Here is a 72,089-nt window from a genome sequence, read left to right as displayed (position 1 = left end):
TAATAATGGTTCAGCAATGATCTATTTGTCGACTGTAATGTTTACACACAGTGATAAAATTCCTCTCGTGTGCGATTACCAACCCTAACTTTGAGCGCAATGTGAAATTTCCACAAAATAGAATGATTAGAGCCGTAGGATTCAGAAAATGTCATCAACTCCTTATTACAGTGTCCTCCAGCGTCTTCAGCTTGTCCAGAACTCTGCAACATCGTTTTTTAGACAAACCAAAGAAGAAGTTGCTGTGTCCTTGCTTAGTGTGGGATCCACTTACTGTTACAAGTCCACATCTATGTCAGCGAAATATTCAAATCACACAGCCCTGCTTGCTGATGGGCTCCTTCAATCAAGGACAAGAGCTAAGCTTCAATAAGCAGAGGAAAAACATGCTGAAATTCTAATGATAATGATTTCTACTTCCATTTAAAGCAAATAACTAATATTTTATTCTGAAGGTCTGTGACCATTTTATGACAACTTTAACGACTTTTCCCCAGATTAACTGGAGGCATCCCGAATCTGCAGGTATTCAACAGATTTACTCAGTACCGGCGAGTGTTTGTCCTTTGACCTGAAGGAGTGTGACACGGCACCCTCGGGGATTACACACAAGTCCCATTATTGACTCTCTGCAGCTGCTTGTGTACACAGCAATCACACAAAACATTCATTGGTTTGACTCATGCCACACTGCGTGCCGCTTATCTTCCTCAATTCTCTCATTTGTGCATTTGCTCTCGTTGTTTCTTACTGTGTTCTTGCTCAGTGGGAGATGATTTTTTTGTTTGTCTATTCTATAAAATGCTCTGTAAACACAACCCCAAGCCATGCAATTCATCACACCCAGTCGCGGTCTCATTAGTGCCATATGAATGTGAGCTAGACTGCCATAGTGAAGGTCAACCAGGCATTTAATATCCAAGGGTTAGACAAGACTTGGCATGAACGGGCCTCTGTTATTGATTGATGGGCCATTGCTTCATCGGGCTTCTTCCATCTGTTTCACCATCTACCCATCCGTTGCATTGTTCCCATCTCTCCACAGTTAGTATGCCTGTTGTTGCTCAGAATTACTGCACTTGATTGTGATTTATTTCATGCTCATACTGCTTTCATGTCTGTCTGTTCATTTCTATGAATTTTCCTCTCTCTTTCTGCAGCTTTAACTTCACACACAAAAAGAAAACAGTGTGAAAACTCATCCACCTTGGGTCAATATAGCATTGACACAATACTGTGTTAACTTTACACACAACCCACAGGTAGAAAACCATTGGGTCACTAATAAAACCCATGACAATAGCCCAGTATTATTGTTTTTGTCTTAGTTTTGGGTTGTTTATACAGACTAAAATACAAAAAAGGGCACAACAGGTTAAATGCATTACAACACAAAATGTATTTACAAAAGAAAAAATAGGATGAAATAAAGAAACACAAAATGTGTGTCTTGTGTCAGGGAGTTTAGGGAGATGGTGAGTAGATTAACGAGCCACCCAAACCCAGCCCACAGCTCCACACAGGTGCCCTTAATCAGTATTTAGCTGCAACCCCGGGAATGTGAAAGGGACTTGAGATCAAATAAAAACAGTTTTCAAAGTGGTAAGTGGGCTTACTCATGTAGCGCTGTACCAAATAGTTCAAAGCGTCATTCAAAAAGTTGACATCCAAATTTGATAAAGATAAGGCTACACTAATATTAGTATTATAGTAGACTTAGATTAGTGTTGGCTGCAGATAGGATTGTTACTGACTAGTGTGAGCATTGCAAAGTCCAAAAGTCAACATTTATAATCATTTCCAAAATTCACAACATGTTTTTAACTAACGAATTATTCTGCCATATTGATGTTAAGCTTTGAAAAAAGATATATATTTTTTGACGCACCTATATAAACTGGGTGGTGTTAGAGCAATTTAGCAGCACCATCAATTACATATATATACAGCCACAACAACACAAAATCAGTATGTATTGTCTTATAATTATACATTTATCTAAATCAGCTACGTTAATCGTTCATTGCCGTGCAACATTTCAGCACTTACAGTCCCGCAGACAGTCAGTTCTTTTATTTATGCTGTGGGTGATTACAAGGCATGAAAGTAAGCCTGCTTACCACTTTTGAATTATGTTCTTTTTTTTTTCAAGTCTAATTCACATTAGAAGGCTGAGCCATCAGTGAGCGTGTCAGGATATGTGTGTGTGTGTGTGAATTTGGACATGTAGAATAAAACCCTTTGAGTAGTAGGAAGACCAGAAAGGCAATATATATATAAATGCAGTCCGTTTATATGCACATAGTTTTACACGACAATACATATGTGACAGTTTAAAGGTAAAACTTGAGGTTGTTGTATCTAACATTGGGTCTAAGTAACCATGTTTAAGTACCAAAACGGTAATATGAAGACAAACAACAACCCATTTGCTTGACTTTGATTGGTGACTTTTCTATTCATGCAGGTGTTCTTTCTCAGTCTGACAAACAGCGAATGTTAACTAGAAAATGCATTTCCTGCTGAAAATGCGTTGGAATGCTGAAAGCTGAAATGAATTGCAAAAACATTGCTGAAAATAGATATCCAATTCAAACAAAAAATTGCAAAGAGCTTAATAATTCAAAAGGTTTAAAGATTAGAAATATGAAGAGACATAGCACACGTGTCCTTAACGAGCTGAACATTTTGATATTTGAACGGTTTCTGTAGCTTAAAATATGAAGGAGCAGAAGCCTTTGAAAAAACGTACGGAAGAAATATAATATAAGGAAGAATAAAGAAACAGGATAACAATAATAAAATACTGTCATAAAAACGAATATAGTATTTAAATATGCATACATAATATGTAAATATTAAACAATTAATTATATATAGACGTGACTGTGAAAACAAAATGGACGTGAAAGATTCCATCGTTGCTAGGTTACATCTCAGTGCATCATTCATATACGATGATCATTTAAACATAAACAACGCCTCAGATGGTCAAGAAACGTGTTTTCTCAACTTTCTCGACGATTTGTTGCAAAGTTTCACTTCTACAGACGATTTGGTACATCCCGAGAACAACTCCAGACTCTAGGAAGACTGAAGGAAGAAACACAACTGACTTCCACTATGGAAAACGTGAGATTTAAGCACTTTGAGTGGATTTTATGTGTTTTAGTGTCGAGACGTTTAAAACATTAGCTAAGATAACGTTTAGCTAGCTTAAAAGATACGTTTTAAGCTAGCTAAACTTCGATCGGCTCTGCCATGAACACTCCCTCACTGAAACAAAAAACGAATAAAATTAATTCATATTATCATAAATATGATTCATATCATCATTATAAACATTGTAGAAGATGCTGTTTTTTACTGTAACGATACACACTGGCTAATGGATCAGGTAGACTACAGTACTGTACCGGCTCAGTTCATCTAGTCATTATAAATACATTCAAATCACTGCCTGACTTACTATAATGTTTTATCATATTATTATGTCTTTTATCAAATAATTCTTATCACAAATACATATCAACCAGCTCCAAGCGAACACATTTATATTGGATGTTTAAATATAGCCTATTAAAAGTAGGCTCTCAACTATAAAGTACTTGAACTTTTATATTTTTAATATATTATAATCATATTTTCCTACAGTATGGAAATACTAGATATATATAAGGAGGGTCCTGCTTTGTTATCAGACCTCGAGGTTCTGTCTTGAGGAGGTTTTAACTCCTTCACTCTTTCAGTTTTATGAGAACATGCTAAATATTTCTGTAATCATGTTGTTAATCAGGCTACTAGCAAATCTGAAACCAGCTGAAATAAAGCACAGAAATCCACACTGTGTAAGAGTGTGAGGATCAGGGGTCAACAGGGGGAGTAGCTCATTGTAGCCCTGGGGCCTCCTGCTAACTTACTCTGGCCTCCATGAACTCTTTCAAGGGTTGAATGGACTGATAGACTCATTATGTTTGTGACAATAAATGTTATTATTCACTTTATCTATTGCCAGATGTTTGTTTGACTGTACTAGTGAAGCCTCATTATAACATGAGTGTGTGTCGTTGCAGTGTGATGTTCCCGTCCACCTCCAGGACAACCAGAGAGGAAGGAGAGTCTCCACTCGCAGACAGTGTCCATGCTGCAGGGATGACCAGGTAACACATTTAGATCCTCATATTCAATAATGTGTGACCAATATTATGTGTTTTAAAATGTTAGTGTATAGCTTTCTTTTTTATGATGATTTTAATGTAAAGTGTCTTTGACAATCATGAAAAGCGCTCAATAAATAAAATGTATTATTGTTATTATTATTAAATAAGTCACAATGTAAATACTCCAGAGAGTATTAGACAGGTTTTAGTTTGACATCCTCTAATGTGTTGCTCACCAGGTGCAGACTTTGACCCGCAAGCGCCGGCGCTCTGCTGCTACTGGAGACCCTCCCCAGAAGAGGAGAAGGAGCTCCGTGGCCCATCCTGCAGACTCTCCGGTCTCTTTGTGTTTTCTCCCAAAGCCTCGGGCCACCATCCTGCCTGCAGACCTGCCGGTTGCCTCCAGCGTGGCCCACGGTCTCCGGCCCTCCTCGACTCCACTGCACCACGAAGGCCCTCTGATCCACAACCACTCTGAGCAAGAGTACCAACAACTCTACCACCAAGTTGTGGACGATATGCTGAGGTGTGTTGTGTCAAAAATCTATCTGATGATTATCACATTTTCTAATCACTTTAGTTTTTCACTCAATTTATTCCATGTATCAACTTTTTAACCTCATTATGACTCTCCTCACAGGTTCAAGAACGGCCGTCTGAAAAAAAACAGCATAAAAATGGGACGTCATATCAAGCAGAAGCTCTGGGAGAGACTGGACCGTCCCACGTCAACAGAAACGGTAGACAAAGACGGACGGGTGCATGTGGACGTCTCATACGGGGTAGGTGTTCATGCTCCGCATTATTTTGTGGACACTTCGAAAGAACCAGAGTGCTAAAACAAAATAATGAGCCTCTGCCAGCGACCTGCATTTGCCGCCTCCACCTAAAGGTTGCTGGCAATCAACTGTATCCTAAATCTCTGCCTTCGGCCTCCACCTAAAGTTCATGTTGCAGCCTTCCGGAATCTGCAGCCTCCTCCAACTGCACATTCTGGCAGAGTTGTAACCTAGACCTCCACCTACAGCCTCTTTCAGCAACCTGCATGTGCTGCCTCCGCCTGCAGATTCCGACTGACAGCTTAGGTCAAACATCCACCTAAAGCCTCTGCCAGCAACCTACATTTGCCGCCTCCACCTGCAGGTTGCTGGCAGTCAACTGTATCCTAAATCTCTGCCTACCGCCTCCACCTAAAGTTCATGTTGCAGCCTTCCGGAATCTGCAGCCGCCTCCAACTGCACATTCTGGTAGAAAGCTGCAACTAGAACCTCCACCTAAAGCCTCTGCGAGCAACCTGCATTTGCCTTCTCCACCTGCAGATTCTGGCAGACAGTTGTAACCTTAACTTCCATCTCTAGCCTCCTCCAGCAACCAAAGCCTCCGCCTCCACCTAAGGATCAGGTTGCAGCTTTTTCTGCCAGAATCTACAGCCTCCTCCACCTGCACATTCTGGCAGACAGTTGTAACCTAAATCTCCATCTAAAGCCTCTGCCAGCAACCTACATTTGCCGCCTCCACCTGCAGGTTGCTGGCAGTCAACTGTATCCTAAATCTCTGCCTTCGGCCTCCACCTAAAGTTCATGTTGCAGCCTTCCGGAATCTGCAGCCGCCTCCAACTGCACATTCTGGCAGAGTTGTAACCTAGACCTCCACCTACAGCCTCTGCCAGCAACCTGAATGTGCTGCGTCCGCCTGCAGATTCCGAATGACAGCTTAGGTCAAACATCCACCTAAAGCCTCTGCCAGCAACCTACATTTGCTGCCTCCACCTGGAGGTTGCTGGCAGTCAATTGTAACCTAAACCTCCACCTCCAGCCTCTGCTAGCAACCTGCAGTTGCCCCCTCCACCTGCAGATTCTGGAAGACAGTTGTAACCTAAACCTCCACCTTCAGCCTCTTTCAGCAACCTGCACGTGCCGCCTCCGTCTGCAGATCCTGGTCAACAGCTGAAGTCAAACCTCCACCGACAGCCTCTCTCAGCAACCTGCACGTGCCGCCTCTGCCTGCAGATTCTGGTTGACAGCTGAGGTCAAACCTCCACCTACAGCCTCTGCCAGCAACCTGAAGGTGCAGCTTCTGCCTGCAGATTCTGGCCGCCAGCTGACGTCAAACCTCCACCTTCAGCCTCTGCCAGCAACCTACATTTGCTGCCTCCACCTGTAGGTTGCTGGCAGTCAACTGTATCCTAAATCTCTGCCTACCGCCTCCACCTAAAGTTCATGTTGCAGCCTTCCGAAATCTGCAGCCGCCTCTAACTGCACATTCTGGTAGAAAGCTGCAACTAGAACCTCCACCTAAAGCCTCTGCCAGCAACCTGCATTTGCCTTCTCCACCTGCAGATTCTGGCAGACAGTTGTAACCTTAAAATCCATTTCTAGCCTCCTCCAGCAACCAAAGCCTCCGCCTCCACCTAAGGATCAGGTTGCAGCTTTTTCTGCCAGAATCTACAGCCTCCTCCACCTGCACATTCTGGCAGACAGTTGTAACCTAAATCTCCATCTAAAGCCTCTGCCAGCAAACTACATTTGCCGCCTCCACCTGCAGGTTGCTGGCAGTCAACTGTATCCTAAATCTCTGCCTTCGGCCTCCACCTAAAGTTCATGTTGCAGCCTTCCGGAATCTGCAGCCGCCTCCAACTGCACATTCTGGCAGAGTTGTAACCTAGACCTCCACCTACAGCCTCTGCCAGCAACCTGAATGTGCTGCGTCCGCCTGCAGATTCCGAATGACAGCTTAGGTCAAACATCCACCTAAAGCCTCTGCCAGCAACCTACATTTGCTGCCTCCACCTGGAGGTTGCTGGCAGTCAATTGTAGCCTAAACCTCCACCTCCAGCCTCTGCTAGCAACCTGCAGTTGCCCCCTCCACCTGCAGATTCTGGCAGACAGTTGTAACCTAAACCTCCACCTTCAGCCTATTTCCGCAACCTGCACTTGCCGCCTCCGCCTGCAGATTCTGGTCGACAGCTGAAGTCAAACCTCCACCGACAGCCTCTTTCAGCAACCTGCACGTGCCGCCTCCGCCTGCAGATTCTGGTCGACAGTTGAAGTCAAACCTCCACCTTCAGCCTCTTTCAGCAACCTGCACGTGCCAGCCTCTGCCTGCAGATTCTGGTCGACAGCTGAGGTCAAACCTCCACCTACAGCCTCTGCCAGCAACCTGAAGGTGCAGCTTCTGCCTGCAGATTCTGGCCGCCAGCTGACGTCAAACCTCCACCTTCAGCCTCTGTCAGCAACCTACATTTGCTGCCTCCACCTGTAGGTTGCTGGCAGTCAACTGTATCCTAAATCTCTGCCTACCGCCTCCACCTAAGTTTCATGTTGCAGCCTTCCAGAATCTGCAGCCGCCTCCAACTGCACATTCTGGTAGAAAGCTGCGACTAGAACCTCCACCTAAAGCCTCTGCCAGCAACCTGCATTTGCCTTCTCTACCTGCACATTCTGGCAGACAGTTGTAACCTAAATCTCCATCTAAAGCCTCTGCCAGCAACCTACATTTGCCGCCTCCACCTGCAGGTTGCTGGCAGTCAACTGTATCCTAAATCTCTGCCTTCGGCCTCCACCTAAAGTTCATGTTGCAGCCTTCCGGAATCTGCAGCCTCCTCCAACTGCACATTCTGGCAGAGTTGTAACCTAGACCTCCACCTAAAGCCTCTGCCAGCAACCTACATTTGCCGCCTCCACCTGCAGCTTGCTGGCAGTCAACTGTATCCTAATTTCTGGCAGACAGCTGCAGCTAGAACCTCCACCTACAGCCTCCTCCAGCAGTCTACAGCCCTGGCCTCCACCTGTCGATTCTGGTAAACATCTCCAGACTCCTGCTCCACCTTCATCCTCTTCCAGTTCCATCCTGCAGCCTTCGCCAGCGACCAGCAGCTTCCATCTACACCTACGCCTCACCTCAAGACCCAACGGATGAATTCCTTCTGCAAGATCTGAGCATCAGAGATGCCTCTTCCTCCTCCTCATCCTCCACGTTCACCACCAACTTCTGCTCTTCTCAAAGTTAAATAAAGTCCATCAATCTCTGCCGTCATCAGATCAGATCATTTGAGTCCACAAAAATCAAACAGATTCCTTCATGTTTGAGATCTCAGTGGATTTGTGGGATTTTTAACACAATTTTCTCATCAGACACTTTTCTCATTTTTATTATTTGTTTTGCAGTTTGCCAGCAGCTTTCTGTTATTATTAGTTTAAATGAGGAATGCTAAAGGTTTAACATAAAGATCACAACTTCTTCAAACTTAGAAATATCAATTATCATCATTCAAAGTAAAACCTTCAGTTGTAGCAACAAACCAAGCCAGTCCTCATACTTCACCGACAGTGATCATTCATAATATAAAACGTTTGATTCAGTACAAAGTGAGAAATAATTATTGATACTAAAGCTGAACTAAACAGTTGTAGGTTTAACTTCATATCACACATTTTTCTACATTAATCTTCCAAGTCATGCACTGTTGATATATATCTACCAGAAATATATAATATATATACAAAATATAGAAAAGTTTTTATTCAGCACAAAGTGAGAACGTGTCAGAACAGATTGTAATTTCTACATTTCTGAAATGGAATAATGTGTTACAAACATCAATAACACGTTATAGCATAACTTTATGAGTTTTAAGTGAAGTGACAGCACTGTAAGTTATTAGCTATTGTATGAAAGCTACTATAACACACTAATAAGGACTTATGAACAGTGTTTGACAGCTGTGAGTGAAGTGTGAGACCAAATACAAATTCACAATGATGATCAGAGACATGTCAAGTCTTTATTTTCCAATAGTTGTAAATATGAATAAGCTGTGTATAAATTGATCCAACATTCATCTTTCTGGTGAGGTAAAGACACAGCTGATGGAATATTAATATTAATACTAGAAAATGCATTTCCTGCTGAAAATGCGTTGGAATGCTGAAAGCTGAAATTAATTGCGAAAACATTGCTGAAAATAGATATCCAATTAAAAAAAAAATAGCAAAAAGCTTAAATAATTCAAAAAGTTTAAAGTTGCTGAAAATACAGACATGGGAGACTACCTGTCTGAAAAATGTTGAAGTCCGAAATCATTTAAACTGCTGAAAACCCTTCTAGTTGAAATGTTGAACTATGGTGTCTGTAGCTGAAAGTATGAGGAAGAAGAAGGCTTTGAAAGTTGAAGAAGTTTAACAGGATTTGAAGACTTTCTCCATAGATATCCCATTCAAAAAAATTGCAAAAAGCTGAATAATTCAAAAGATTTAAAGATTACAAATGTGAAAAGTCCTATCACTCCTCTCCTGAAAGAGCTGAACATTTTAATATTTGAATGGTTTCTGTGGCTTAAAAAATGTCAGCAGTAGTGATATTTCTTGTAGTAGTAGTAGAAGTTGTAGTAGAAGTATTATAAGTAGTAGAAGTATTAGTAGCATTAGAATAAGTGTGTGTGTGTGTGTGTGTGTGTGTGTGTGTGTGTGTGTGTGGGGGGGGGGGGGGGGGGTCCTCTAAAAGTATCCAAGACCTGAATGACTGAATGAGAGACACAGAGAGACAGAGAGAGAGAAGTGTATTTGCACGCGTGTCTGTGAGTCTGTTTGTTTATCAACATGCAAAATGCAAAATGCTTAAAAGCATTCCAACAATAAAGAGAAACAGGATAACAATAGTTGGAATGCTTAACAGCATTCCAACAATTAGATCAGTTCTCCATCACAGCTCTGGGATCAGCGGGTCATGTTACTGTTATAATAGTTGTGGTTCAGGACCGACCGGGAAGCCACAGACAAATACATTGGTCACGACAGTCTTGTGTAACTCAGTATCCAACAGGATTGTCACATCCAACACATGCTCACTCCCAACTCATCCAACATGGACCCTTGGTCAGTGGCACTACGCTTCAAACTATAGTGTCAGTTTTGGACTTGTCAGGGACAGTATGTCAGTATTCACATGTTACATCTATAGTGTTTTTTCAAAATAAACGTTTGTGTTCAGGAAACATAGCCTACAGTCTCTTTTCAAAATAAAACTTCCAAACAAAAGTACTCGGTTGGGTTTAGGCAACATATTATTGGTTAGGATTGTGGTTTGGGTGAAAACAAGTAGGTTTGTTACAGGAAATAACTGTCTGTTACATAACTGCCATTAGTTAAGATGCAATTTAAGGATTAAGTTAAAAGTCAATGTTGACTTAATTTCACATTTAAGTCAACATTAAGTCAAGTAAGGACACAAACAGCGGCCTCCTGTGTGAAATTCCTGTGTTTCTTTGACCCATCCAATGTGGAAAGGGTGCTTCAATGTGTCTCTATAAGACTCCGAGGGCCACTGACATAGCATTAGTATTTGACGAGTTGTGAGTGAAGCCGTGTTTCCACATTCAAGATCAGCGTCACACATGGTACCTATTTGTTACAAGTGTATTAGTGATAAAACAATTTGGATAAAGCAGACAGTGGAATGTAATGCTGCAGTAAATGGGACTCTCAAGAATGCATCTTTTTACTCACTTCTTTCTGTATATTTTCCACATTGAATACAAGCTATTTTCTTCATTCTTTCAGTATTTTGTGTTTACCTTTCTCATCCGCAGTGAGAACACAAGCACCAAAAGTGTGTAAGGAATCGCAAACAAACACGGAAGGGAAGTTACTATCGGTGTCAGATTATATTCACCTGTCCTCATTCCACAAATGATGTCTATTGATGTCACGTCTGTCTACATTTAAAGAGATTGACTGATTAGTCATGTTGCAACAACAGCCCATAATTCTGCCTCACATATACCTGGCAGGGTAGATGTGATAACAAGCTTTATAACCACAAAGCTGGTCTCTTAATTTTTCCTGTTTTCCGTTTTTTCTTATTGAGAAAAATAAATATAGAGGAAAACACTTCAGATGGTGATGTTTCATAAATGTCACGTTAAACAACAAGCCTGCACTGCTCAGATGTCCTGTTGGATTTTGTTCCCTTGCCAACTGTGTAACTATACTTTGCAACCCACACACTGTCTCTCCTCTTGTCTTCATCGCTCTTTCTTTAGTGATTTTGTTATTTATTCTTCTTCTTTTGATATGGTAAAATCATGGCGCTGGATTAAATCAAAGAAAATGTTCGCGCATCAAGAGCGACGTTTTAATTGGTAGAATTATTGAACTAGATCATGAAACTGTGCATAACTTCAAAACAAAAAAAAGAACATTCATGATTAAAGGACTTACAGAAAATTTGCCTAAAGTAAAGTAAGGTTTTTCTTGTCTTAGAATTGGCCTTTGGGGGTGGGACTTCATACTAAGCATGATCCACATGTGTACAGTAAAGGCACATGTGTACCTTATTTGTCAGAGATCTATACATTTTCCTGTCATTTCTGACCATTTAATAAAATTGAAAAGAAGTGAGGAGGTAGGTTCCAAGGAGAGGGGTGTGGGGTTGAGAGAGGAGAGTCAATTGAAGAAGTCACATCCTGCTTCAGAGCATTTCATCCTCCTTTGCTGGCGGACTTAAAACCGACCATAAAAAGTGCATGACGCAACGTACAGTACTGTTTCCCGTGGAGTTGCCAGAGGAGGAGGCAACTAATGTGCCTAAACTGTCAGGATCCCTGTCTGACCCATTGTGTGTTTACCTCTGTTTCCCCCAATCTCCTCTCCTTGTGTGTTCTGTCATTTCCCTGTTTGTTATTGTGTGCCGTGTGTCTGTTTTCCTCTGTCTTCCTCCAGACACCTGCCATGGCCACACCCTTAATTGGGGCACAGCTGCAGACAATCCAGCTGATCACCTCCTGCAGCCTGACACACCAGACTCGGGTTCCACTAATCACATCTTGGCAGTATATCAACCCTGGTCCTGCAGACCTGGGTTGTCAGTCCGTACCGTCTTCTGCCTCAGTATTCCGTTACCGCCGTCTGTAAGGTTCCCTTTTGAAGATTCATCGCTGTCCTCTCTGCTACGGGTTATAGTGCCTGCTAGTGTGTCTGCCTTCCGGTGTCGATCTACGGGTAATCACACCGTCGATCCGGCCTGCCATCCTGTGTTGCACCACGAGTACCACACAGCTATTCCTATCATCTGTCTGATCAAAATAAAGTCTGTTTTGTGCTGGATTCTGTGTCCTGTGGTTGCTATTGGGTCTTGATCCTGAACTCACGTGACATAAATGGCCCAAAAAGCTGCCGGACTAAGATTGAATACTACTGTTAAAACCACTGGGAGATTCCAGTTGCATTGTATGTATGACAATCAAGATGTTTTACATATGGAATGTTATAATGCAGATGAAGCTTTTAAAATGTCTTTGCAGTCTGGCGGAAGAGAAGTATTCCTCTTCAGCCCTCAGGCTGCCTGACTGAGGGCTCTTGCTCCGCCCCTGTCAAGCCCCCAGGCCACTGGAGTGTTGTTCAATTGTTACCTACCTGGGCCCTATTCCTCGTACGTGGCTAACTGAGTTAGCTGGATAATTTTCAGGATGAGATTACATAAGTGAGGCTTTTCGGTTCCTCGAAGCAAGTTTGGAAAAATCACCATAGCAACACATCCATAAGCCTGAACCTGCTCCAGAGCAGGCTTGAGCTAGATCCGCTGGATAAACTGCCACTCCCCCGGAAACATGTGTCAGCTCCCTTCCTCAGAGATCCATCGATGAGGAAGCGATATTGGTCAGATTAGCGTTTTATAGGGAGAGAGTTCTTCGAGATCGCCAAGATCCGTTATCACATCATGATGACTTCCTGTACGAGCGCTATCGATTCTGCCGACAAGGAATCATTTATTTAAAGACCTTCTCGAGCCGTACATTGAACACCACACGCCATCTACTGTCTCACGGATTGTATCACAGCCTCGCGCTTTTTTGCGAGTGGTTCATGTTTGTACAGTGTCGGTGATGCGGAGAACATCGGGAAAGCCGCTGCATGCCGTGTTGTTCATGAAGTTTATTTGGCGATTAAGAAACTTATGGATGTGTTCATTACATTACGATGGCACATGTTGTATTGATCACCATTCTGAATAATGTGTGTGTGCTTAGTGTTTACTTGCTCCCGTGTCCTCTTGATGGCTGGTTGAACTACATGATGGTTGAAAGCACTCATAATGATATGACAGTATTATTAGTACACCATAGCATATCATTGTTGTAGAACATGATTAAGGTGGACTCATGATACGAATAGAGAGAATTACAATTTATTTTTACTGCTTATTATGAATAATACATACACACTGATCCGCCCATACACAGATTCACACACACATATTTAAACTCCTATTCTATATGGTAATCTACACATACATGTATATACACATATATATATATATATATATATATATATATATATATATATATATATATATATATATATATATATATATATATATATATATAGTACATGATACATACGCACATACATATATCCTCATCAGCATCTATTCATTCGTATCAATTAGATTCTCTTTGGGCTTGTTTTTATCTACTTATTCTGAAAGAGTTGAGATAATTATTTTCGCTATAGATCTCATTGGATGATGCATTCCATTAAGTCTACTGCCAGCAGCACATTTAAAGTAATATCATCTGATTGATTGAGGTGATGAGGCACTTAAAATTAACCTATACATTTTCCCAACACTTGCGCATTTAATGACGTCTGCGATATTTTGCCATACTTCTCGTCTAGCCCTCGCAGCGTTAGATTTCGCCATGATTATGGTCTTGAATTCCTCATATGTGTTCATGATCATCTCCTGCTCGTCAGCGGAGAAAAAAGAGGCTCTTTCTTTGAGTTGATTTGCCGTTGTACTGTTAGAAAATCATGGTTTCGGTGATCGACGCTTCCCCCTTTTGAAGTAGGACGGGCACGCGCAACGATCCTGATGACTGACATCTGGTTCGAATTAACGAGACTGTTTGAGCGCGGATCAGCCTTTGAGGAACCGAGATAGCCTGATGTCAATCATCGAGTTAATTTAAGCTGGATAATAGGACATTTGATCGACTTAGTTCAACCACGTACGAGGAATAGGGCCCAGGTGTTCCTGCCTGCTTTTTGGACTCCTGGCTTGTAATCTTCCTGCTTTATCAAAGTATTTTTTTTATATCTGCCCGACATCATTTTGTTGTTTTTTGAGGAGGGAAATTCATTCAAACTGATTTGACTACAAGGATGCAACAATGCATAAATGAGTCGGTGTGTTAAAAAAGGGTGTGTGTGTGTGTGTGTGTGTGTGTGTGTGTGTGTGTGTGTGTGTGTGTGTGTGTGTGTATGCCAGGTAATTTGGGTATAAGTGAATTTATTACATTGAAAACAGAAAAGTTATGCTTTTCCCCAGACAGGAATGTTGCCACTGAACCTCGATCAACTGAAAACAAAGACTTTTGTTTTGTTTACACGCCTGATAATTGTACTTCTAAATTTGCCATCTTTATTTTATTATAACATTGGACTTGATTGATTGTAATAACACATCATACTTTGATTAAGTATTGATTACTTTGTTGACAGCAACATCCCCTTTTGAAAATGATTTATTGTGTGCATCATTGCAGTGGAAAGAAATGTGTGTACTCGCCTTGTGCACATGAATGTGTGTATTGGCCTCTCTCTGCAAATTATGGTCACAACATCAATGCACTTAAGTTGTCCTTAAAGGTGCTGTATTTAACATTCTGAACATTATTATAGCAGAAAACAACTATATGCAATGTAAAGACATAGTGGATTTGTATACATATTTTAACCCAAGTGTATTTTGAAAAAGACTGTATGCATGTAACAAGCGGAAACTGACGTGTCCAAAACTAATGTAAAACTACAATTTTACATGAAACTTGACAGATGGAGGGTTGAGGTAAATCACAAGGTGCAGGTCGACCATGTGCTCTTCTACTGTATTCATAAGCAAATGACGTGACCATTTTGTACGACGCTTAACCATATTAACACAGATATGTGGTATATTCTTTTTTATTTGGTAAAATTCTTCTGTATATTTGGTAGCAAATGTAAATTACTTTCCAATGTTTAGTATAGTTTTTGTAGAAACCCTGCAGGCTAACAAAAAAAGAAAGTGAGTAAGTAAGGAATGTTGAATGGAGGTTTTTGTCCATGACCCGGGCCGTTCTATCTGACTGCTTTCCCTCCTCTGTTTGACTGCAGCTAATGAGAGCGACGGCTCCCTCATGACAACCTGTGGGAAAAACATCTCTAAGCTCCTGTGTTGGCTCTAAAAACTATTTGTTGTGCAAATTTCCAGAGGTTGGATTTGGATCCCTCCTGTGTTGGTTTACCTACTTCCAGTGACTGGGCAGTAACATGCTGTTCATACGCTCGACCGAATGTCTCTGTCTCTCTCTCTCTGTCTGTCTTTTCTTTCTCTCAGTTTCTTTCCCTTTTCCCAGACTTGACTGGTTTCTCTCTTTACACCCTACTTCATGCCTCCTTTTTATTTCCCTGATACCTTCTTCAAACACTTTTCTCAGTTTTCTGCATGAATTAATCTTTTTGTTTGAGTGTTTAGAGGCAGTTTTCTGATGGGCTGTGTCATTTCTTCACTGTGAAGAACTCTATTTAGGGAGATGAAGATAAGAAGGAGAAGAGTCTTGGCTTATTCACCCAGCTAGTCAAACGAAAAGGAAATTAAGAATTATGGCATGTCGCTGGCTCTCCTTATCCTAAATGCAATTAATGGCAAAATACTAAGCCTAGTTGAACTGGATCCATAATAATGATGTCATCAATTTACTCACCTCAACTGTCTAATTCAAACCACCAATCGTCCATCTGTTTTCGAAAACACTGAGTAATTACTTAAAACTGACAGTATATATTATTTGGGAATGTGATAAGCTATTGCATTGAAGAAAATATTGTGACCAGGAGTATCAAATCTGTGAAGGACACCCTTAGATAAAAATATCTCTTCTTATTTAGGATTCAGGACTTTCTTGAAGATAAGCTTTGGTATTTTTCAACCTGGACCCTATTTTCCGATGTTTTTTGTGGGGACAACCATTTTTGATATTGGTCCACTATAGAACGAGAGCTCCAAAGCTGGCAGTCGTGAAACTGGCTGCAATGTATTCCCTTGCGCAATTCTGCACTGTCAATGTGTTTCACTCAAGGTGAAGTCTCGTTCTAAAATCCCCCGAGAGGTGACTTGTTGCCGTAAGTTTTATAATTAGTTTTGGAAAAATCTCCATACCTCGAACACATCCCATTTCTGCACCTGATCAGTTCCCTTCTCCTTGACTCTCTTTTAACATGAACTGTGAAAGACGTGTTCAAAAATGAAATACGCTTCCCTTTAAAAGCCAACAAATCTTCACTCCCAACTCGTCAAATACCAACACTTGGTCAGTGGCCCTAAACTTCAAACAATGCCGCTCTTGGTACCCCCCATCGTCAGTTTGTCAGGGACTGCATGTCAGTTTCCACCCGTTACATGATGCATCTTGTCATCAAAAATAAACTCCCATCCTCCCAGGAAGTTAGGTTAAGGAAAAGAGCGTGGTTGACGTTAACTTGACTCACGTGACTTCTGAGTGACCTATGCCCCATGTGAAAAACGCCTCACATAAAATGTAAAGGTTTACTCTCAGTTTCGCACAGGACTTGAACAGTAGACTCCTGGCCAAAATACATGTTTGTTTGACAGTAATTCGTTTTAAGAACGCACATATCCAGCGAAACATCCCTTTCCATCACACAAGAGCAAAACTTTTCAAACTGGTCACAAAACACCACTCATCTGCATCTCTGTTCCAGTGATATCTCATTCTTCACTTATTTTCCCCAGGCTTCACTAACCCTCCATTCCAGCATTCTTTTCTCTTCTCTTATCCCAAACTGTGATAACAACCAGGGAACTTACTGGGGACACTAGATCCTGAGCTGTATTGCCACGTTTTTGCAGCTTGCCGTTCCCTGACTTGCAAGCTCACCATCCCACCCGGCCACAACATGCTGCTTTGCACCTCAGCTCCTAATAAACAAAGACCCCACATTTACTACAGCTTTCCCCCCCAATGGCATAGGAAGCAAAACTTCAAGTTGTCGATTCCTCCATACCTGCTCCCTCCGTGGCGGAGCCCATGCCAGACCAACGTGTCCTCATTATAGAACCAAGCACAGACTGTAATTATCTCAATACTCAAATTAACAGCCATGCTCTAGCTACTGCCTTTAAAAAAAGCATGCACAATGCAAGTTTTTTTAGCTTTCTAATACAAAGTTTGACTGACTTACTGTGTACTGGCATCTTTCCGGCAACCTTTGGAAGGGTGCATACTACTTTGCTGTGTGTGGCCTTTGGGTGCAAGAGCAGCCTGGAAATATTTGATTCTTTATCCAAAGCACTCAGCTGGATCTGCTGGAAAAACCATCACACCACCTTCTTCACCCCCAGCTCCATTACATTACATTACAGTCATTTAGCAGACGCTTTTATCCAAAGTGACTTTCAATAAGTGTATTCAACATAGGTATTCAAGAGAACTACTAGTCACCAGAAGTCATAAGTGCATCTCCTTTTTTAAACAAGCATCTAAGAGCATAAACCAGAGCCAAAGTACAGTGCAGAAACAAACTAATACGAATACAATAAGTGCTGAGTGGAAAGCTCAGGGTAGTACTTCTTTAAGAGGTGAGTTTTCAGCCTGATGAAAGATGGACAGCGACTCTACTGTCCTGACGTCAGTGGGGAGTTCATTCCACCACTGTGGGGCCAGAACAGAAAAAAGCCATGACCGGATCGATTGGCCGCAGATACCTCTGAGCGACGGGGCAACCAATCGCCCCGAGGCAGCAGAGCCAAGTGGTCGGGCGGGGGTGTAGGGCTTGACCATGGCCTGGAGATAGGAAGGAGCTGTTCCTTTCACTGCCCTGTAGGCTAGCACCAGAGTCTTAAACTGGATGCAAGCTCTTACAGGGAGCCAGTGTAGAGCACGGAGAAGGGAAGTTGTGTGGGAGAACTTGGGGCGATTGAACACCAGACGAGCTGCAGCTTTCTGGACGAGCTCCAGAGGTCTGATGGCCGACGCCGTGGCTCCGGCAAGTAGAGAGTTGCAGTAGTCCAGGCGGGAGATGACAAGAGCCTGGGTGAGCACCTGTGCCGTCTCGTCGGTGAGGAAGGGGCGAATCCTCCTGATGTTGTAGAGCAGGAATCTGCAGGAGCATGTAACCGATGCAAAGTCAATGCAGCTCCAAACTCTGACTTGCGTATTTCATGAACTTGGAGTTCCTCTCTCCTGAGAGAAAACAGAAGGTCCCAGCATCTCCCTTTTCAGACATTTCTTGACATCATCTTCTACTCCGTCTCACTCCAAGCATTAACAAAAAAATCCACTGGATTACTTTATTCATTTCAAATAATCTGTCTCTAATCATAAACAAAGTCGTGGAATTTATGTTCCTGCTGGCATTCTTCTGCTTTCTGTGCTGCTCAGAGTTCACCACTACTACCCAGAACTTCTATCCATTTTGACACCCAAGCATGTCTGACAGTTCCATTCATTCTTCTGACACTTTCATTTACCACCTCCAGTGCAGCAAGAGCAACCAGTCCGGTCAACCTCAACCCATCTACCTCTTTCGACTAAATTTGTACCTAAGTCCAAATGAACCCAACCTAAGTCAAGCTTTTGTTCAAGACCTTCTGTTCATCTCAGAGACAGGCAAAGTGGCCACAAGCTTCTGGTGTCGCAACTTCTGCCAAATCTTGTCCGGATCCTGGACCCTTAATCATTCATAATCATGGCTCCCCTCCATCTTCCATATATAATAAATTATTCTAAAAAACATATTTTCATTGGTGTGGTTTATTGTTAATGAAATCAAATGTTTTAATAGGTCCTGGGAAAAAAGACCATGCCTCAAACATATCCCATTTCTGCAGAAAAGTATTTAATAAGCACATCTGATTTGTTCACTTCACCTTTACTCAGTTTCCACATCCCTCCCCTTCTACAGGAACCACTGGATGCTCTGCAAAAATCAGAGCTCACGAAGAGATGGCTGACTTGCTTTGAGTTTCAACTCCGCCAGCTCCCTCTTGCCTCCAGCTGACACCCGTCCAACATCGTTATCCTCCATGACCCTGATTCCTCCCCTCATCCTTTTATCCCTCACCCCTCGTCCCCTTGTCCCTCCATCCCTCTGCACTAAACTCTTCATACCTCATGCTTCATCCCCTCATTCCTTTATCCCTCGACTCCCATCCCTACATCCCTCATCCTCCTTCCCTTAACTCATCTGACTGGAGAAAAACAATGCAGTGCAAAATTGTAAAAGACTGAGTTTGCTGCATTGACAGGTACTAATGGAGAGTTAACAATAAGCAAAACCAAGGAACAGTTTGGCTTAGATAATGAAATCAATGGTCACTCAGTTTGAATAGAGCTTTTGCAGAGCTGAAGCACTCAAGTTTGAGGAAGGTGTAGTTGGATGGGTTATGTGCAATGTGGAAAGAAAACAGAAATATACATGAGCAGAGCATTTACTGATCTACAGCTGGAGATTAATTAAATAATGGTAGAGAGGAAAATAAAAGCTTTTGCTACAGTTCTTTTCTAGTTAATGTGAATTCACTGTGGTACGTGGTGATTAGTATCTCTGCGTGACAACACTAGCAGGCTGCAATTCATCATCATGAGTGTCACGCCTCGGCCAGCTACAAACAGCGGTGTATCACTGCTCACCGGCTGCTTTATAAACTGGCATACCATTCATTGTGGCCAACACTCCTAACACTGGTGTCTACATCAATAGGTTGTGGGAATGGGTTAAGATGTTCCCCAGAGCTATATGTGAGTAGGACTAGCCATGCAAGTGAGAAAACTAAGAATGGAGGGATTTTGGTTCCTCCTATCTTAACATATAAGCAGGCTATTCCCAGCACCCCAAATCTGTGATCCATGTTTCCTTATTTGTGTAATCTTACCCCCAGTACTGATGAATTCCACAGAGCCAAGAGGAATTTATACTGAAGGTCAGATGTGAGAAAAGCTGGTTAATATGGGAAGCAGTGGACTCTCCTCGTCCTCTCTTCTGTTCTTCTAACCCTTTTCTCAGGCAACACATGTAAACAAAAGGTAAAGAAATTCAAGTCAGCCATTGATTTGAACCAAATTATAGATATGTTTTTTGCAGTAGCATATTCTTCTTATATCTTATAACAGCATGCCCTTAAGGATGCACACGTAAGCATGGGGACATGATACACTTTACTGTATACAGAACTGTGTGCAGATGCACGTTGAATGTAAACCACAACTTGTTTGTTTGCAATGAAAACTCCCCGCGGCACATTTAATGGTATAACATCTGAATCATGAAAAGCTGCTTTTCATTCGGACCAAATGAAGCTCTAGCGTAAGTTTAGTCAGGAAGACTATACTATGCTATATATGCTAATGTGCTAATAAGCCTAATATGTTTAGGCTTGTAGTTTATTTCTCATGCATCTGCCATCCACTACTCACGCATGTTCACTCATAATTTCCTTGCTGCAATTGTTCAGGGCTGTCAAACAAGATAACAACTGTTCTAATCAGCTAGTGTCCTCTATCCAATAGCACAGTGACACATTTACTTCGTTAGCCTGCAGTACCTTCATGCTGCAGTTACGCTTCCCTCCCCATCCCAGTTTCTCATATTATGCTGATTCATTTTATTTTGTTTATTTGTCTTTATTTTCCTTCTTCATTTTAAGGATTACCTATACACGTGTACATGTTCACATTCTCTTTTATCCAATCTTTTAAAGTTGTATTCCAATGCGTTGTCTATGTTTGTAAAGCATGTTGAATCTGCCTCTTGTATGAGTTGTCCCAAATAAATACAATTTCCATAGAGGTTGGTCTAATATCATATATGCAGAAAATAGCTAACAACACAGCGTGTAGCCTATGATTAGAGTCAGGTAGTGAAATGTAAAAAACTCCCCAAAAAAACAGAATATTATTTACTCCTGCAGATTTTAAAATACGTAGTCAGCCGTCAATCCATGTGGGACACAAATGACTACAGCAGCAGCAATGTTCAGGCAATAAACAACAGTAATATCATATAAAAACTTCAGTTGACTATGAGAACTAATGAGCAACAAGAACAACTAAACAACTAACAAAAAATGAAGTCAAGCCTACTTTTTTTTGTCTGTGGTTTTGTTGGCCAGGCCTGCTGTGTACAAAAAAACAGCCCCAGATATTGATAATAACTGCACACTCTTTTACGGGGTTTGATCACAGAGGAGAACTTGGTAATGTCCCATGTCGTTCCTCAATTAACATCTTTAGACTGATGACTTTATTTTGGTTTTTAATAGGGCGACAAAACAAGAAGATCAACCAATGATCCCAAAGCCGGCTGCGACCTCAACCCCGAGATCAATATTAGTTAACTTTCTACAGTTTAATGTTAAAAAAGTGCAGAAGATTGATGGCAAGCGACTGTTCTTTGACAACGACTATGCAGCTGACATAATGGGAAGACGCAAGGCATACGGGCCGATCAAAGCGGTACTTAAAGGGATCCGGTACCAGACGCCCTATAAGATACGAGTGTACAAGGACCACGGATCTACGAGAGCGCCGACGAAGGCTGCATGGGACCTGAATAAGCGTGGGATAAAGGTGTCGGTGATGGAGAGGGTGAACACCTTGGCTGCCATGGAGGAGAGGCTGAATGAAGTGTTGCCATGGAAACATAGCGTGCCAGAGAGAGGCTCACCGAGTTCAGACGGAGCCCACCGCCTTAAAACGAAGGGATTGAAATGAAGTAGACCAGAGAAGTAATACACATTACCCATTATAGATCTTGTAGGAGCCATTAGTTAGGTCTGTGTATTATATCATATATTGGGAGCTTACCTCAGGTTGACCAGGGGTGGCAGTGTGGATTAGTGTGGCAGGTAATTGGTATATGGGGCACAGGTGCAACAGACTGCTAATGATGCATGGGTGACTGGGAGATCACACGTTTTTTACCGCACACAAGACACACCAGAGAGAGACCAGGAAGATAAGTTATATCATATCATCATCTGTAAACTCTAATTAAACGGAAACCTCACCCAAAAGTGAAAGAGCCTGGAATCTCTTTGTTGAAGCGAGTAAAGAACGTGGTCTTCTCCCGCAACCAGCCGAGTGGCTAGTTGCTGGAATCAGTCACTATAGATCTGTTTCTTTCTTCTCTTTTTATACCACACAACTTGGATGCAGACTAGGTCACTGTGAAATAGGCAATGGGAGAGACAGAGCCATAGTTTTAGTTATTTATACTGCTATTTTCAAACCTGAGGTTCTGACTCTTATACAGGCTTATTTTTTATACACACTACTCAGCACCTAATAACAGTTGTTACCACCTGGCTCAAGGCTGGCAACAAAAAGGGAGGCCACACAGAGATTTTACCCAATTATGGTTTATTTTAGCTGGACAACTGCCATGTTCTGAACAAAGATGAGGGTGGTGCAGCAGGCCCTGCCCTGCGAGAGAGAGAGCCTCGCAGACGGGCTGTCTTTTAAGCCTTCCTGGAAGCTCCAATCAGCTTGGCTGGTTGGTGCAGGTGATTGTCCCAGCTCCTCCCACCAGGAAACCATCCGTGAGCCGGCCCACAGCCTGGCAAGTGGGAGGGTCGTCACACAGTTAAGCTAGAATTGACAATTTTTTTATGAATAAAAAGGACATATACAGAGTTATGGAGTGTGAAATTGGAGCAGCAGACGTGTCGGACCACAGTTTATCTTAATGTCAAGCTAAAACCACAGGAGAAAAAAACATTATGGAGGTTAAATGTTGCAATACAAAATTACAAGTCGGTTGTTGAGGAGATCAAAATAGAGATTAAAACATACCAAAAAGAAAATGACAATGGAGAAGTTAATCCTACCATCTTGTGGGATGCTCTTAAAGCAGTTATGAGAGGGAAACTTATTGCTAAGACAGCAGCTATCAAGAGAGCTAAAGAAGAAACATACAAGAAGGAAAAGGAAAAACTGCTTGAAATCGAACAACAGAACAAAAATACCCACGACTCAACATCCAAAAATTTAAGAAATAGGAGGCAACATAGATAAGCTATTAACCTACAGAGATAGAAAAGAAAACAAGATTCCTTAAACAATCTTACTATGAGGTGGGACCCAAAGGAAATAAACTACTGGCAAAAAGGCTGCAAAAACAACAGGCAGACAGGACAATCCATAAAATAAGAGATACGGTTACAAATCAAATCCCAAGGAGATTGAAACCATTTTAATTAAGGAACTATTATCAACATTTGTATAGCCAACCTTTATCTGCCGACAAGGACCAAATTAGAACTTTTCTAGAGACACTGGACCTACCATTAATTGAGAAAAACCAGAATGACTTTTTGACTTCACCTATTACAAAAATAGAAATAGAGAAAGCTATGGGTAAATACAACAAACTATAGTTTTTGTATATATAATATGACTATATATACAACTTTATAAACAAATAGCATCAAATAGCTTTTGCGGCTCCAGACACATTTTATTTGGTGGAAAATAGGGCAAAATGGCTCTTTGGCTAGTAAAGGTTGCCGACCCCTGCCTTAGGGCATATTTCCATGCAGCTCAAATTAGACCAGTAATTTATTGGTGTACCAATGACTATGAAGCAAAATGGAAAAACCTAGAACAATACGTAGAAGGAAGGGCAATTCAAAAGCCTTGTCGGAGACAGAAATATATAGCTAAAGATTTACTTGAACAGATGGATGGTGTCACCCGATTTACATTAGAGATGTGGTTTAAATTGGTACGAAAATTACTCAGAAGTACTAGAAGCTCAGGCTTCTACGATGGATAGCCTATGATAGACATTTTATCCCGGGTACTCTCGATCTGAGGTTCAAACAATGGATTTCATATGGAATAACAGCAATATGCACAGTTATTAAAGACGGGAGTGTTGCGAGTTTCCAGGAGCTGAAAGACAAATACTCACTAAATAACCAGGACCACTTCAGATATCTGCAAGTAAGGGACTTTTTCGACAGAGAAATAAAGGACAAAACTTTGATAAAAATGGATAATTAGAAATATAATAGGAGTTTACAACTCAAAGAAATACAGAATCATATCGACTATATATTAACATCTGATGGAAACATTTTATGTAAAACTGAAATGGGAACAAGAACTTGGTGTGAATATTACGGAGGATGAATGGTTGAATATTTGGAGGACACAACAGTCCTCAACATCCTCGCGTACTTGGAGAGAACATTGTTGTAAGAATGTAATCAGATTCTTTATTACTCCCCAAATTACAAACAAATGTCTGTCTATTGTTCAACCATGTTGGAGGAAATGTGAGGCAGTAAATGTAGTCCACTCCCATGTATTTTGGCTATGTCCGGAAATTGTACACTTTTGGGGAAATGTCCATACGGCTATTGTCAAAATTCTGGGCTATGATATACCTAAGTCATGAATGTTTCTCTACTTTGGTAATATGACAGCAGATACTGTGTTAAGCGAAGACGGGTATCTGCTGACAATTTTGCTAGCAGTTTGTAAGAAGGCTATTAGGAAGGGATGGCACAAGGTAGAACCACCATCACAAGATGGTTGGCTGAAAATTGTGAATGAAATGTATGACATGGAACTGTTAACTCACAGAATAAGAGCTCAAGAGGAGCGATGTCGTGAGAAGTGGGAGAAATGGACGATTTTTACATGTCAACGATAACACAAGATAAAATCACCAGAATATTTCTCAGGATTTATTATGCTTTTGAGGGACAGAGCAATCCAGATCCTTTTACATTTTTGCTTTGTTTCTTTGTTGTGTTTTTGTTTTGTTTTTCTTTATTTCTGTATGTGTTCTGTCTGTGGTGAAAAGGCAAAGAATAAAGTGTGAAAAAAAGATCAACCAATGCTTAATGGTGTGTGTGTGTGTGTGTGTGTGTGTGTGTGTGTGTGTGTGTGTGTGTGTGTGTGTGTGTGTGTGTGTGTGTGTGTGTGTGTGTGTGTGTGTGTGTGTGTGTGTGTGTGTGTGCGTGCACTTCTCATTGTTTGCATACCTGTGGGAGGAGCCTGTGTGGCAGGAAGAAGACAGAGGAGAGACATAACAGCAAAGTCAGTACATCAGCATAATATATATCTCCATTCCTTTATTATTTGTTTTTAATATGAAATGAAATAACATTCTGTCAGAGAAATGTGTCATATACAGTTAAACATGGATGATTGGAATCATCAGTTAAAATGAGCAAATTTAAATACAATGAACACTCGGCCGAAACACATTCAGCTTGTAATATCCACGTACAGGTCTGTGCAGAAGGCTACAGTGAACCGCTTTCTAACTGCATGTGTATGGTTTGCAAAAACTAAAGGGATATACAGCATCTTTTTCATATATTTCATTCAGTATGTCTGGTGGATCTTTGGGTCAGGGAATCTGATGTTTGGCTGAATTAAGTTTTGATGGAACGTATATAAGGTGGCTAAAGCCTCCATTGATTCAACAGGAACACAGATACCACACAGGAACACAGAGTCATATCAACCGATACAAAGCACAGCTAATACTGTAACTGTCACCTGAAATAAGAAAGTCAATTACATTTAAAACGACCAGCCATTGCGTAATACAAATAGTACACAGAGGTTGAGCTTTTTTTTTTGTCAATGTACTGCTGAGATATGCATTGAGTAAGTGGTAGCAGTGCCGGGTCACATTGTGGGTTTAGTGGGCAAAAGGAAGTGTAAGGGCCTGATCACAGCGGGTTTTTTTGCTGCTTCTATTTTTTACTTTTTGCTAGACAACCACAGAATGAGTGATAATGTCTGCTTTACATAAACCATGAAGTGTAGGCTAGCTAATAGTTGATAGTACAGTTTAAATGGCTGAAAACCACAAACCCCAAATCTCAAGTGAAGCACTAATGTTGTGTTTTCTGTTCGGATCATGGTAGTTACGGTTGGTGAAGTCACACAGCTCCGGTTATCCAGCAAAACTCACCACGATTTGAAAATAAACGTGGGGACTTTGGGCGCTTTTACGCTCCAAGTTGATTTTTTTTTTCCAACTTAAGGCTATCAGAGTGTTCATGCAAAGACACAAGGTGCACAGAGGGCAAAACGCTTCACTCTCATTGACAACAATTACAGAAAGCCACCCCAGGCTGCTAAAAGGCGCTTGATGTGATCAGGACCTAATACATTAGGTGGTAAATACTGAATACACAGAAGTGAAATTGCTGTAGAATATTTTGTAAATATTTCACACTAGCGACATGGTTCTATGGATGGCTGTTGGATGGATTGCCATGAACTTTTGGACAGATATTATTGGTTTCCAGACAATGTATCTTAATACATTTGGTGGTCCTTCACTTTTCCTCTAGCTCTAGAGTTTACATTTGTTTTTTTGTAGACATTTCTCAACAGGTATTGGATAGAGTTTTATACCCCTCAGGATGAATCCCAATCACTTTTTAGATTTTCTGAATTTTTGCAAATTGAACGCCTTTTTTCTTTATACTTTGTGTTTGATGCGAATTAGCAAATGCTTAGTGTTAGCATGCTAAGGTGGTGGCAATGTTACATTTTACCTGCTGTGCGTCAACATGTTAGTACAGTAACTATGCTGATGTTAGCATTCAGATCTCAAAGCACCTCTATGCCAGCTTTACAGCCTCACAGAGCCGCTAGTATGGCTGCAGACGGTTGTGATGACAAGACTTGAAACTTTTGTACATCACCTCAATTGGTTTTGAACCTGGCAAACATAAATGTGGGACTTCAATAACATAAGCAGTGCAAACTGCAAACATTGAAGGACGCAGCTGATGTGACTCTGATCATTACTACAGCCTCTTATAATGAAATCAATTTCTATCCATTTGTAGTAAACTGAAATCAATGTTTAGAGGCTTCTCTTAAGATGAAGTATCAGGCTGGGTTCTCTCAGAGACTGAAAATAACCTTGGGGATAAAAAGTTCTCTAGTGCTGCTGATTCAATGATGTTTTTAAAGCAAAAAAACAAACTGTAATTTGTTCAAAAACACAAACTAGTACAGTCCATTGTAAGTTACATGTACTCTTTGGGGAACATTCAAGTACACACATGGAGAAAGCATTACCATCACATACTGTACACACCTACGTATGTCGCATATTACTGACAACACAAGCGACAAGCCACCACCCCACCCCCGACACCTTTCTGTAACAGCAATTGGCCAAGCATGCAGAGGATAGCCCATAGTAGGGTTTTAACTTCTCTTACAAGCACTCTTTTCACTTCTTGCATTGGCACCGAAATGTGTAGCTGGACATAAATCATGAGGTGCGGAGTCGGCCACGATGGACGTAATTTCTAGGGGTACTGAGCTGGTGCACTGGGCGAATAATCCCCCTTCTGGTTAAACATGTATTCCAGAATTAGACTACAATAAAGACGCAATCAAGGCATTCTTCTGCTACCCAACATCATTCAGAAGAAGAGTGGCCCATTGCGCTAGCTCCATTCTCTTGGCCTTTCAGAATGCTGTTACTAAATCATGAATCATATTGTGTGCCTTAACTGAGTGAGAGTCCATATTGTTTCACATCTTGGCGTTGCTCCTGATGGAATAGTTGGAGTGCCCAGATCTCTTCCAGATTGCCTCCGATTGCTCCAGCAGCAGCTGGTGGGGAGGCAATCGAGTGGGTTCTCTGTATCTGTTGAAGTGCTCCTTGCTCCGTTCGACTTTACGTTTCAGGTAAGCATGCTTGTGCCTTTGCATCCTTACATTTTATTATTTGCTCCACACGGTAACTATGTACAAATACTTCAAATAATCAATCACAGCAACCTGTCGTTCAAGTCGATGCCAGACTTTTAAAAATGTGACGGCTGCACCGGGACAATGTGATTGGCTACATTGTGAACAACAAGAACATGTTGAAATCAGCAGAAGGAAAGCTAGTTGACGTTAGCTGTTAGCAGATGGCAGAACAGTCCTGCGGAGCTTGCAGCTAATGTTAACGGAGGTTGCATTGAGTTTCTTTATCATTCATTCAAGATCTATTCAGTTCAAATGGGTTTTAGGCAAAGGTCAATTATAAAGTTGTCATGACATGTTTTGCCAGAAACCTGAATAAATACAGTTGTCTGAATCTTTTCACAGCAATATAAAATAAGACTAGTTCAAAGTGTTTGTTGTGTTGTATTTTTTTTAACAATGGTAGCAAATTGGGTATTGAAAATGTTAGGATTTCACTGGTAATGGTATTGATTAGTACATTTCTGGTATCGCGACATCCCTACTCTTCTGTCTACACAATTAAACTAACAACAAATATTCATGTGGTTTGTACGCACTATTTACAAATTCCATGTACATTTATATTTCAGAGTCTAAGGACCAGCTATTTGAACTCACTTTCTGTTCGACTAAAGTTGTGCTTAAAAGCTGCTCGGGACAAAGCCAAGATAGACGTGAGGTAAGTGAGGTAAGTGGTAATGACGCAAGGGATTCTTACCACACAGCAGTCAATGCAACTTGGATTCAAGCTACTTTTTTTCCCCCAACATCAAAGCTGAGTTTATCCACGGATGCCCACCCAATGTAGCACAAAGGAGGGTTGCATTAGCACTTTAGTAGTGGTGAAAGTATTGCCAGAGGCCATAGTTATAGAGAAAGTACTTTCAGGAGGTTTTTAAGTTGATTCTTGAAAACAATGAGTCACGTGCAGCACCAAGCAAATGTGAATCATTGGTACAATACAAACATCTATACTATATATAACATTTACATATCAGTTTCCATTTAAAAGATGCTCTTTTCGCCCTTTTCATACTTCCATCGTCATATGTCGTTTTTTTCATTTCCCAAACTCATGTTGAATGATCAAAGACACAACACAGAATCACACATAATAAATGTGCATCTGAAATTAAATCTCATAGTGAGCACTTGGTGCCACATGTCAAATGATAGCGATCTCAGAACTGGATCAGCCTGTGCCAACAGTCACCAAACCAGTTCCAGAATGTCCTGGATGAAGTTGGACAAGTATTCACAATGTGGCACAGATGGGTTCATAGCATGAGGAAGTGTATGTCGTTGTAGCCTAATCAGTACGCAGTCTCTTTGATGATGTTGGTGGAGAGGGTGTGATTGCTGGAGATGCTGATGGAGTGGCGGGTAAAGGGGTGGGGGTGCCTCCTGGGTGTACGGCGGCAGGGCAAGCAGAAGTAGCGCAGGATTGAGAAGAATATCTGACGGTAGGTGGCCGACACCAGGTTGTAGAGGATTGGGTTGATGGCGGAGCTGACGTAAAACAGGACGTTGGTCAGCATGTAGAAATAGTGGTAGAAGTCGTATAAGTCACTGTGAGAAAACAGGAGACAGGGAGCCATTGTTACATGTGACATATTTATGTGTTTAAATAGATAGATTAAACATCATATAAGACATATCTTTCAGCTTCCTTCTAGCTGTATGCAGCTTTAATAATGGATATATTGGCTGTAATTCATCACTTGTACTGTGGATTCAGGGGCGGAGCGAGACACTGTAAACATTCAGGGCTCAGCTCCAAACCTAGGCGGCTCCGGGGGTAGCTATATGAACATTTTTCTTAAGCCATTTGAGATACGTAATAGAATGCCTTAAGATCTGTACATTAATTAGCAAAAACACGACAGTTGCCAGGGAGTACAAGTCCACCTCTAGAGCCAACATCCTATTGTTCTCCAACTGTCTTCATCATTCTAAACCATAATAGAACAAATGTTGACAATGACTAATTTTCACTCCTGCCACCTAAAAAGAGGCAAAAATAGTCTGATGTTACTATTTTTTAAATGACACACATAGCATAGGTAGGGGTAGGAATATGGCGTGAACACCATTACTAATATTGAAACCTATTTGGTAACACTTTATAATAACTACACTATTATATGTTTCTGATTGTGTTTTAATACTTTATAAATGATGGATTCCCCATTTGTACATTTGTTGATTGTAAAAATAAATGTTTATCCACACCATGCCTTCATGAGCTTGCCCATAGTAGCCTAGCCTATAGCCGCAGCATCTAGTGTTTGTTTATGAGGCAGTGCCAATTGTTATGTGCTGACATTGCATTGGATATATTGTTGAATCAATTTGAATTTTAGATGATTAATAAGATCATTTATAAAATAAATGATACCTGAATTAATCATGAATTGCAGTATTAATCGGGGTTTATAAAGCATATATTAACATTGTCCCTAACCATTAGTGCATATCTAAATCATATATATAAATGCATGAATAATGTACAGGACTGTCTCAGAAAATTAGAATATTGTGATAAAGTTCTTTATTTTGTGTAATGCAATTAAAAAAACAAAAATGTCATGCATTCTGGATTCATTACAAATCAACTGAAATATTGCAAGCCTTTTATTCTTTTAATATTGCTGATTATGGCTTACAGCTTAAGAAAACTCAAATATCCTATCTCTAAATATTAGAATATCATGAAAAAGTATACTAGTAGGGTATTCAACTAATCACTTGAATCGTCTAATTAACTCGAAACACCTGCAAGGGTTTCCTGAGCCTTGAAAAACACTCAGCTTGGTTCAGTAAACTAAATCACACGTATGGGGATTATCACAATATTCTAATTTTCTGAGACAGTCCTGTACATCTAAATAAGTTCTTAATCATTTTATAAATGATCTTATTAATCATCTAAAACTCCCGGTTTGTAATATATATAATACTTCATTTACAAAAGGGGAATCCATCATTTATAAAGTGTGAAAACACAATCCCGAAACACATAATAGACAAGCTTATTAATCAAGAATAAAACATTTATAACTGCTGTTATGAATTGTATACTAATGAGTGTTGGATGCTTTATAAATGATGATTCAAGTGTTTACTCATACTAATGCTTCATAGCGTATAGTTATTATAAACCAATTATACCACCAATTTCTGTAATACGAGGATCATTAATACATCCGTGGTTTTTAGCCCAATTTCAGTAATTCTGTTGAGTTGATTCAACAATATATCCAATGCAATGTCAGCACATAACAATTGGCACTGCCTCATAAACAAACACTAGATGCTGCGGCTATAGGCTAGGCTACTATGTGCAAGCTCATGAAGGCATGGTGTGGATAAACATTTATTTTTACAATCAACACTTGAAATGATCAAGGCACTTGCAAATGACAAGGTAGTACATTATGTAAACCATACTTTGGTTTTTCATTTTTACCTCTTTACTTAGGATGTCATTAAAGTTGTTTTTCTTTCTTTTTACAACTAAGAAGATCTTGGCTGAATAATAATGAGAATAAATATGAAACAAAATTTAAATCATACCCTCTAAACTATGCATGAGCGCATTAACTGTAAAGAATGTACCTGTACAGTGTGTTTATTGTTTGCTAATGTTTTTAACCAGTAAAAACTATTTTTTTTAAAAGGATGAGAAAGCATCAGGAAGTTGTATGTGTGGTCTTTCCACCAGCCTCTGGCTTTGTTCATTCTGTCAAAGCTTCAGTAAGATGAAAGGAAGAATAAACATTTTCTATGCCTCAATTAGATGAACATATACTGGAGAGGAAAAGGGAGCATATTGATTTCAATTTCAATCCATTAAGGAATTGGAATGCATTCCAGATTTGCGATCAGTGGCATCGTCCGCATCAGGCTTCCGGGGCTTTAGCCGGGAATGTTTTTTTGTCTAAAAAATACAATCATCATAAAATGTAAATAATTCAATTCTAGACCACTGACCCTTGCTGCTGCCTGTGTGGGTTGAAGTAGAACAGGGGTAGTCAATTCAAATTCAGAGGCGCTCCGTAAAAATGTAATAATTCTTAATTATCTATTGGTTATAGGTCCGGGTCCTAAGGCAACGGCGTCTGGGTCCAGACTTGGACCGCAGTCCGCCTAATAGTGACCCCTGATGTAGAAATTGGGGCTGGGTCATTTTTTCTTAGCCTTCACAAGCTCAGCAGTGTTTCTGCTCAGCTGTTTTAAAGTACTGCTTTTAGACCACACAGTGTCCATGAGGTTCTTCTCTTTTCTGGCAGACAGCGCTGACTATATGAAAAGTTCAGATATTTTCAACTAAAAGAACTCAGAGCGGCAGCACAAATAAGACGGCGGCTCTGAGTGCTCTGAAAAAGGATGCTGGAAAGGCAACGCACATCCGCTGTTTCAGAGAAAGCATGATTTTGTCTTGGAGGCATAGAAGACACGAGATAAGGATGACGTATACTTGTGGAGTTTTTGGTAACTGGAGAAAAGCAATATGGTCTAAACACCTGATAGTCACTAAATAGTTAACTATCTTCAGGGTGCTGGTTTATTTTATTTCTACAACACAAAGGGACAAATCTTACAGGAGTTAAATATAAATTAGTAAAGCAGCAAACACTGGTGCTATAGGTTTGCGAATTCTTAGCTGCCCTGCAGACGTCTGTGTCCGGAAAAAAGTGGGCGTTAGTGTTCAGGACAGCACAGCAGGGGCCACAGAAAAATAATTGGCTCCAGATTGGCTCAACTCCAAGAAAGGCCCCTGGATGAGAGTGATCTGACTCTGTCCCTCTGATTGCTGTTGGACGACCGGAAATTAGGAATATAAAGATTACATAAGATGTGACAGGAGGTGGGAGGGGTACAGAGATGGTAAGGAAGGAAACACACGGTGGAGAATTAAAGAGACTGCAACAAGTATAAATATATAATCAAGCAAGTCAGTGTGATAAAGATACTAACGTGGGAAAACACTTAAAGAATTGCAAAGTGCAGGCGTCTATCGTTCAAAAGAAACCGTTTTGGACCTCATACGTGTCCCTTCCCTTCCCAATATGTGAAGGCAACATTAATTCAGCCCCCCCCCCCCCCCCCCCCCCCCCGTCAATGGACAGCGACAAATAGTAAATAGAGTACTCTCCTAATAACAGAATATGAGACTCATCATATAAGACAAGGACTGTACCAAATAGTTTGAAGCTTTAAAACTTCATTCATAATACTGAGCAACTTTTTAAAAAAATGTGTTTTGCATGTCTCTTTATTCTGTATTAACACCGGAATTTCTACAGTTGCAGATAAAGATTAGGTTTCACTAATAATATTAGTATAATAAGATTTGTAGAATAAGATTTCAGCGGTGACTGTGTAGGACTGTTTCTGTCCAAACTGTTTTTATTGATGTGTACAGACAAAGTAAGGATGAATGGATACTAAATAGGAGGGTATGTAGCATAGAAACAAGCGGATAATATAAGACAACTTAAAACCCGGAAACAATGCACACTGAGGGGAAAATTAAAGGTTATAAGTTATAACTCAATGTCCTCACACATAGTGTAGATACTCCCAAGCAGCATCTCAGTTACTGGAATCTGGTGTATCGATCTGTTCTGCTGTTGCAGTGGACAAGGGTGACTGAAATGTGCGGAAAGTCAATGATGTGCGTGTCTGTCTGTATATAGAGACACCATCAAAGATGAATGAGGGGTAGGATTGAAAGGGCCAACAGAAATAGTTGACCTTTTCATTACATATACTAAGGTAATTCTGTAAGCTCTGCTTATGCTGGACGACAGATGATGACGAAGATCCTCGTCTTTGCTCTGGTACAATTTTTATTGTAATAGTAAAACCCCGCATTTTTCATTATAATGTCACGCAAAGTGCAGCATTTGTACATTCTGAGTTTGTGCTTCCTGCACATAAGTCAATTTCCTCTTGAGGCAGATCCAATAAGGACTGATTTTATTTAGAGAGAACTGCTCTTACCAGGAAAAAAAAACTGGTCAGGACTGCTTCCAGTGCCTTCCACACTAACTGATACCTCCTACTCCCAATCCACATTCATCTGCACCGGGTGCTTCTTGGCACAAAATCAGCTAAAGTCTGTCAACATGCCCTGAGCCCCCCCCCGCAAAATACTTATTTTTTCTCTGATATTTGCGCATTGCACCACTGATTTAGGAAAGGGGAGCCCTGTGTCTGTCACTGTCTCGTGGAAACAGGTGATTCTCAGCTCAATGACAACAAAAAAGGATTCAAATCAAACAGTGGACTCCTGCAATCAGTTTCTGCTATTTGTAGTTAGGGGCCAGTGGACAAACACACACACATTGCAGGACTTTTTAATTGTTAACACTACTCAATGAAGGGAATTTCTTGCACAGGAAACGTATCTCTGGTGTCCTGTCTCCTTGTTGGGGGAGGGAAAAAGGTACAGGTGCACAGGATGCTGCTTTAGTCACACACCACACCCACTCCTTCACTGTCTCTGCCTGTCTTAGGTCTAACTGTGTCTAACGTAGGTACACTGTGTTTTATTGGGTGTCTGAATAATAACAGTTCTTGCCTCTAAATCATGCCTCCACTTCAGCCATGATGCAGAAAACTCACACACAATTATTAGCATAATCTGCAAATATTGAAGACAAACGGCTGCTCGTGTTTGATATCAGTGGATGGCAACTAGTTGCTTAATGATGTGACAACAACAATCATACCAATTGATTATGAATAAGACACTAATTTGAGTCATATTAGTTTGGTTGCCTCAAGGTAAATGAGACTGAATGTTTTTATTATTAACATGCATATAATTATGCATGACACAACGCTTGTGAGGCTTTTGAGACAGAATTGGCAAACGTTCGTCGACAAACAAATTATTCACACATCTAAAGGTTTTTTGACATTGGGGGCATTTAAAAAATGTTTTCCCACATTTCATTTGCACGGCAATGCATTTCTTTTTAACTGTTATTGCTGTCATGAGGACGTGAATATTAATCAGCGATCAAGCAAAGAAAAATCCACACGTACAAAAGGCAAAACAAAAGAGGAAGAGGTTGACTAAATATGATTTAAAAAACGTACAATGTTTCTCATAAGCCACAATGACAGAGAGGAACTGTGCAAACCCTAAAAACTGTTTTGTTTGTTCATCCTTTTCGAGGAGAATACGAGGCTTTCCCAGCACTTTGCTGAAACGGTGTGTGTTTGATTTAATTAGGGACAACACTATGTAGTTTGGAAGGACTAATCGTTTTAGGAAAAAATAAAAGAAAGGGAGACAAGTGTGTGTGTGTGTGTGTGTGTGTGTGTGTGTGTGTGTGTGTGTGTGTGTGTGTGTGTGTGTGTGTGTGTGTGTGTGTGTGTGTGTGTGTGTGTGTGTGTGTGTGTGTGTCAGAGAGAGAGCGAAGATGAGAATGTTAATGAAGGCAATCTAATCAGGAAGATGCATCTGTCCTGCTCCTCTTTGTCAGACGCTCTTAACTAATGACCCTGTAAATGCAACTATAGCTAATATTAGCGTGTGTGCATGCTACGGTCTCTGCATATGTCAAAGTAGTGTGCATGCATGTGAAAGTCTGTGTTGGTGTACGTGCACTGTGTATGCAGCATTGGTGTGTTTCTGCACAGAGCAAAGAAAACTACTGGAGTTTCCCTCGCATGAGAGGTGGAGAAGGATCGTAACTCACTCGGACCAGTCGGAGACGTAGCAAAACATGAGGCGGCGAGCGTGATAGGGCAGCCAGCAGACCACAAAGGCTATAACCACCGCTCCTGAACACACAAGGGAGAGAGACAGCGTCAGAGGGCAGGAGGAAGGATATAGTGCTATAGATACAGAGAAATAAAACACACAAAAACATACAGAAAGGGAACATTTGCAAAATTATGATGTGCATATCTAAAAACCAGACTTGAACAAATAACAGACATGTAGATTTGTATTGAGGACACAAGGACATACACAATAATGACATCTTTAAGTGTTTGACGGGAAATACAATGTCTGCGCCGCCAAGCAATCATGCTCAACAACCCAGTGACAAGGTGGATAAATTGCCCCAGCAAATCACAGAGAAATCATTTTTAATTGTATTTCATTGCCTGAAAACACATGAAGAGGAGTGAAATCGTAGAGATCTTTGTGTCACAACAAAATGCATTAATACCAGAAGTAAGTTAGTCTAGATTCCTTCAATTTTGTAAAAGGTTTTTCCACAGCCATCTGCACTCATATGTACAGGTTCAACTGCCAACATACCATACTAAATAACATAATATCTTAACCATGTTACTAAATCAGACCAAACTGAGACCCCACCAGCAAATTGGCACAATTAAAAGTATGCAAAATTAGCAGTTCCTGTTAGCAAGGTACCCATGGATGTACAGACATCCAACTATAACCAGATTGCTTTGATGCAGAGGAAAACCTCACACTGAATCTAATAATATCTCTATCATGTCTGTGCACTCAGATTTGTCTGATTTATAACTCCAAGACGAAGGCGTGTGATGTTTTGACAAAATTTGCGGCAATTGGGTTGCTATGTGTTTTAAAGTACCTTGATATCTTCCATAATATGTGTGCCATTAGACCAATTTAACCCGAGTCAAAATAAAATCCGGGTAAATGGTAATGGTCGTCATCATCGATCTGCATCGTGGAAATCTTTCTGCTTGTGTTCCGTTTGACAACAATCACCCAAATGACTATATATCAGACAGAAATGTCAACTTGTTGCAGTGGACTCGAACTCAGCGCAGAGGTTGGATGTCCAGTTTCAAAAGGTTTATAAATAAGTCTTTTGAGTTGGCACAAATCAATAGTTTATTCAAACAGCACTGTTGGGTTTCTCTGTGGGTTCTCTGAGTTTTTCTTTTCTTTTCTTTCCTATACATCTATCATGCTCGTGTTATTGGATGACAAGGCGGTACACTGCATCGGAGGACGGGTTTTTACGCTCTCCGCTGAGAGACTTACTTAAGGGTGTTGCACAGACTCCCTTAGAAGGTTTCCTTAGTTCTAGAAAAATGCTGTAAAATTCTAGTTTCCATGGAGATTGCACTGTGGTAGCATTAATTGCCTCACAAAGTAAGTTATAAAAGAAAAGAAAAAAAATGTGAAGATTTCTTAAAGCACAATTTTTATTTTATTGTCATGATTGCAAACTAACTGGTTATTGATTGAATGTTTATTTATTTCTGATTCCAAATTGATCTTCATATTCACGGGAACTTCCCCACAGTATTCAGTGGAAACGTGGTAAATGACCCGGCACAACTTTGACCTGTGGACTTTGAATACCTTGCCTATAACTCACTGGAAAGATCCCGTAGCATAAAACCATCCATTGGGATCTCCCAGACGCCAAACACTCTGTTCGGCATGGTTAATTTTCTTCAATTATTGCCATAAACTTGGCCATGTTATGGTTAAGATGGAGTCAGAGGCACCCTAAGAGATCTTTTTCTCTTGGGTTGCTATGGTCTTTTGTACGGTTTAACTAACTTTAATGGATTCCTTAAATGTAAGACCAAAATAAAGAGAAAACCTTAAACACTTAAGTGAACATCTTAAGGAAACCTTAAGTGTGTTCTGTGCAGCTGATTGTATTTCAAGGAAACCTTAACTCAAACTTTAAGGTGGATTATAACTTAAGTTTTTTTAATGCAACCGGCCACTGAGACTTTGGAAAAACACTTTTTCAGGTTGCAGAGTAAGCGAACAACCCAACTTGGACAAGTCATCTCCACTGCCGTAGGCTTACATGTAATGAAGACAGAGGCTCTGAATAAATAAACTGCTTCCTGGCCACAGCCTTGAAAACACCTAGCCAGGAAATATACAAAGGCAATCTATAAAGTCATTGAAACCATGGGATATGTTTAGTCTAGTTTGAATGGAACCAGCCACAGAGGACAAAGATGGACAGAGAAGACAGAGAGAGCTTGAAAGATTCTCTCTTGGAGGATTTATAAACTTATATTGATTTCATCACATAAGTTTAGTTTATGATGATGCAATTATTTATCCTCAGTGTCCTCAGTTTATCCCACTTTGACCTACTGTAAAGTATTTGGCTTGATGAAACCCTAACCCTTTACTTGTACATTATAAATTAAGATGTATAATGTTAATATTAACATAATCATTTTGTGTTAGAATAATATATATTATATATTACTATATATAACTATATTAATCATGTAACATTAATATAGTCATACCATTTCATAAAACATATTTATATGCCACTAGTATAACAGAACTGACATTTAGAATTGTTGTAGGTGTTGCTCCCCCATTAATGCTCTACATCGGTGGTTAGTTTGCTAGTTTGCTGGACCACATCAACCTTTTTCCGGGCTGTAAGTTGATGATCGACTAGTAATGGCAACAAAAGAAACATTTTAAAACATCTTCTCTTTATTTTGTCCATCTTGCTCGACAACACGGCCCACTCGCCTGCGGCAGTCGATAGCACTTGGTTATTTACTTTTAAACTGGGGTGGGGCTTATTAAAAATATATGCATTATGTGTTGCATTGGTTCAATTTGTCAAGCTGCACATCCTTACATTACAGATGGCATTCATCAGATGACACTTTGGGTGCAGCAAGAACAACTCTCTTGCCCACAACATCGCCATCACTTCGCACTGATCATTTTTTCAATTCTGCGGTGGATGTAGGAAAAGGTTACCTTGAGCTATTAAAGAACATCAACGTACAGGTACAGTAAAGGAATGCTTAAATACCCAGACGCACTCGAGCTGTGAAATCAGTGGGAGAGGATGGAGCCAGCTCCGTTAATGCATGTGTCTTAGCGCTGCATGCATTCAGTCTATTAAAAAGTCAGCGGCAGCCAGACATCTCATTTGACCAGTCAATTCCAGCGTGGCAGCTCCGTCCTTAGCGCTCTGGCCACCGTGATTTGTCATTGTCATTACGCACGCACGCCCGCCCGTACACACACACAAACACACACACACACACACACACACACACACACACACACACACACACACACACACACACACACACACACACACACACACACACACACACACACACACACACACACACACACACACATACCTGGACTCACACTCCCTCAGCCATTTATCAGACAGTATTTCCGAAACCCTGGCAATCCACCCTTTTTTAATATTCTTACGTATGAATCATGGAACCATGGACCGCTATTGATGACTGAAACATGACACCCCCACAACTTCAACTCTAAAATGTTTTACCTTCGTTCCAAAACACAAATTAAGAAGTAAGTCCCGATGGAAAGTCAACACTGGGCTCGGTGACTGGACAGTGGCATTGTAGTAAACAATGCAGGATTCAAAAGATCAGTCTCTGACCTCAAGGATTCACATAAAGTGTTTGGATGAGTACTTAATGAAACATTTAAAATGAACAACAAATTGATGCTTTGGAATTTAAGCTTAATAAGAAAATTGAACAGTCTATTTACGGATTTCAGTGAGGCCAACTTGTTCAAGTCTATTAACAGAAGTGAAAAGTGGAACAATTTCCAAGGCAAAAATGAACAGGATTGGTTCTACATTTTGGTAAAAGTCTGCTGTTAGATCCTTACTTTCATAGATTTGGAAATGTTTTACATTCCCTTGTCTTCTGGGTAGCTCTCCATTTCATTTCAATGTCAAGTTTAAATCTAGGAAGGACATTCACTACAGTTGAGGTTTTACACCTTTATATTAAAACGTGATCAAGAGTGGATCTCCAAATGTCCTCTGGTCCACAAGTGCATGCACACACACACACACACACACACACACACACACACACACACACACACACACACACACACACACACACACACACACACACACACACACACACACACACACACACACACACACACACACACACACTTAGGTCACCTTTGGGTATAACTTTGACTTACAATCAAACTTACCCTAACAATAACCACCACTTGCCTAACCCTAACCAATGACATAAAAATCAACTTTTTCCAAATGGGGACACAGCTTTTGTCCCAAATTGGACAAGCCATCCCCAATAAATAGTTTTTTAGACTGAAAAGTATCCCCAAACTTAACCTGAGTTAGGAAGACACACATGCTTAAAGAGCAGGTCTAATTCAGTTCAAGAAGGACAGAGAAAGAGAGGGATGGCCTGTCGAGAGGGGGGATCTGCGCCCCATTCTGGTCAATGTCTCAGTCAGCTTTCATAATTGATGAGTACAGAACGTGAAGCACATGACAGTGAGGATTAGTCAGTCTCTACATTACATCTGCTTGATAAAGATGGCAATCACAGCGACAGTATGAGAAATCATTTCAAGAATCCTCTTCCCGTAATTTAAATTGCATGGCATTATCAATCTAATCAGATTGATGCCGAAGAGCAACACAGCTCCTCACTCATCAGGACAGATTTCAACATCGACTGCTGTGACTGGAAGTATGAGAGACAGATCTGGCCACCACATTAATTTTGACCCATTTATGCTTTCAATTCAATCTACGATATGCTACATAGTTCAGAACAATGACAGCAGAACCATTCTAGAAAGACATTACCCATTTCATTACAAGTCCCTAATGAAATGGCAGAAATGTCAAGCTGAGCTCTGCAAGAGTTTATTACATATGCCCTTGGTTAAACAAGAGACCAGGGACATGCGGTCAGAGGAGGCAGAGCCTCAGCTGTCATCATGAAAAGTAAAAAACAAATAATGATAAAATAAAATAAATAATATTTCTCTACTGATCTGTGCTATAAATGTAATTGCTGTATGATTTCAATCATTTAAAGCATTTTTATAGTCAAAATCGCTAAATTTGCTCTTGTGCTGTTCAAACAGAGAGGAGACACGCAAGGTGAGGCAGCGACGAGATGTGCCTCACCTCAGATTGAGCAATCCCTAACAAACTGGGTTGAGCGCGTGCCTTTTGCTTTCTCATTTTGTCACCACTGTAATATTTGTAGACACTTGTATTATTATATACATATATATATGTATTAAGTCTTTTCTTTCCATAGAATGTCATGCATTTCACGTATGTGTTGAACATATTTAGTCTTGCTGATCTGACATTAAACTGCAGTGAAGAAGCACAGAGGGGAGGCAAACAGTACCTCTGCCTCACTGAAGGGGGCGTGCGAGAGCCCACGAGTCGGGTTTATGCTTGTAGTTCCGTTACTCTTCTTCTACACTTCTCTTCTTCTTCTTGTATTTAGCTTTGACTGCAAACATTGAAGATTAAATATCTAAGCTTTAACAATTCTCAAAAAACAGGGAAATATGACCAAATCAACAGCATTTCAACGTCGGACAGGTAAAGTAACCTTTTATGTGTTTGTTCTTCTCTTTATAAATCCATAGTTGTTACAGATTATCGCGGGATCTCGCGCTCCGCTTCTGAAACACAGGTCGGTGGGGCAGGTCGCAGAGCAGTGCAATCCTGGTGCAATCAAATATGTACCTTACCTGTGTGTGTGTGTGTGTGTGTGTAAAGAATGCTGATATGAAAAATGAAAAACAACCAGTAGTCAATGTGTAAGTTGCCAATTGAATGGTGATTGAAGCTACTCTATTTTGGGTTCATATATTTGTAAATCTGACTCTGAAAGAGTCAGTGCCTCACCAGCCACGAACCTCACTGCATGTCACTGCAAGAGACGGGGGCTAAAATACGGAGACTCTCAGTTGAAAGGAAACAATATACAATATTTACATCATATCATCACATACTAAAAGTAGAGTTATTCTCCAAAACGGAGAGTTTTAGGTTGTGCACTTTCAAGCTATATATATATAAATAGCCTAACATTGGCCATAATATCAGTTTCAGGGTATATCAGAAAATTCATGTTATTGTCATTTCAAAAGCCTTGCATATATCCCAACAAGAAAATGGACAAGATTGCTCAACTTTCTCAATAAAGTCAGAAAATCACTGGCATCACTGTTCGTGAATCAAACCAATTTGCATATGCATCAGGAGGCGGCACTGGTGTGCCTGTCTGACAATGGACTTCCTCATTCAAGTGGCACCTGCCTTCAGGAAACGATATATGCCGTTGGAAAAGGAGTGGCATACCACTCCAGGGCTCAGTATATACTGCTGAACAACAGAGGCATACCATCGGACACTTTTCGACCTCGGAGCTACTGGAAATTTGGTGAGTGCTTAATTAATGCCAGGGTAAAGAAAACTCACCTGAAAACTCACCTCTTCAAGAAGTACTACCCTGAGCCTTCCACTTAGCACTTATTGTATTCATATTAGTTTGTTGCACTTATTGTGTTTGTATTAGTTTGTTTCTGCACTGTACCTTTGCTCAGGTTCATGCTCTGGTTATGCTCTTAGATGCTTGTTTAAAAAAGGAGATGCACTTATGACTTCTGGTGACTAGTAGTTCTCTTGAATACCTATGTTGAATACACTTATTGTAAGTCGCTTTGGATAAAAGCGTCTGCTAAATGACTGTAATGTAATGTAATGTGTAATTCCATTTACTTCACGAAAAAGCAGTTGTCTGACGTCACACAGCGAAGGAAGCACACAAATTAAATGATAAATCATCAACTAAAAGCAACTTTCATTCAACTGTGCATTTTGCTAAATCTTGCTGAGGAAATAATGCATGATTATTTTTTTATTAATAAAATATAGCATTTTTTGTTGTGTGTTTATTTTATGAAACCTCATCATGTATATGTAGCAACAGTTTAAATATGCCATAAGCGTGCCGACCGCTGTGTACTGTAGGTAATACACTGACTAAAGATTTGTACCTCGTACAGCCCCACTTCAAAATACCCAAACTGTCCATTTAAGCAAATATGCCTCCCTGCTTTTGAGCAGGGAGGCATATATAATATGTTTTACATTAAGTAAATGTAGTTATACTGTTTGTCAAGAGATTGTCAGAATTATGGCTTGGCATTTAGCAATTACAAAAATCTAGTAATTCTAACCATTGTAGCGGTATGATTTGAATCAAAATTTGAGAGGGAGGTTGGCAGTCAGCTTTGTGTATTGTTTCAGCCAAATATGAAAATGGTTTTAAGCAAAATAAATCAGCATTTTAAATAATAGTGTTGGTTGGCTTGATGTACCACTTGTGACGACCCTCCCGCTCGGCTGGCTGTGTTCCTGCTCTGTGATGGTTTCCTGGTGGGAGGAGCTGGGACAGTCACCTGCTCATACCAGCCCATCTGATTGGAGCCTCCAAGAAGGCATAAAACACAGCACTTCTGAGAGTGTCTCGCGCTCCCTCAGCAGGGCCTGCTGCACCAGCCTCAGCCTTGTTTCAACTATGCTGAAGTTGTGGAGCTTAAATAAACGGCTTTGGGCTAGATATCTGCATGTGGCCTCCCTTTTTGTTGCCAGCCATGAGCCAGGTGGTAACACACTACATCACTGACTAGATAGCAGTGAGGGATACGGTGCAATGTACTCAGTTGGAGTAAGTGAAGTGCAGATCACTAGCACCATGATGGATCACTTACTGTCTTTTCCTGCATGCATGTGCAATCTGACCGAGCAGCTAAACAGCTTCCACCATCAGGCAAAAGGGACTGGGATCGTCGTACCTCACTTTATTGACACAGAAAGGGCGAAACTGAGAAATATAACAATTATTTATTTGCTACCAGGAATCGCCCCCTGATGGGCATTAGCAGGAATGCAAGTTTAAGGCACTTTCTCATTGGCGTCACCTTTCAGAACCAGCCGCCCATGCAGATCTTTGGCATAAAGTTCAACTCTTTGAAATGCTAATTCATCCTACTGACCATTAGCTAACTTTTTTGCCAGTGGTGAGCTTTGAGGGAACAATAACCGGTGTTGGGAAATTCAAGAATTCTGTTTGTTTCCGTATATAGACCTCTGAATACATCAAGCTTATGACTAGTTCAGCGTTTCCATTATCAAGCATTATCATGCACCTCTTAGGCCACAAGAGGGCCCGATAACAGTGGAGGTAAACCAATTTGTGCTTCATTATCCTTCCAAAATATTGAAGTCTCCATTAAGCGGATAACTTTACTTACTGTGATAACTGTGTTGATTCTTACGGTGTGTTAGATTAGATAGATAAATATCAAATCACCATCTCTCCTTCTGTGTACCAAAACATGGAAGTACATGTATGTATGTTTGTGTGTAAAGTGGGAGGGTGCGCACTTACGTAGAACAAGAACCCCATGGCGCAGCGACTGAGCACGGTTTGGCTCCACGGTGACATTCAGCATGGTGGGATTTCCCCCAACGACGCAGACACGGTTTTCCTGCTCCGCCTCACGGAACATCCGCAGCAGCTGATTGGCAATGACCCCATTCAGTGCAGATATGGCCACCATGGGTACCACAAAGGACAGAAACGCGTTTACCTGTTAGGGGAGGAAAAATACAGCTTTATTCTTAAGAGGCCACAACAACAGAAAACACAAGCTTTTTTTACTTTAGCTTTTTGAAGAAGTGGGAAGGAGTATTGTCACATCAAAATAAACATATGAAAATAATTCTGATTATTACTTGAAAGCAGCTGATTTGTCCAATCATGGCAGATCTATTAGAAAATGCTAAAAGAGTGGTGGAGGACAACAGTTTAGGATGAAAGGGCACGAGAGGTGAAGGCGAACTTGGTGACAGGATGAATCACTTACACTCAAAATCGGAGGTGCACCTAAACTAATTGAGCTGGCCACTTTTTGTGCTTTTTGAAACCTCTTTGCAACCACTGTAGTCCTCCTTTGATTAAATCAATTTAGCAGACATATGAACACATCTACAGTGTCCTCGCTTTGTTTTCCCCAGCAAAGGAACGATGAAAACATTTCGACTTCCCACTCAATTAGTTTTTCTTTTTATTAAGCAATTCAAGAGTTCCTTTGAGAAACACAGATAAAACACTATCGCTGAAATTACATTTTATGAGTTATTTGATCAAATTCAGTATGGAAAGTCACACTCAGCTGCGTTGCTGCTGGAACATAAAAGAGGAACGATAAAGTGAGCAGCGAAGACTAATGAGAGAGAAGAATGGAGCGAGAGCCAGGAGGGAGGGGGGGGGGGGGGTGCTAGACATCTGTTATGACAGCTGACTTCCTAGTGGAGCTACCGTGTGACTGTGTGGAGCCGGCGTGAAAGGACGTTGAAGAGAGAAAATGTGGAGGGATGTGTGGAGTGTTAATTTGTGTAGATACTTGCTTAATCAATGTGAATAAGAGCTCTTACATCAGTTCTTCCCTGCAGCATTCCCTCTCCTCCTACTAAACACACACAGACGCAGCGCCGTCGTTTTTCCAAGGGATAATCACGGATGACAAATGTTAATGGCTTTAACGAACAGGCTGGCTGACTCCTGAGGGTCCTCTGCCTCCTAGACATTGTTGACTGATTAAAGCTGAAAAGGAGAGCAGAAGAGACGCAGCGAGGCAAACCCCGGCTTCAGAGTGAGGCGAAACCTCAGCTTGGGTGGAAAGAAAAAGAAAATAAAACACGAGAAGCAGCCAAAGAAACTGGCAGAGCTATTGTGGATAATTGGGACTGAAGTGCAAGGAAATTGAGATATAATGCAAGAATGATTGGAGGGGAAATTGTGACACGGTGAACATTTTAAAGATAAGTTTTGATATTTGTATGCATACAGAAGGAAAATACAAAGGGGAGTAAGGTTACACAATCTTGCAAATTAATGTTGGAGGGTCACAAAGACAACAGGACTTTGACGTCCCCTTCGCTGACTGCTGCCAGAGTATCGACTGTGTCCAATATACAACTCTTATCGAGTGTTAAGAACCCATTTTTCTAATTCACCTCTCTGTCAGCAGAGATTTACGACTAACAGTTGTTGCACTTGTCTTTCCTCTAGGATGTGACTGAGAGAGGCTGGCAGGTTCCCACCCTGAATAAGAACACCAATACATTTTAAAGCAAACAAAATGTATTGGTAAATCAGGATTTGGGCATCACTTGCTGGGAACGAGGTTTGTGCAGGTACGAATTTGTGCTATAGGGGTGCATCCCACAAATGTATGTTCCTTACAAATGTGGCAACATTTAAAAGGGAAATAAACAGGCTTTCCAACGGTATAAGATGCATTGCCAAGAAGCATTGTTACAACAAAGAAATAATCTACCGAACACAATTTTCCTTACTTTTTGTGCCATGTTTATATATCTACTCTATATACATATATACCTCCCCCAGATCAGCAGTAACACCTAAAGACACACACACACACACACACACACACACACACACACACACACACACACACACACACACACACACACACAGTGAAACAAAGGGGTAATAAAACTTCACACACACAAACACCTCCCTCCCCCCAACAGGTCAGCAGACTCACTGGGGAAAGGCAATCTTCAAAATGTCGATTTATAAATGCAACAGCAGTCCGTGGGTATTTTGTCACGATTTATGTTTGGATTTAGTTCTTTATTCTGTTTTATTGAGATGTTTCATGTGTCTTGCACTTTGTTTCCTGCCTTTGTCTGTCTTACCCCTGTGATGGTCTGCCCTTCCCTAATTAGACACGTTCAATCACCTGCACCCCCTCAGTGTGCTCCACTTCACTTTCTGCCCCCGTCTGTTCCTCTCGTCATTGTCTGCCCCACCCTTAATTGAAACCTGCTGTGTCTAATCACCTGCACCTTCCCAGTGTATTTACACCCTGTGTGTCCCTTGGCTCAGTGTTCGTTCGTCTTTGGTGTAACCTGGTCTGTCTGTTAACACTCCAAAGGCCGGCCCACGGGCTAGTGTTAACAGGGTGGGGATGTCACGATACCAGTGAAATCCCACAATTCTCAAACAATAAATCCCGTGTACTTTAACATTCACTCCTTTATTACTATATGCAGACTGCTTTTTTTGTGCAAATGTATCATTGATCCCTGATTGTCTAAGTTTCTCTCCAAAACCTAACTTGACTAATTTTTCAAGATGCTTCTTTGTTAACAAAAGGTTCATCAGTCCTCCAGGGTGGCATTGGCTCTGTTGTGGATGGTATTGGAGAGTTGTGGGGAGCGCAAAGGACTGTCACTGTTACTTAAATTCTATGTTTTTCATAATGGGCATGTCTCTCACCAATAACATTACAAAATTGTGAGACGTTTTCCAGTGCGGGATTGGTAATAGAGAACATATGATCAATTCCAGAGATTGGCAAATCATTGTGGTGATAATTTGGGATTTTAATGTGTGAGGTCCAAAACAATATATACATATTTCTAGAACTCTGAACATGAGGTGTTTTACACAGATCAGAACTCTGAATCCCTTACTTTTTCGATCACATCTAAAAAACATTGTATCCATTTATAGTAATGACATTATTGGGGATCTTAGGAAGGAACAATGTTTCAGTCAGCCTTGATGATTCTTTGACCTGGTCACATCATACATTAGATGTAACATCCCCACTATCCTTGACCCACTACAGTTTACCTGTTCTAATAGATCTGTAAATGGTGCTTTCTCTGTGACAATGTTTCAGTCCACCTTGAAAAGAATGTTGTTTATGCATTATTATGCTGTGCCAAAAAATATGACAACAACTTCTATTTGCTGAAGGCACCAGTGACTGGAGTGATCAGCAGCAGTGATGAGAGGGCCTAAAGGAGCAAAGTGAAGGATGGTAGATTTGTTTTTGTATTTCAAAATGTACAAATTTGGAAAAACATGGCTCTGTATCAAACTGAATTTCTATGAATCTTGTTCAGTGAGTAATATGTAATGAGCAGTTCTTGACATTTTTCAAGTTACTTATCCAATACAGTCAGTCATGATAGCACAAAGGCTGCTTACTAACTATGCTAACTGACAGTTAGAAAGCTTGCTAAATGCTGGTGTGACCAGACCCCAAAGCACAACGTGTATTATGTGTTATCATCACGGCAGGAGCTATAACACGCTCTGCTCACATTTTAAAGTGTAGGTGTAAAACCTGAGAGGCTGCAACCGGAAACATTTACCAGCTGAACGGGGGGGATGAGGGAGCTGCAGCTCATAACAAACATTTTGACGAGATGTCACATAATGACGCAGCACCAGGCCAAACAGTTACTGGAGATGAGCAAAGTCTACATGTTTGCAAGCATTTCTCTCCTCAGCCTTCATACACGAGCCTGTTTATTTTGTTTTTATTTCCTTGGTCAGGTCTTGTGTTTATTGTTATGTCTGGGTGACATATCTCACTCACTTATTAGCTGGTAAACTTGCACATGTGCGCACACACACACGAACATATGTATAGCTCCATCTGCCACTGGTACGGTGTGTTTTGATCACTGTGCTTCACACCTTTGGATTTGTTTTCCCTGCACAGCTCAGATTTCAGTTTCTATCGGTTTGACAACTCTCACGGGAGAAGGTGGTGGAAGTTTGGTCGGTGTCAACAGACTTGCTTCTGCGCCTGTGAGCTGTCCGTTTGGATAAGGTAGCATTATTATTTCTGTTACCCTGAAACTCACACTCAAGACTTTAGACCAGCCCCCACATATAATTGGTAGAGATTAGACTGCCTACTTAGTCAGTTTCTAATCAAAATAGACCTGTGCAAATGTGATTCATCCTTTCCAGTAGAACCTGAAGTGACTTGATGTCAAAGAAACTATGTTGAAACACTTAAGTTAATGACAGCTTCCTTATTTAAACTGCAAGGATACTTTTGCAGCAGGGGAATTTACTTTTTGAGTTTAGAACTTCCGACAAGAGCTTTGGTCTATGAACCTGGCTTAGCCACACAATCTTTGTTTTTACATTACTGCAGAGAGGCGAATTGACACTTTAATGAAACCCATTTCACTTTAATTATAATGAATACAAAGAAACGTTTCCTTCAATGCAGATGGATTACTTTTTTTTTCCAGAAATCCAGAGCCTTCCAGCAACAAAACAGCGACATCAATCAGATGTTGTAAACGCAATCACTTCAGAATGAATTAAACTCTGTCCCCATGTTATTTTCCTATGGCTGTTCTACTCTTATTATTATAAAGAACAAGGCTGCAAGCAAAAAGTCAAAAAATCTGAATTTAATCTTCAATCACAGTTCAGAGAAACAGTGTCCTCCAGCACTTGATGAGGTCTCGGTTACTTCTCTAAAATCTAGTGCTCTTATTCATCTCTTACTATTTCTATTTGGTCATCCTACATTAGCTCATCAGTAAGCATGAGGCAGACCAGGTGACATGATTTCCTAAAACAAATAAAATACTTGACTTGAACATCAACTCCATTTCTCACAAGTTCATGCCTTAGGTCAGGGGTCACTAAAAGGCGGACCGCGGTCCAGGTCCGGGACCCAGACACCGTTGTATCTGGACCTACAACCGATAGATAATTGAGAATTACTTAATTTTGACGGAGCGCTTCTATTTTAATCGGCGCAGCGGTCCAGGAAACACACCGACCAATTACATCACGCGATAATACGCAAATCAGATATGTGCATTCTGATACCCGTCACAACTCCAGGGAAATATTCACACAAACTGGAGAGAAACTGGGAGAGAGACCCAAGAGTCAGAATTCATTTCACACAAAAAGAGAAATGTGGACAGCTTAAACACAGCTTTAAATCAATAATGGACAGACTCTTATACCTTCATTCTTAACACGGGCAGTTCAAAACCAGTATGCCTCATGTTCATAGACCGTGGCGATTATTAAAAGCAGCAAGGTGAAGCGCCGCTATGAGACAAAGCACAACTCTTTTAAGCAAACGTACCCCTCACATCCAAAATGAAGGCACGGAAAATAAACCTAAGAGCCCAATATGATCAGAATCCAAACGCATGAATTCACTGCCCAACAATGATGTTAACAGAAAGGGGAATGAGGCTGAAAAGAGTCCCTGCACACAAATCTCTTTTTAGAAGATGAGAATATCATAGTGTTGTCACAGCTCTGCCCCTTCTCCCCTGTCACACACTCACCTCATCAGCTCAATCACTCTCACCTGCTCACTCTGCTGCACCTATAGACCCCAGTCACTCACACACACACTCACTCACTCACTCACTCACACACACACACACACACACACACACACACACACACACACACACACACACACACACACACACACACACACACACACACACACACACACACACACACACACACGCTGCCAGATCGTTCTCCGTGTTTACGCCAGACTTCCCCGCATTTACTGACTGTTTTTCTGTTGCCGAGCCTGACTGTTTGGACTTCTCCGCCTTGCTTTGGCCCTGATAAACGACTCAGCCTTCTGCCCCCGACCACGAGATTCTGCCTCTGCTTCCTCTGGTTTCTGTCTGCCTTGTCCCCCGACAGCTTGGCTTGGAAGTTCCGTTCCAACTATTCCGTGTGTCTGTCGTACTGCTTCTGGGTCCTTACCACACCCGTTACAATTGTGGCTTTTTTGATTGACATCACTTCACCCTGAATTAACTGAATTTAAAGCTGCAGGGCAAAGACAATTGAGTTAAATTAATTAATTAAGAGAACATTTATTTCTTATTAGATTATGTATTTATAATTCATCCAGTTCAATTTTAATTCTGACAGTAAATATTGTTGACATTATTCAATTGAACTTTCTTTATTTGATTTGACAGTCAGTTGTTGATTACATTCAGACGTTGATACAACTGTAAATCAATACATATGGGACTAAATCATAACTCAAGTTAGACATTGTTTTGTTCAGACCTTTGCTTGAGGAAATTCTCTCTAAATGGACCTCGATGACTTTTAATTGAAAACCCCGGCCTTAGATAATCCGCTTAGGACAACCTCGGTCATGAACCAATGCTCTCCTGATCTGTTAATTAAAAACAACTACTTTAATTCGGGTACTTCCCTTTTTACCAGCCATCTGTGCCCGCTTGGACCTCTCCGGACTTTTAATCATCTCCTTCATTTCCTTATTTCACAGATGTATAAATTCAAAATAAAGGATAAATCCTTACATTTATCTTGGTCAACTTTCATACACTCATGCATTATTCTTTAACATGTCATTATAAGAACCATTATTATTTCAACTTAATGAAAACCTCACTTGATTCAACACATTTGATTTCACAATCATGGGTGAAGTCTTACATTTCATTCTCATATAAACTGAGTTAATGATGATTTCTAGATAAATCACACTACTCATGTACAGTATACACTCAATCTCATCTATAGTGAAATCTTTTGGATTACACAAGTCTGAAACAGTCCTTTGCAGTCACCGGGCTGGATACACATATACACACTGAGCAACATTGGAGCTCAAAATCCTTCCGCTCGTGCTCCACAGTCCACTCGCATGCTCTGATCAACACTAAGGCCTTCCACAGTACAATGCCATGGTTCTACATAAAGAGCATGGTAGGTGCATTTACAGAGAAAATAATGTAATTTTGGTGCTCAACATAATGCACATGTATAAAAATCAAGTACTGCGGATAATAGATTATAGATAATAGATTCCATTGGGAAATAAAAAGAGAAGAGCATTTCCAGAAGCATGATGGTATTATTGTCCTCCAGAGAAAGTGTGCCAATGTTCTAAATATATTCAAGTGCTTATGAGTCAATTCCTCATTGGGTTCCTTTTCTCAGTGGGCAGTGCAGTGTCGTTAATTTTTTGTTTGTACAAAAGAGACAACATTTTTAAAACACACACACACAAGCTCTGCCTGTAATTGTTACATGTTTTTACTTTGTCTCAAACATAGAAAAATGGCACGAAAAATTCAGTCCAAAAGAATCATTCAGTTTCCTACCTCTGCTGTCCTATTCAATGAAAGTGTCTTGTAAACCTTTTATGTTTACCAGAACGTCAGACTGTCATTCCATCTGTAATCACATATTTTGTCATTCATCATGGGTTTTTGGACTCAATGCCATTGTACAATAATACAATTTCAGTGATGACCGCCGATTTGCCAGGAGGACATGCTTTACATTCCACAAATGTGTATGTGAACACTTTTATACAATAATCCCCACTGTAGCATAACATCTAGCATTTACTGTTTGTGCCATCCTTCTTTCTTTCTGTCTTCCTTGCACACATTCAATTGCTTGAATGGTCATGGCCAGGCAATGAAACCGCTGTCCTTGTCAAGATTTCATGAATAGAAACAGGCCAAAAAAAACAACAAAGCCAATTTACTCCCAAATGGCTGAGCAACAACATTAAATACAACAGTACCGCTGACATGTTCACTCAAACCTTTCTCACACTGTCTTCCCTACAAAGTCCGTTGTGTTCACTGTTTCTAGCCCAGTTCAGTCTCTTTCAATGTACAGTAAATATGTACATCAGCAATGGCATTCTCTTTTAAAAAACGAGTGTAAAGTGGATACAAAAGAACACTTTTAGAGCTCTCGCATTGACTGTTGCTGACTTTTCTAGAGAGACGAAACACAAATTTCAAATAGGTATCAGTAATACTTCATTGGATCTTTACACTAACAAAATGACACCAGTTATTGGAAAACTAATTATCCAGACAATAGTTTACAGCGGGAGCCTCAGTTTCTTACCCTCACAAGTCCATTTCTGTTTTCTTCGACCTACTGCAGTTAAATACAAAACGTATAATCTTGCAAATTCAATATGTCTCATCAAATCCACCACTACGAAGCACGTTCCAATAATCTTATATCAGCTTGGAGGATGAAGGAGGGAACCCAAAAGAGGCATGATCAAAGATAAACAAGATCAGTCTTGGTTGTATTGGAAATGTGTTAGGCTATGTTCAGACTGCAGGCAAATCCCATTAGTTTTCTCAATTCGGATCTTTAAGACAGATGGGCTGTTATTTACAAGTCATCAGTTTGAATTTTCGTGTCCAGACATCCCCAACCTATCTTCATGGGCTGCTGTGGTAAAGACGTAGGCGCAATCTTGGAACCCATTGGCTATCGGCTTGACGACGGATACGCCTCCAGGAGCAAGGGGCCATATCTCTGGGGCCAAGGCATCCTTTTCCTCTCACTGCTCATTGTTTACAGTCTGATTAGCAACTCAAGATGCAAGACTAGAGTTGGAGTTGAGAGACGAAGTTTACAACCGGATTAGCCAATAGCCAGTATACAAGCTAATTTGAAACAAAAATTTCGATTTTTATTTCTTTCCAAGATTGCATTTCGGCCGATGCGTTGCGCCTCTTCTGCTCTATACACGGTCCGTTTACCTGCTTTCAACCAAAGCCTGTTCAAACTTGATTGGTCAATACTACTCGGACTACAAACCAGAACGCTTTCAATGCCAGAATCTTGTCCTGCTGCCGACATATGTTAACAGATCAATTAATAAGTAGCAATGCTGATGATGCGGCTTTCTGACGACCAAGCATTAGCCTTGGAAACAATAGTGATGTCAAGGCAGAGGAGGCTGGTATACATTTTCATGAAGAAGCAGCAGAAAGTGAGAGCACACAATTAATTTTTCATCTGTCCATGGATTTTCCTTCTCCTTTGTCATAGATTCTGCTCAGCACTTCCACATTTTGAAATTAGATCTGAGCAGCAAGCGCATCTGGACTGAGACGCATCTGTAGAATCTGTTTGGAATCACATTTTCAAACCCTAACCTCAGCTCCAGATGTGGTTTGGTTCTGATTTGCAAATTTCACATTCCATGTTTATGCTACTAAAAATCAATATGGATACAATCTGGATATGCCAAAAAAAAACTGATTTAGCAGTCTGAACAAGACGTTCATGATGTTGCGGCTGTTCGGGCTGCTTTGACACCGCATCTCTAAGCTAAAGTTGAATACCAAGACAAGTGAAATTCTAGCGTAAGTTCAGTCAGGAAGACTATACTCTTGCATGCCTAAGCCCGTAGTGTATTTATCATACATTCGCTATTCACTTCTCACACATGCTCACTCGTAATTTCATTGTTCAGGGCTGTCAATCAGCTGCTCTCCTCTATCCAATAGCACAACAAAACAATGACATCATTATCATCATACATCATCTTGCTGCTGTCTCTTTTAAATATGATTGTCTCTCTACCTTCAGTTTGTTGCGGCTGCTGTTACGCACCCTTCCACCTCCCCATCTCTGCAGTCTTCGCAGATTCATCAGCTTCATCATTCTATTAACCTCATCAGCCACCACCACCACCAGTGTCTGGACTCCACGGGGGATTTAACTTGCTGTTGCTAAGGGCAGACGGCCCTGCATTACAAATCTCCCTGTTGAGTCCAAGCGCCAAAGACTCTGTTGAGACTTTATCTTCACATATCCTCTGTTAATAATAAAAAATTATCTTTTCCCTATCTGACTTGTCTCACCTGATAGAAATACAACACCAGTTTAATATTAAGGACTAAAATGGTGTCATCTTTTTTTAAATGTGTTTAAATATTTTTCTTTTATAATTTCATATCATGTCGTATATAATTACGTTTGAAGTGTGTTTATGTTCCAATAAATATTTTTAAATAAATATTTTTGCTGTTTTAATCACAGTGGTGTCCTGTTTATTCCCTTATAATGACCCCGTAATAAATCAATAGATTATGAAAAACCTATGATAAAAAAATATAATGTAGTATGTGTGACAAAGCTGATCCTCTTTTAGGTTCAAACTTAGTGTCCACTAATAATAACCTGAATTGACAGAAATGTTCCAGTGTCTGTCCATTTGGGAAACATGGCCACTTCATATGGACAAAAGGTATTCCCAATGGAAAATTTGATAAATTCCCTATTACTTTGCCATCTGGAATACCTTCAAATGGGCTGGTCGTGTTTTTCCCAAATGGAAAGCCCACTGTGGACCAAGGAGCAAAATCCAGTTTTGGTTTCCTGGCACTATGTCACCAAAAAGCAAAAGGAATGTTGTCCTGTAATATTTCCACTTCTGTTTAACTTACAACCGCTGAGAATGATATAAACACTGGCACAGTGTTAATTCTAACACTCTGCAAGTTGAATTAACCCTAGACTAACGAGCCACTGAGGTGCAGCTGGGGAGACAGGCAGGGTGTCAAGGCTGATGAGGTCTCAGGGAACGGGTGTAAGAGATTGTGCATCTGGTGGACAATTCTGAAACAAATAAAGAAGCTGTCAATTTGAACACAAAAGTTTGTTCCAGGGCTTGAACTGAAATAGTCTTATGTCTCTAATGAGTAACATGTAACAATTTGGCCTCTCCTTGTTTTTACCCCTTTCCACATAAAGTGGAAAGAAGATCTACTGCTCTTTCATTAAATAGTTATTACCCTTAAGTAACTGACTTCCATTTAGTGAGTGTTTGCATAGACAGCCCAATTATCTTTCCCCCCAGGCACTCTGCACTCCTAATTGCCATGCATGGCTTGTTCATATCCTCATATCTAAATAAACATCCATCCCACTTTCAGCAGGGACTAATCCAAATATTTACATCTTGGTGACATTGTTCAGATGGAATGTCTCTGCCTAAGATACATGCCACATGCCTCGTGGGCTTTCATAATCGCATGCAAAAACACCCACATCTGGCTCTTCTCTATGTGTCTCTTGTGAAGATATTTCATCTCCACTTACAAAACAAATTGTGAACTACGCAGACATGCTGTGGAATTAAAGTGATATGTGGGTTATGTGCAGAACTAGTTATTACGCAAGGGAAGTGACATTGGAACTGTTGCTTTAAATGTACTGAGGAGGCAGACAGGGCTACCCAATGCTACTGCTAACTAGGGCATTCAGGACTGCTGCATTTTAGTAGTCATTAACTACTCCCAAAAAAGTAGTTAATCGTGGGAGATATCATTTTTGATCAATGATTAATTTTTGTCAAAAAGGTCTCAAATACAACAAGTATAGGGTTACTAGGCAGGACCCACCTGGGGGTAGGTGAAAGTCCTAGATTGGCTCTGAGAGGCGGTCTAGATTGCAATCTAAATTGGGCTAATCTCCCAGCAGGCTAGTCTGAGCTAGAGACTGTTTGACTGCAGTAACAAACCACAGATGTAAGTACGAAACCACGGACAATTACCCATAGCAGTAAAGTATTGTTTGAAATATTTTCCATGTAAACATATGCTGAATATCATAAAAAAAACAGGATACCTAAGGTCATTTAAAGATACCCTCTACAAAACCAGTTACTGTATTCAGTTTACAGTTTTGTTATTATCTATTACATCTTTTTGAACAGTTGTCATGAAGTGTCCTCATTACGGAACGGCCGAAAAATGAGTAGCATCACATATCTAACACATGCAGGGGCTACAAAGCAGCACATTACTTGAGTAAATGCACTGGTAGAGATTGTTTCTGCAAGGCCGAAGCTCCATTTATCATTTTTGAGTTCAGGCTTTGAAGGTGTATACATAGCAGAGGCTCTGTTCTGCACGTGGTCCAACGAGGTCTGGACAGTTTATTTTGAAGAGGAAAGTGACCCGATGTACTCTAGCCAGGAAGGATGTTTAAAAGAATGTCTGGTACCAGACAACATTGTGTTTTAGTCCAAGGTTTACAAGACGTTTATTTATTCACAAAAGGCAGTTATTAGTGTCGAACCATCATGTGCTTTGGACTGATGAACAGTCCAACTCATTTCCTTCAGGTTCAGTCTAGCACATGTAACATTTCATAAGATGTGTGTAATAAATCAAAACCTTGTTCATTTCATGAGCATAATGGAGCTGTGCGATTAGTGTGAGCAAAATCAGCCACCTTTTCTGGCCCTTATACTGCACAGCGTGCACCGTGTGCCACCGGACTGAATTACCTTGTGAAATGTGTTGCGCTTACCCTCGACAAAAACAAGAATTGGTTTTGGCACAAATCAGGACAATTGTGCTGCTTGTCTAGTTCAATTTAAAATGTGAAGTTCTCAGAATTCCTGATGGAGAAATAAGTCACAGGTTGATGGGGGGAAAAAATCACCTCCATCATGTTCTTCTGAGCATACGCAATGAGGGTGGAAGGAGTGTCACTTTTATTTGTGGCATATACAATTCCACCTCTGTTGCAAGCTGCATTACTAAATAAGAGTTGACCAAGAAAATGATGGCAAAGAAGGGTTATTTTGTGTTGACCATCCAGGGACTCATCACTGCCTCTGAATGCAAGTGTAGATTGATGAGGGAAAAAATGAGTTGAAATGTAAAATAAAGTGAAGGTCTGAATACTTCGTGATTGCACTGTATCTGATGTGTAACACTTTGTAATGCACAGTGGTGTCAGTATGTACCATTAGTGTCATTGGGATTTTATTGACACTAGTACTCTAATTGAAAATGCAACACAATCTCAATGTTTTTAATAGAGGTATTAAATCTTGGCTAAAAGAGAAACAACATTGTTCTCACACCTAACACCCCTATAAACACACTTGTACTTTGTGTATGTACTGTATCTGTGGATATATTTTCTTTCATTTTTTCCTATTTTCTATTTCTAACTTCTTTTTTTTCTATTTTAACTTCTTTTTTTTTTAAAAGCCTCTGGTGGACAGGTGTTGTAAATTAGCATTTCGCTACAAACACTTAACACAGTGCATCTGGGCTTTGTGCATAGATGTATGTTACAATTCTAATGCTACTGTGATGTCCATATCAAATAAAATGAACATAACAATTAATTCTGCTTATCGGTCTGGTTCCTTATCTATACTATAATCGTTCCTTTTTGATTATATTGTGAGAAAAAAATGACAATTAAGAAAATAATTGAAATTAGTCTTTCTTGAGCAGCAATACAGGGAGTTCCAAAATCTTTCAAATACATTTGCAGTTAAACAATTACTTAAGTAATTAGCTTAGTTCATTAACCTCTTCGTATTAGCAAACTCTGTACGGCATCGCAAACGTTACCTGCAGTGTTCGCCAAACAATCAAATTTATGTTCTGCTTGTTGGCCAAATGTTTTGATAAACTGCTGGTGTCACCGCCCTTTTATTGCATTTGTGCATAACGGGAGTTATCAGCATCTACTGGAGGGAAATGTTGCTACACTTATGACCATTTTTGACCGATCCACTTCTGCCACTCAAGACGAAGAACAATTATGCCGCCCCTCTATTTGCAACGTATCATACCAGTAACAACTCACAAAGGCCAGAATGCCATACACATTAGTGACTAATGGGGAGATCTTTTTTTAAACTAGCCCAGTAGTGAGAGAAAACACAGCTGGCAGCCACAAAATGGGCTGTGATGTGCAAACATGCATCAAACACACCAAACATTCTTGAAAATGTTTCTTCTTCAAGAACAAAAATACAAACAACAATTCTGTTGAATACCAGAATCCTTATAAATGACAGACTTTAATTAAACGGGAAGACACGTATAGTAGTGTTACGTCTTGCGTCTGGTTCAGTCCTTCCTGAGTCAATCTGTCTGTGTCTGACAACATTATGGAAAGGACCCTTCAGAGAAATAAAAGGTTTTTCTTTACCTTCCTATCTTTTCTATACAAGTCTCGCTCAGGGAAAAGTCTCTTTGTGAAATCTCACAAGAGGGTCAGGCAGCATCCGAATTGCAGCTTTCTCTCAAATATAACATAAAGCGGAGTATGCTTTGGGGTGTGGATACCTCGTGATTGAGAGGCCACTACCAGAGCCGTACAAGTCGTCACTACATCACTCCTCCGCATTCCAAATATATTCACTCACGTTCATTGGTTGCAAGAAAATGTTATCCACTTCTTATATGCAGTCTATGGTTCTCCCTCAATACTGGACCAATTTAAGAAATGTAGGTCCCCATTAGTCACTTAACCACAAAAACGTTGGAAAATAGGGTCCAGCTTGAACATATCTAAGTCACCCTTTATCTGAAATGCCCTGCCATGTGCACCATTGTCTTTAAGGACCCCATAAAACAATCATTGACAAGCATAGTTACCATGATCGTGCATTCACAAACACAAAGTTGTGTTCCTACTAGCCTTACACACACAGACACTAAGATAAATGATGTGTCTCAATTTGGATACTTCCATTAGTTTACTTCCATGTAGTACACTGTGCACACTATGTACTTACTTACATAGTGGTGTCGCAAATCACGCACGGCCGTTATGCTCTTACAGAAAGCTCGGTAGATCAGTGATAGTCAGCCACGAAGATCCCGCCGTATGGGAAGTATTCAATTCAGACTGATAAATTAATCCAATAATGGCCTCGAGCAGACTATAGTATAGAGGTAGTGAAGAAAAAAACAACATTAATATATATTCATATAAAGTTCTTCTCTAGATGAACCAGTCCGTTTTGCAGTTCTAACTTATTCTGCTGCATAAACAGCATGACCTTGTAAAACCGAAGCAGAGACTCCTGAACAGCAGGAGACCACTCAGTGCAATGACAGCAAACAAGTTCACAGTCACACCGGCCAAGATAAGTGCACACACACCAGCACCAGGCTAAACGCACAGCATATAAAGAATATGTGTACCGGAAATAAATGAGCCTACTGTTAAACTGCATCGAGTAAACTTCACTACCAGTTTGCTCCCATCTTGCAGCATTGAAGAAAAGAAAGAAAGGTGTGTGTCCCCCGCCCCCAAATACACTCCTCCTCTGTCTCAGTAAATAGTTTACACACGTTTTTTTTTTTATCTGTGCCTAAGGAGGATCAATAAATCAAGAATTTTCTAGAAATACACTTTGAAAGATGAGGTCACTGCTTCAGAATTAAGAAAAATCACACAAAAATTCTTTAAGCAGTAACATTATCAGAAATGATCTCACTGCACCTTCCTGCTGCTGCTTCTTATTAAAAGCATAGAACTGAGCATAGAAGCATAGAAAATGCTGTCTAGCTTTTATTTTTGAAACAGCCACAGGAAATTTGATGTATGTGTCGTATATGATGTATGAAAATGATCGTATTTGTAGGATAATTTTACCCTCTGGATGATCAATAATCCCAAAAGTGTCATACGATAATTTTACCTCTTTTTTATGCTTACAATTAAACACTGGTTTTAGTCCCTGCTGGCTCATATTTAATAATTTCCAGTTGATTCCTATGTTTTTGTTTACACAGCTCTTCTAAAGTGACCTCCTTAATGCTCTGTGTGGGCTATGATGTTGATGAACCTGACTCTTGAGCACGGATGCTAAGCGATCATTTGAGGGTTTGCACGAGAGATAGTTTTGAACGCACCAGTAAGCCCACTTATTTATGTACCTACCTTAGTTCGCGGTCTGAACCGTTTTCATGCAGAATATGAACAAACATGATGTTGTATAAATACATTTTGTAATAGTAGGTTATTAAAAAAATATCAGACTGATGGACATATACCCCCTTCAACATAGCTTAATCAGTTCACATTCGGTAGATTTGTAGCAGTGTGAAAAAGTCATTTAAATATGTGTTTTGTAAAATTACACATTTACCAATATTTTTTATTGTGGTAATGACTTGAGTATGTTAATTCCCTGAAAATTCAATAATTTTGGACTTCTACATTTCCCACCTGGCAACATTGCAGCACGTGCACTCATTGCTTGTGACCGGAGTCTTCTACGAGCTGCTAGCTTCACTGCTATGAGTGTGAATAAAAGCCATATTTGTTGTTTATGTTGGTAATGGTAAATTTGGTGGAGTGGCTATTGGCAACTTGTGAAGCAAGTGCTACTTTCAATAGAAAAGAGTTGGCAACACTGGGCCGGGTTTTTATTTTACCCTTGCTGATTTCACCAATGTTACCGACCCCAGGTCGAAAGGTTATAACTTGAAAATGAAACAATTCGGAAATGGTTAAATTGGCAACATTTGTCTTTTAATGTTTCAAGAAGTTCAGATAGTTTTCAGATGTTCTGCATTAACTATCTCTGCCATTCACAGCACTGTCTCACTCCCAGCACCACAGTTAAATAAGCCTGCAGGCAGACTAACAGGGGAATTGAAATCCTAACCACGGTGGTGCACGCTCCTCCTGTTAATCTAGTTAATATACACGGGATCAGCCCCCCCCCCCCTCACACTTGTTCTCTGACCTCCTGATCTTTGCATTTCACTTCAGTTCTCTCTCTCTCTCACACACACACACCCTCTCTCCCCTCAGTGTCAATCACTGTTGTCAAAACAAGCAGAGTGTTTGGGGACCGTCCACAGCAGCAGGACGTCTACTTAACCAGTTTGTACTGCATCAGCCATATACATATGCACGGCACACTTTTCAAATGTAATGGGAGCAATTTGATGGTTCCCCCCATGTCGGTGTGCGTCACACGACGTCCCCGTGCGTCCCAGACGTCCCAACTTATTTATTGTTCTGCTTTTTTACATCAAGTGGGAAATATTACACAGTCTTATATGATTCCTATAGGGTAAAATGTTTCTCCGCTGACACAGAGTAGTTGCCGGAGCCTGGCTCACGAATGCCAATAGCCTCAATGAAAGCAGCGGAAGATAACAACTGTTGGCCTTGGCAATGCTTCAGTTAGTTCCTGTCTTACAGGAGTGATTAATAGAAGAGGCAAAAACAAAAATAAACAAAAGACAAGACATGAGAGACAAACCGAACAAATATCAGTGTGGTGAGGAGACAGTAGACACTCTATAACAGCAGAAGACAGAGATGATGGTGATTGTACTGATTACACAGAAGGCAGTGGCGGGCCGTGCTTTTTATACCTGGGCCTTCACTGCTGTCCTGCAGCTGAACCATCTCCTAATAACCTCATGATGGCGTCACAGCTACGGTTATTATTTGTTTCTAGGGGTGTAACAATACACGTATTCGTACTAAACCGTTCGGTACGAGGCTTACGAACCGAACCATACGTTTGAATAATACTAGTGCATTTGGAATGCAGAAGCTTAAATTGTAGGAAATATAATGTTTTCTGTGCTCACGTAGGAGACAACGGGCTGTGTGACCTCTGAACCAAAAAATAAATAAATAAAATCAGCTGAGGCACCGCACGTGTTCTGCAAGGCTACACTAAACTAGCTTAACGGGAAAACAACAGCAGCAACACGCATTCTGCTACACACTCGAGGGCACGGGCCATTCAGATATTAGATGTTAAAAAACAAACGCAGTTCACTTACCAAATGCTGATCACTTAAAGACAAACTCCATCCTCCTTTCTTTGTTGACAAAGAGTTTAATCCCACTGTTATATCCCAACTCACAAATCCGTTTCTCCTCCTCCTTCACCCATTGTGTTAAAAAACAAAGCTAGGTAAAAAAAGAAATAATCTACACCAAGCAAAATGCAAAAAAATTTCATAATTTCTGCTTTCAATTTGAGCTCTTACTACTCCGACTAAGCTTTGCTGGCTTTAAGTTTTGTTTCACGATAGTCACGTGCTCGCCCACTGACCAATCACAGCGCAAGCTGCACCTCCCTGCAGAGCTGCACCTGAAAACTGAGCTGCACGTAATGCTGACGTACTTGTAGGCCAGCTAGAAGGCTCTGGCACGTCAAAGAATACGCCCAACATGTCAAACTAAAGATCTGATTGGTTGAAGACTATGCCAATCAACAATATTGTCCCGATTCACATAAACTGCAAAGGGATTCACTTGTGAGCCTGAAGGCCTCGGGCCTCTCTTCTTACCTAGAGACACAGAGGTGAAATCTGATTGGATAAAAGCTCTACTTAAAACAAGCTGCACTGGAAGCAGAGCAACTGAGGAAGACAGTAGCTGTGCAATGAGAAAATAAGATAATGGGAAAAATATTTTTATAAATTATAATACATGTAGTGTATTTAAGAAACAATATTAAATTATAAAATAGCTATAACTTTGTGATTCTCTTTAGGCCAGCAGAGAAGGCCTTGCTGGCCCTGACGGCCCGCCACTGACAGAAGGTGAAGATAGACGCACCAGCTGATATCCTGTTTCTTTTTCCCTTTTGTCTCATGCCGAGTAATGCTGTGCCAGAGTGACAGAGCATCCACAAAACAGTTCACCCAATCGTTTCCAATTCTCTCAAAACCCAAATCGCATCAGTCGGGGCTTCTGAGGCAATGCAAAGTATGTGGACGGTAAACAAAGACGGGCAGATTGACCTAATCATTTATGGGAACTACGACCTGCAGAACAAAGCCATTTATCTCGGGCGAGCGGCGGGGAAAGTCTTGACAAATGTTTTTTGTTGTTGTTGTTAGAAGGAGCCACTGTGCTCAGAATGTGAAAGAATGGGTGTCACTCTCTCCGCGTTTATCACTCAGGCTCTTTACGTTTAAGTCACAATGACGAATAAACAATGTAAAGGCTCACACAGGAACAATCCCTCTCAATCAATACTCATGACGCACTTGAAACTTGTGGTGGTGTCTGTATCTGCAGGGACACGGGTGACAGCTCCCGTCCGCATTCCACAGATCGGTGTGTCTTTGCTTACGGTTTGGGTTCAGTTGTGCTAGAGCAGAGAAGAGTGGAAAATGGGCAGGTAGGAGGTCTGAAGCTGGGAACCCAGGGACTTGGCTTTTTTCATTATTACAAGCTCAACAAGTGTAATAATGCTTTCACCTTGTGAGGCAATAGCTTTGCATATGTGCAAGATGTCATCGTGAAGATTTACGGGTGTGTAGTTGAGATCAAAATGAAGGCCTAGGTCTAAGTTGGGTGGGGTCCCTGCAAGGAAGCTGGAAGTAGAAAGGTAGGAAGTGAGAAAGGGGCCCCTTTACTTTATGCCCCTGGCCTGGTTAACAATTAAATGTTCAGATGAAGGCAGTGATATGTTTAAATAGTAAAATAATTATTTTGCTATAGCAAGTACTGTCTTTAAGCTTTTTTCCCCCATTACATTTGAGTCAAAGAGATGAAAGCATCAAATGTTCCACAAAAAAAAGGCTGCTTCCAAAGGAATTTCCAAAAATTCCTCAAAGACTCATCTGACCATGTGGAGGAAAGACATGTTCAGTCTGCTACAAAATAAAAGCGTTTCTAACCCGTTTCTCCCATTTCTTTATTTCCTAATCCAGGCAGCCAGAAATGAAATGCTCTTGTTTTTATGATACTAATAATAATAATGACTTCATTTTTACTTTTCTTAACATAGTTGCAAAGTGCTTTAACAAAGCAGATGCAGTAATGCAATAATACATTAAAAAGTGAAACCAGATAAATGCAATCAAATAATACATTTTATTAAATGATAATGCCCACGACAAAATCATTCACATCAGTTCTGCTTGAAAAACAATTCTCAATGATTAATCGATGATCCATTTATAGTTACAGATTCATTTTCGGTCAATCAATTAATTGCATGAAACGCCAATCATTTCAGCCCTGCCCGCATAGCCACCAGGACACCCATCCACTCCACTGGAGAACACATCACACCTGCAGCACCCTGCTTGACTTTAGCTAAACTTTTTAGTTTTAGACTCTTTTTCCTTTCAATTATTAAGAAGTGATCATCTGACAGTTTGCAATTTCCATTTTTCCATTTAACTGAAAGAAGCATCGTTGATGTTGGTGAGATTCCTGGCAGAAATAAACCTGCAGAGGTGACACACATGTGGCTAAATTATTTTAATATGTTGTATTAAAACCTAAATATGTTAATAACATTGACCTCCTTTCAGCGAAGGCTATGATGTATTTTATTTTGTGTAGTTTCCAGTAAAAATCAACAGATATCGGTGCGCAAAAAAAAGGGGGATTTTAGAGACACATTCGGGCGTAAAACTGTACAGTTTGTCAAACTTTATGGCAGACATGTAAACTATGTAACGTCCCAAATCCAACATTAAAACCAGCAACAAGACACCCACCTGTAGCACGGTCTTAATAGTGACAGGAGAGACGATGGTGGTGCATATCTTCTCGCCTTTACGCATCACCTGGCCCATAACGAAGAGCATCGGCGCGGCGAGCGCGAAGGACGCGAGCCACATTGCGCTGATGAGCTTCTTGGTGCGGCTGCGGGACATGATGCTCTTGGCTTTGAACGGGTGGCAGATGGCCATGTAGCGCTCCACGCTCAGGCTGGCGATGTTGAGCGCCGTGGCATAGGAGCAGCTGTCCCGGAGGAAGTAGTAGCCCCTGCACACGGCGTCGCCGAACACCCACGGGTGGTGGAACCAGATGAAGTTGTAGAGCTCGATGGGCATGGAGAGCACGAGGATCAACAGGTCGGAGATGGCGAGGCTGGCCAGGTGGTAATGCACGGTGCTCTGGAGGTTCTGCAGCGTCTTTTTGGTCAGCAGGGTGTACAGGGTGACAGAGTTCCCCAGAGAGCCCACGGCGAACAGAGCAGCGTAGATGACGGTGACTATCACCCTGGAGTAAACATCCGTGTTGACCTCCAAGTCTTCCTCATCTGTCTTGGTGGTGTTTTCAAATGGAAACAGCGAGTTGTTCCCAAAGAGTCTCTGCGCCAGCGCGCCCAAGTCGCGTCCGGAGAGAGTGAGATTTAAATCCATTACAGCTCTATATGTGGAAATATTGAAACCGAAAGTATGTTTGTTTAAAGTGAGCGGCCATCTGTTTGACTTTCACTTGAAGCCGGAGTAACACTTGTCTATGAGAGTCGGAGGAGAACAGCTCTTTATATGAGGCACGACACGGAGGAGCGCTCGCTATTGGATCTGCTTCGATGACGCACATCCATACAGTGAGTGCTGCCGTTCATGTTTCACCTTGGAGAACAGAAATAACTTGCAAAGACCAACAATTCGAGAAAAATCAGCATTTAATCTCAAGTATACTTTCTGACAGACTTTTTTGTGTGAGTGTACCTTTGACACCCAGAACTCTATTTGTCTCTGCGTCTGTGCGTCGGGGTTTCGCCACTTCCCCCTCTCTCACTCGGGCACAAATAAATAATGTTAAGCAACAGAGTTCAAAATGTTCGGTGTCATTGTGTTCGAGGCTGACGTTAAGATCGTGTCTTCTTCAGCGCTAATGAACCAGTCTCAGTGTTGAGAAATATCATTGGACGGGGAAGAGAGGAAATGGGACTCTTGATGGTTGCTTCGCAGCTACCACTGCTGGGATCAATGTAGCAAAGCAGGTCCTCCGGTGACACACAAACACACTATCTTGTACTTATTTCTTTGTGAGGACACCAGACACAATGCATTCCCTGGCCCCTCACCGTGCATACAACTTCCTGTCACCATCTGGGTTTTTCAATGAATGCTGTCATCATCTCGAGAGCCACAAACTTGGTTGTGTCACAAGGTGATATTACAGTCGACTGTAATATCCTGTAATATCCAAAACTCAAATATCCAGTTTACTATCATGCAGGAAGTACTGTAATGTAAGTAGAGACAAAAAAGACAAAACAAAACCCCATCCTCACATTTGAGAAGCTGACCTTTGGAATTTCTGCTTGAACAAAATGTTTCTTCAATGATTGATCGATGATCCAAATATTTACGGGTTCATTTTCTGTCAATCAACCATGAATCGCCAATCAGTTCAACTCTAGGTTCACAGCCAACAGGACACCCATCCACTGGAGAACATATCACATCTGTAGCACCCTAGGAGCGCTTGAAGTTTGCTCATCTTTTTAGTGCCGTTTTTTATGCTGCTCCATGAGTCTTTTTCCTTTCAAATATTAAGAACTGATCATCTAGTTTCCAATTTCCATATCTTTATTTTGAATATATATAAGCATCACATTGTTGATGTTATGGAGCGTGCGACCGACTCTTTCTTGACATAAAATGAACCTGCCACTGCTGGGATCAATGTAGCAAAGCAGGTCCTCCGCTGACACACACACACACACACACACACCTTGTATTTATGTCTTTGTGAGGACACTAGACACAATGCATTCCCTGTTGCCTTACCCTAACCTCAACCATCACAACTAAATGTCTGACCCTAAACTAAACTTGCTTTCAACCTGAACCCTCAACATGTCCTCTGAAGGTCGGTCCCAAAGTGAGGACCAGCCAAAACATGTCCTCACTCTGAAGGTCTAAAACTGCGGTCCTCACAAAGTTAGCTGTGCAAGTACAAAAACACACACGACGAAAGTTAATGTTCGTCATAATTTCAACTCTTTTAGTGGGCACGTCTCTGTTGTGGAGCTCATTATTTATCATGTGCGTTGCATGCCGCACCCACCTACTGTAACGTATTAAAGCATGGGTCTGTTTTTGTGCCGTAGTATAATGTTGTTATTTTCTGCTGTTTGGCATCAACAACCTGCTAGCGATATTCAAACCTGCTGAGGAAACCTTTTCTTCCTAAATAGGAAATAGCTCCACTTTTCCGGCCCTGGCGGCCAATGTTTCTTTTAGGGTTCAGTGTGTTTGCTGACAGGCTGTCACAGAGGAATACAACATATAGCATTTTGTCACATGGAAGATAAAGACAATTTAAATATAAAAGTTTCACTTGTACTAATCCTGACATAAACAGGCTTATCGACTGCTTCCTTCCTGTATAGAGTTGGTCTTTTTGACAGAACGTCTTTTATAAGTAAACAATGTAAAGACCAGCCAAGTTGTGGTCATATTGATCCAATCCCAACATGTCAGGTGATCTGTGATCTCACCCAGATTCAACATAATCAACTAAATGTGCGCAGGCCTATGCTTAATACTGAGTGTGGTTGTACGTATGTGTAAAATGTTTAACTATGTATTTTTAGCTGTGACGGCACATTTCTACAATGAAGCTGTGTGGTATTTCATAATGTATCATAATGTATAATATATCCACAAATCCTCACACACATATGTTTCTTTTTATTTATTAATTTCATTATTGGTGGATCATGAAACACAGATTTCTCACTTCCAACTCCAAACAAAACTTACACTGAATACACTTTTTGATGTGCTTCCTAGTGCATCAGCTGCTTACTCCCTCAACAAGAAAGTCATACAGTATTAAGACTAGGTGTTCACCTCTTCTCATTGAATGCCTCAAGTGGCAAAATGTGATTTTCTGCATGCTTGGGGAGTACAGAGGCTGCATTTCAGTGGTGTTACAAAATGCATAGCCCACCATTCATATAGTCTTGAAGAATGTGTATTTTCCACCTGATGTTTTATTTTGTCAGAGTTTGTAACATGATTGACACCATGAAATGAAACCAACATTTATTAGCTAAGCTGTTGGCAAAAGGCTTGCGGAAGTTCTGCAGTCCACATATAACTCGACCGTGTGACAAACAATGAAAATTCCTAAACTTGGTTTTCACCTGACAGCAGCAGCAATGTAAGATAAATGGTTCTTTGGTCAGATGAGTGAAGATCTGCTATCTAATCTGAATTCCTCATTTGCAGTCATTTCCATTGCAGCTTAAAGCAAGCATGCCCGGTCTGTTACATATACAGTTAATGTACACATCTGAAGGGAAAGCCCAGAATGAGAGGCAAAGTAAATGAGCCAAAAGCCAAATTACTGAGATTAAACAAAAGCATTCATTTACTTATTAGCGAAACAGTCTTCTGTTCTGTTCTGCTGCTCTGCATGGAGTGGATGGGTTCAAAACAGATGTCATTTTATATAAACATGGAGTAAACAAAACAAATACTTTTCAAAAAAATATTGGATGTATTGCCATGCAATTTTGTACAGACATTCTTGTTCCTCAGTGTATGAATCCTAACGACTTCGGTGATCCCCTTACTTTTCCTTTAGCCCAACCAGGAGATTGACATCTGTGGTTTTCACATTTTACATTTCATATTTCCAACACTTTGGTTGATGATGAAAAAACAGCAAAACTAAAGACAGTCTTTTGAGCTTTACTTTGCATTTGTTGCTAATTTAATTAAAGCATGTTATCACAATAATAGGGTTAATATTATACCTGCTATACATTAGCATGTTAGAATTGTCATATTGAGCATGTAAGCATGCTTATATTAGCCTTAAACTAGAATCACCGCTGTGCCTACTGTAAATACAGCCACACAGAGCCGCTAGCATGGCTGTAGGCACTCAGGCCACGAGAACACTTTTGTGATCCGATGCACCACATCTGAACTCGGTTGTGTCAGCATTTGTCTGACACTTCAATGCATTCAGATTTATTTTGTGTTCAAAGGAGTGGCTGTAAAATGGTGGATAACCAAATGTAATTTCCTATAAATTCTTCACAATAAAAGTCCCCTGAAAACTCCTCCTAGATTTCTGTTAAAAGTCCCCTGTGACCTTCAGTCAATCTAACCATCAGTAAGATTATGCTGCAGAGAATGTACCTTGTTATGAACCTTATTTGGCATTCAGCTGCTTCACTTTTTCTCGATTTGTATGGAAATATAACAGGTGACTTTATCCAAGCTATTTCTAGTATAGACTGTATAAAAGGATGTAGTCTCTGTGATGTCACCAAAATGTTTCTGAAGAGCCGTTGTGAGTCTCAAAGTGGGTGGCTCTGACTGTCGCCATCTTAGCAGAGAGGACAAAGCCCAACTCCTGGCTAATCCAAAATAGGGTGGATACAAACACAAGTGCTCTAAAACTGCAGGATGTGATAATCAAAGGTGATGACATGTATTGGCAAAAAATTAAATCAGTTATTGAAGGTTTCAGTTCATAATAGAATAAAGTTGCGCAGGAATGAGTCCTAAATGAGTGGAATGAGTTTTAAACAAATGATTTATAGAAAATTCACCCCTGTACAGTTGTCCTAAACAGATAAATTAGCAATAGAGAGAAAAAAACAGGCTGTAAACATGTTTATTTCTGCCATAAAGAAGGGCAGTTTAACATGGGGGACTATGGGGATTGACTCCCTTTTGGAGCCAGCCCAAATGGTCATTTGAGGGACTGCAGTTTTTGGCACTTCCAGTTGGCTTAATTTTTCAGCCTTGGAGGTTGCTGCTTGTTTCCGAGGGCTAGAAATAAAGGCAGAGCCCATGATTCAGTTAATGGGCTTGAGAAAAAAAAGAGGTCTGAACTTAAAGAATCTAGTGGAGTGGAACCAGTCACAACGTGCTGATGTTAATGTTTGACACATTTTGGTGCACCACTGTTCATCTGGCCTGTTGTGTCTTGTAATACCACAGGTACCTCGAGAGGCGATAGTGAGTCACTGTAGTGTCCGGTCTGCCCTCAGCCCAACAATAGAGTAGTACAGCTTCCCAGAGGGCTTGTCAATAATACATCCATAGTACGTGTATGTTGATGTAAGTGTACGTTTGTTTATTCTAAATCCAAAATGGCTATATGAGAAAAAGATTTGCGAAATTGCCTTGTCGTACCTGCCGCCGGGAGGCTGCTTCACCTTTTTTGGAGTAATGCATTACTGATTACACTACTTTTTGAGTTACTTCCACCAAAATAACGACAGAAGTACAACTGGGAATAATACAATCGTAAAAGGGTAATGTTTCATAGCTTGTAATCAAAGCACAGAAGCTCAAGTTTATTGCAGTTTGTTATAAATCCAGTGGTGGGCGATGTTGTGTAGTGAGGGGTTTTGTTTCTGTGACAGCAAGATCTCAACAACTCATGATAGACTAGCACCTTTGCTTTTTAAAATCAATTTGAGCTATGATCTGTTTGTGTTACAATGTTTTCTCACCATGAAAACACGTTTTCTCACTCATGAAGAACCTGAGATGTCTTGTGATCCCTTCACGACAACAAAAAACAGAGTGCTGTTTCCTTAAACTTGCCAACAATGTATCTTCTCTGTTCTCAGTTGTCCTTGCAGGCTCCTGTATTTTTCTCCATGATGAGAAAAATAGCTGCGCCAAATGTTGTTTTCCTTGAGCACTGAAAGGTGCTGTGAACACACCGAGCACACTGACTTCCCATTTACCTCTGTGAAAAAATAAGAACTGGTCCAATTTTCTTGGAAAACACAACATTCTTTTTGTCCACTTTTACCCGCCTGGTGTTCCTGTGTGCTCTTTGGACTCTCGGCTTTTAAGTCTTTAGCGTAATTACAGTCTTTTCTTTGTATCTGCCCTTCTTATTCTGTATCTATGTTCTTCTTTTCTATACTGCTCCCTGCAACACAACATATTTGATCCGTCGCAGAAAACGATACAGTAAATAGCATTGCCTGGTCCAAGAATAAGATGGAGCCGAGTTCTAGGCCAATGCATGCATTTGCACGCAATGATAACCATTTTGTATTTAATTCACATTATAAGTTATTTTTCTGGTAGCTCACAGGTGGAAGTGGCGTGATGTCGATGAATGAAAATTACAACAATAAAATAATTTGACATAGTAAATGCAAATATATTACCAAAGTCCTATAACAGCTTATAATACATTGTTGCTGCTAAAAGTTGTATATTACTATAACAGTGCTTATATATATGGATATTTTCAGTATTATAACATTGACTCAATTTTTGGAAACCATGAATTTAAATTCACAACTGTTTTACTCTACGCTTAATGTTGACAGAAGAGACTGTCCTCCAAACAAGGATAGCCTCTGTTTATATCCAAGTGATCGCCCTCTAGTAGTCATAGTAACTGTGAAAGGAGGAAGTCAGGTGACGTTATTAGAGAGCTACTGAGTCCATGTAAGGCGGAGGTAGGACTACAACACTTCCTTAACCATGTGACTATTATTGTCACCATGACAATGAAGGCTTAGTAATAGTTTTAAGTTTGCACACATCCCATCACATATCAGATTTTTTTTCAATTGTAATTTGTAGGTTTTTTGTTGAAGAGAGGGCATGGATCAACAATTAACTTCTAATTTTGAGGATTTTTTGTGATAGACATATGCCGGCTGTAGTGAGCTAACATGACAAGTGGAAATCCAGGGAGCGCTGCCTGTGTGTTTTGTTTCTATGACAGCAATATCTTGACATGATATCACCAAACCGCTGTTGCAGTGACTTCCTAGCATTGCCCCTTTGCTTTTTATTATATTTTTGGGCTACTATCTATTGATTGACACTGTTTTTTCACCATGAGCACCAAATGAAAGGACATGCGATTGGCTGCCTGAAAAGGAGAGTCGGTGACACCAGTCTTGAAAGTTCAGAGATGTTACACTGCAAGTGCATGAAGTGGCCTCACAAAAAAGTCTGAAAAAAGATGGTGGGTGCAGCGTTTCTTGTCAAGGTGGACGCAAATGCTTTCTCCTCATTGGGATCAATTTAAAAAGAATTACATTTAAATTAAATTTGTTTTAATTATTTTTTTACCAAACTCCGCTAGTGACTCCTGCTGTTTTTAGAACAATGTGTTACCTTACACAC

The 72,089-nt window shown here is 40.6% G+C and overlaps 1 protein-coding gene across 1 annotated transcript; it reads right to left on the bottom strand.

Annotated features, from left to right (window-relative positions):
* Positions 1-29,258: 29,258 nt before the first annotated feature.
* On the bottom strand, positions 29,259-65,357 carry ntsr1 (neurotensin receptor 1 (high affinity); the record flags this gene model as incomplete). The annotated part of the gene is made up of 4 exons (XM_079179566.1): positions 29,259-29,514; positions 35,664-35,748; positions 44,176-44,377; positions 64,707-65,357. 4 exons carry the CDS (start codon positions 65,355-65,357, stop codon positions 29,259-29,261), a joined length of 1,194 nt encoding a protein of 397 aa, XP_079035692.1.
* Between the last annotated feature and the right edge of the window lie 6,732 nt (positions 65,358-72,089).

Source organism: Pholis gunnellus, assembly GCF_910591455.1.
Source record: "Pholis gunnellus genome assembly, chromosome: 2".
Lineage (NCBI taxonomy): Eukaryota > Metazoa > Chordata > Actinopteri > Perciformes > Pholidae > Pholis > Pholis gunnellus.
Note: the sequence above shows the minus strand (reverse complement) of the source record. Positions and strands in the feature narration are given on the sequence as shown.